This window comes from Salvia splendens, chromosome 12 (genome assembly GCF_004379255.2).
Source record: "Salvia splendens isolate huo1 chromosome 12, SspV2, whole genome shotgun sequence".
Lineage (NCBI taxonomy): Eukaryota > Viridiplantae > Streptophyta > Magnoliopsida > Lamiales > Lamiaceae > Salvia > Salvia splendens.
In genome coordinates this window covers 4094985-4147862 of record NC_056043.1, presented here as the reverse complement: position 1 = coordinate 4147862, position 52878 = coordinate 4094985, and the positions used below count along the sequence as shown (strand labels likewise).

At 39.2% G+C, this 52878-nt stretch overlaps 5 protein-coding genes across 9 annotated transcripts; 2 read left to right on the top strand and 3 right to left on the bottom strand.

Annotated features, from left to right (window-relative positions):
* The first annotated feature begins 507 nt into the window (after positions 1–507).
* Positions 508–4403, top strand: LOC121759433 (DEAD-box ATP-dependent RNA helicase 36-like). The gene is made up of 6 exons (XM_042155009.1): positions 508–1171; positions 1924–2246; positions 2513–2716; positions 2797–2878; positions 3802–3900; positions 4077–4403. The coding sequence occupies exons 1-6, from the start codon at positions 575–577 to the stop codon at positions 4236–4238; spliced, it is 1467 nt and encodes a 488-aa protein (XP_042010943.1). The 5' UTR covers positions 508–574; the 3' UTR covers positions 4239–4403.
* Positions 4404–4711: 308 nt separating this feature from the next.
* Positions 4712–6899, bottom strand: LOC121759442 (nuclear transcription factor Y subunit C-2-like). 2 transcript variants are annotated; one of them, XM_042155017.1, is made up of 2 exons: positions 6747–6899; positions 4712–5742 (listed from the first exon to the last, which is right to left on the bottom strand). In XM_042155017.1, exon 2 carries the CDS (start codon positions 5685–5687, stop codon positions 4917–4919), a length of 771 nt encoding a protein of 256 aa, XP_042010951.1. In that variant the 5' UTR covers positions 5688–5742; positions 6747–6899; the 3' UTR covers positions 4712–4916. The 2 variants fall into 2 exon arrangements, with proteins under 2 accessions (XP_042010951.1, XP_042010952.1); XM_042155018.1 differs by having other exon boundaries at positions 6663–6883.
* A 7058-nt stretch (positions 6900–13957) lies between these two features.
* On the bottom strand, positions 13958–20819 carry LOC121758542 (serine/threonine-protein kinase pakA-like). 3 transcript variants are annotated; one of them, XM_042153925.1, is made up of 10 exons: positions 20626–20819; positions 18887–20172; positions 17034–18640; positions 16874–16945; positions 16424–16576; positions 15934–16097; positions 15585–15732; positions 15327–15449; positions 14870–14957; positions 13958–14421 (listed from the first exon to the last, which is right to left on the bottom strand). In XM_042153925.1, the coding sequence occupies exons 2-10, from the start codon at positions 20097–20099 to the stop codon at positions 14234–14236; spliced, it is 3756 nt and encodes a 1251-aa protein (XP_042009859.1). In that variant the 5' UTR covers positions 20100–20172; positions 20626–20819; the 3' UTR covers positions 13958–14233. The 3 variants fall into 3 exon arrangements, with proteins under 3 accessions (XP_042009859.1, XP_042009858.1, XP_042009857.1); XM_042153924.1 differs by having other exon boundaries at positions 17034–20172; positions 20543–20819; XM_042153923.1 differs by having other exon boundaries at positions 17034–20172.
* A 1107-nt stretch (positions 20820–21926) lies between these two features.
* LOC121759610 lies at positions 21927–27790 on the bottom strand. 2 transcript variants are annotated; one of them, XM_042155263.1, is made up of 13 exons: positions 27635–27790; positions 26408–26612; positions 26051–26101; positions 25077–25207; positions 24893–25009; positions 24606–24725; positions 24192–24262; positions 23749–23918; positions 23175–23231; positions 22807–22916; positions 22466–22579; positions 22173–22298; positions 21927–22089 (listed from the first exon to the last, which is right to left on the bottom strand). In XM_042155263.1, the coding sequence occupies exons 2-13, from the start codon at positions 26597–26599 to the stop codon at positions 22059–22061; spliced, it is 1290 nt and encodes a 429-aa protein (XP_042011197.1). In that variant the 5' UTR covers positions 26600–26612; positions 27635–27790; the 3' UTR covers positions 21927–22058. The 2 variants fall into 2 exon arrangements, with proteins under 2 accessions (XP_042011197.1, XP_042011198.1); XM_042155264.1 differs by lacking the exon at positions 27635–27790 and adding an exon at positions 27593–27631.
* Positions 27791–41341: 13551 nt separating this feature from the next.
* LOC121758934 (glyceraldehyde-3-phosphate dehydrogenase GAPCP2, chloroplastic-like) lies at positions 41342–45146 on the top strand. The gene is made up of 15 exons (XM_042154370.1): positions 41342–41401; positions 41495–41574; positions 42147–42232; positions 42319–42386; positions 42485–42523; positions 42745–42845; positions 43179–43291; positions 43372–43471; positions 43545–43691; positions 43831–43891; positions 44003–44100; positions 44179–44321; positions 44416–44499; positions 44588–44677; positions 44787–45146. Exons 2-15 carry the CDS (start codon positions 41527–41529, stop codon positions 44839–44841), a joined length of 1233 nt encoding a protein of 410 aa, XP_042010304.1. The 5' UTR covers positions 41342–41401; positions 41495–41526; the 3' UTR covers positions 44842–45146.
* The last annotated feature ends 7732 nt before the right edge of the window (positions 45147–52878 follow it).

The window sequence follows — 52878 nt, the reverse complement described above, 5'->3', positions numbered from 1 at the left end:
AAATTTTAGAGTATATTCTGTAATTTGCAACAACACCAAAACACAAAAAATAAATACTATTTAGGATTAAAAATCGAACCAAACAAACTGACATTCAGGTTGAGTTTCAATTATCCCAATATTGCGCCTATTTCAGTAACAAGCATCGTATTAATTAAGTGGAAATTATTAAATTAGAAAATTGGAGTACTTTTTAAATCATTGTTCCGATTCTTTTTTCACACAATTACTCCAATTACCCAATTTAATCATATTCTTAAATTTTAATTATACGCGTCTGTATTATTTTGATCTACTACACATAAATTAAACGTGATTTTTTTTTCAATAATTTATAAAACGTTTTAAAATTAAAATTATGTCAACGTTTCTGATTTTTAACAACTAATCTTATACAAGTTGAATATGGGCCTGTAAATAAAGCCCAATTACATAGCACTAAAGCCCAATTGTTAGTTAAAAACCAAAAATAACCCAGTATATAGAAAAGCCCACTCCTTCAATACAACGAAGAAACTACCCTGTCTTCGTCTCCAATTTCATCAGGGTTTACACAGCTTAGCAAGAAGCAACAATGGAGGAAGAAATCCAACTTGAACCAAGTTTCCAATTGTTCTCCCGTAAAAAGAAGAAATCAACCACAACAGTCGACAATCCGCCGCCACCAGCAACCTCCGCCGTGAAGGAATTGGAGAAAGTACTAAACCCTAACCCTACACCGGCGCACATCACCTTCTCCGACCTAGGGCTGGCGGAATGGGCTGTAAACACCTGCAAGGAGCTCAAGATGAAGCGTCCAACTCCAGTGCAGTACCATTGCATCCCCAAAATCCTGGCCGGCCGGGACGTGCTTGGCCTCGCGCAGACCGGGAGCGGCAAGACGGCGGCGTTCGTCCTCCCGATCCTCCAGCGCCTCGCCGAGGATCCGTATGGGGTGTTTGCACTGGTGGTGACTCCGACGCGGGAGCTGGCTCACCAATTGGCGGATCAGTTTAAGGCGCTCGGGTCGGGATTAGGGCTCCGGTGCGTGGAGATTGTTGGCGGGATGGATATGATTACGCAGTCGCGGAGTTTGATGCAGAGGCCGCATGTGGTGGTTGCTACTCCGGGAAGGATTAAATTTCTGCTTGAACAGAATCCTGATTTGCCTGCTATTTTCTCTAGAACTAAGGTGATTAATTTTTTAATTTATCTTCAGTTTTCTGCTGGCCTATCATAAATGATTAGTTTATTAGAACTTGTAGGAGTAGTTTATCTTCTTTTACTTGATAGGAATTATAGCTGACACTAGTTTTAAAGAGGCATGCTTTGTTGATTTCTCAAAATGTTAGTTCTCAGTTATGTTGATTTCATTAAAAGCATTATCGAGGAAAATCTTGAAGCTTTTTATGTTCCAACTATTAGAAGCCAGCCTTGCCGTGGTCGGTTAGGCTCCTCTTCGAAATTTTCCTTTTTAAAGGACAGTGCTTTCTGTTAGAACCATTTGTATTCTTCATAGGGTTTTTCTTTATGAACACTTAAAGAGTGAGAAGAATTTGGTTGTGTATTATTGTATTATGTTGATCTAAGTGGAAAATTAGAGACTGATCATCTTGGTCCCAGCAAAGACAGTGATAGTTTAAATCAACTTCGAATTGTTAGGGAGTTCTCACTTCTCACTTGTACCTCTGATCATGCAAACATAGTCATCAACATTTGCACTTCATTAGTGTACCTCTACCTCTGACAATTTGGGATGACAATAATTGCCACCTTACTAACTCTATGCTTTTTTTACTTTATTAGCTGCACCTTCTTTTTCCTTAAGAAATTCGGCATGCAATGAGTCAATGACTGTAATATTGTCTGCCACTAAATGGTAGTTATGTTGCTTTCCTGCTTATGCCCTGAAATATAGTTCTTACACAGAATCTTGTTTGACAGTTTCTAGTGTTGGATGAAGCTGACAGAGTCATGGACATTAACTTTGAAGCAGAGTTGAGAGTTATTTTTCAGTGCTTACCTAAGAAACGGCAAACGTTACTATTTACTGCCACCATGAGTAGCAACTTACAGACGTTACTTGAACTCTCGGCAAATAAAACATATTTCTATGCAGCATATGAAGGTTTTAAAACAGTGGAATCTCTGAAGCAACAGTATATTTTTATTCCCAAGAATGTGAGGGATGTGTACCTTCTCCACATATTGAACAAAATGAAGGAAATGGGTGTTCGATCGGCCATGATATTTGTTTCCACCTGCAGGTACAACCTTTTCTTAAGCATTACCGAGTTTGTTTGTCACTTCTAACTCTTTTCCCATTTTTGTTGCAAATGTACTAATTATATTTATATCAAAGCAATATTGGTAAGGTGGAAGTATCAAATCTTGATCTCTAATAGTATCATGCAAATTTTTCAACTAGATTATAGAGTTATGTTACAAACACATAGTAAAGTTGCATCTTCAAAACTTTTTTATCTGTAAATACAAGCCTTTGACTGTTCCAGTGCTGTCTTTGGTTGAGCAGGAGTTGTGAACTTCTGAGTTTGTTGCTAGAACAGCTTGATCTTGAAGTAGCAGCATTGCACTCTTATAAATCCCAGTCGTTGAGGCTTTCGGCATTACATAAATTCAAATCCGGGCAGGTCCCTATACTAATTGCAACCGATGTTGCTAACCGTGGTTTAGACATACCAACAGTAGATTTGGTCATAAACTATGACATTCCAAGGTAATGACGTACAAGGGTGTCAATGATGTTGATTCATCTTTCATACTCATGAACAGAACTGAAGTGCCTGTTCTTTATAGGTATCCAGAGGATTATATTCATCGAGTTGGTCGTACTGCTAGAGTAGGAAGAGGAGGCCTTGCTCTTAGCTTCATCACCAAGGTAAAATCTGAGATTTGGTGTGTTTAAATTCCAAAACTCTTCATAGACTTGTAACCTGCTCCTGCTTTTGGTGGCACCGAGTTATTTGTGTAATAGATGCCACTGAAGTCTGATCACATTTAGTCGCCTATTGAATATACTTGTTTGTGTGCATGCTTTTGTTCCATGATACTTCCTTCTTCTGGGGTATACAGGACGGGATATTGCATTTGATATCTGAATAGGCAATATCTGTATGTTGATTTCTGTTAGATAGACTGGATGCATAATACTATAAATCAATAATAATTATTTGGCTACACTGTTTGACTAGATGAGAGATATGTCTACTCTTATCTAATGTTTTGTTTACGACTTTACATAGAAGCATATATAGTACAATTACCTAATGACAATTTTTGAGTTAATAATTTTGAGGATATCGTAGTCAATTTGCACTCAACTCAAGTAGATAATCCCGATTCCAAAGTTTACAATGGATTAGGTTGGGTTCATTTTGTCTATCCAATTTTATCAATGAAAGTAAACAAGGCTTTGAGGTATTACCTATCAGACCATCAACAAGTTAGTTATATGCTACTAAGGCCTTTGCTAATATACTACTTGCACTAAAGTTGAAGTGTATAGAAAATCTTCAAAAACTCAACTACTGCAACACACTAAAATTTCTAGATAAATATCTCTGTAGAGCATTGGTCCTTCCTTTTTCTGCTGCATATTTGTTTACTGTCAATCGTGGATTGTTTCTGCCAATGAACTCCCAGCATGAAGAAAATGTCAATGAGGGTATTTTGGTGATACACTTACAGAGATTTTGAGATGAAGTCTTGCCCATCGTTTATATTTTTTTTGTTTATATCATGTTTTTGTGGTTTGATGCTTAAAGCCGTTCTCTGCTAACCAGTTAATATATATTTATGCAGAATGATGTGGACCTTGTGCATAAAATAGAAGATCTTATAGGGAAAAAATTTGATGAGTTCGAGTGTAAGGAGAAGGATGTACTTGAGGATATCACAAAGGTAAATGCTTATGAGCTATGGCGATTTCACAAAAATTTGATGAGTTCTTTACATCACATTTAAGTTTTTTATGCTTCGGTACCAGCCAAGGGAGCAAAGCTAGATAAAGATGTGTGTGTAGTTGTGTATCAGATATATACTGTATTGCTTATGTGTATGTGCTGTAATTGCATCAGGTATACAAGGCTAGGCGCGTGACAGTGATGAAAATGATGGACAGCGGGTTTGAGGAGAAGGCCATGGCACGAAAGGAGCAGAAGTCGAGAACAAAAGAAATTCGAAGAAAAAGTAAGAAACGGAAGAGGGGCAAAGCTATCGAAGTATCTCAAAACTCCTAAGGGATATTTGTTCAACGCCCTTGTGTCTCTCTTATATTCTCATTCTATGTATTGTAGGCAATAGGAAAAAGTTTTGATCGAGAAGAATATTTATGTCGTAACCAACACATGCACAATTTCTTTATACGAGTTAATTTTAAAACAAAAAACATTCTTCAAGTGTTATATCGACTTTGTAGTTTGAATACTCATAAATTTTGTAGAGCTCAATTTCAATCTCTTTGAATTTTAACCGAGAAATGTCGGTGTTCAAAACACTTACTTTTGTTAGTTCCTAACTAAAATTATCAATCCAATTAGAAATAGATTAATTGTGCATTCGGTGCACCATAGCATTGTTCTTTAGAAAATATGTCCAAATTTGTGAAAATGTTCCAACTAAAATCAATCATTACTAGCCCTTTTATTTTAATAAAATCCAATTACAAGAATTGGGAAACATACTAGAAAAACAGACAGCCTAACAGCAGAGGCGATGAAATCAGCTTTAATTACCATAGATAAGTGGAATACAGTTTCCAATTCCCAACCATTGAAATGAATAAACGTCAAAACGCAAGACTTCATACATCAAAATCATCTCACTACTAAGTTTGGGAGTAGCACAGCACGCCAAAACGACCAAGAAAATAACGCCTACATAATTATAGAACACAAACCCAAGATCAAAACGACGCCCTACGAGTCACTCTGTTGCTCCTGCGAAGGATGAGACTGCGGCCACTGCATGTAGGGCGGTGGAGGTTGGTGCTGCTGAGCACCGTAGAGTGCAGCCTGATCAATCGGCTTCCCCATGATCATTCCTGGGGGAGCTCCCACCGGGGCCTGCGGGGGAACATAGTAGTACGGGAGCTGATCCGGAGCTGATCCAACTAACGGAATGGCAGCCTTGGTAATGCCAAGCCCCTCTTCTTTCAACTCATCTCTAGGAATTATATCAACCAAAAAGTCAAAAACGTCAGTTCTTGAGATGGCAGCAGCAATGTCGTTCTTCTGCAGAGTCCGCCTTTTGTTTTCTTCAGTGTGGATCCAAGATCGCAGCGTCAGTTCCAAGATGAACATTTCGCACGCTTTTGTGAATATGACAGGAGCTTCAGCAGAGATCATTCTAACATCCTCGTCGGCTTTCATGATCTTTTTTATCCGGGCGAGGGGAAGGCTGTGGTTCTTGAAATCAGTAGTTTGATCAATCTCTTGCATCTGACTAGCCCAGAACGCTTGAAGCTGCTGCTGCTGTTGCTGACTGAGAAATTGCTGGGCCTGGTGGTAGGCGAGCTGTTGCTGAGGAGTGAAACTAGTGGGAGAGGAAACCGTGCCAGCGGGAGTGCCAGTAGCCACCATGGGTGCTGTTTGATACGGGGGAGTGGCATATGCCATCGAGCCACCACCTGCCTGTTGTTGCTGGTTCGGGTGTGCTAGATGCTGCTGCCTTTGATCTGAATGGTCCATGTCTACTCAAAATGCTAAGTTAAACTTTTTCACTCACTATATTCTCACCCCGACACTGCAACAGATAAGGAAATAAGAACTCAGCTAATCGATAGTCCAAGGTCCACAGAAAATCCATCAACCACCATTATAGACGCATGGGATAGCACAATGTATAAATTTACACAGGAAATTCACTTGTGTAAACAACAAGACTGATGAAAAGTTCAAAACAACTCTGTGCACTAACTATAAAAGCAGGTGAGCAATATAAAAGCAGCAAAGGAGATGAACGAGAAAAATCCACGAGTAAAGCATAGTTACGGAATCTCTTATTAAGATGATAGGAGTAAAAGCCGGGCACACTAGAAAAAGCATAAATTGAGCACGAGAAAAGACTAGGGAATTTTTCTCATAAATATGAATCCTCCCCTACGACTGCAGCCCCGATCTCTCCAAAGATATGCAGTCTTATTTATAATAATAATAATAATAATAATAATAATAATAATAATAATACTATATCCCTAAACTTGGAAATAAATCAAATCAAATCAAATCCCAAGTAATTGTTAGAGTAAATCAACAATTAAAATCTAATCAAATCCTAACTGGCTAAAAATAAGGATAAGTATGCGATATAATATCCAAATCTTATAATCTTGTTTGGTATCCAAATCTCATCCTCAATATCACCAAATCCCATTCTGTATTGTATGAACATGAAGAATATACCACTCGTAGATTAATTATCTGTTGACAAATTTGACGATAGTTCATAACACTTAAATCTGACGATTCTCCTCTGCTCCAAATCTAATGCTAGAAAGTGTTGAAAATGAGGGAAAGGAACAAAAACCAACTGCAAGTTAACATACATATTAAATTATTCCCCGATTTTCCTATTGTACATCATGCTGGCACTTTTGTCGACAAATGTCACCAAAAAATAGAGGCATAACACGCAAAATAGAAAATTGAGAAAAAAGAAAGCACCTTCAATTACGCAGCGTAGAAACATTTTAACACCATAGCAAAGTCAAACAGAGAAACGGAGATGAAGAAGTGAACAATACGTACGGGAAATTAGATTGAGCTTTCCTCGGTGGCGAAAACCCTAAGAGAGAGAGAATGGAGGTACACGTAGAGAGGGAGCGAGAAAAGGGAGAGAGGGTTTTGAAATTGAGAGAGAGAGAGGCTTCTGGGGAAATCGACACCTGAGACGCGTGTCGTATGCTCTAGAGCACTATATACATAGTACGTAGCCACGTGTCGATTAATGGTTGGTGCTTACTGTGATGTAAGTTGCGATCTCCCTATTTTTAGTGTTACGAAATTCCCAAGTCTGTAATTCGTTAACAAAATATTATAGCGGAATTGACAAAAACAACCCTACACACGGGATCTTCGAATTAATTTTTGAATTACAATTAGTTTAAGAGCATCCGCAATAATAATAGGTCAACCATATGCCAGTCATAGGCTAGCCACAAATTACTCCTGCCACATCATCATCCAGTGGCGAATCAAGAAATTTTATACTGAGGGTACGATAAATAATTTTACCGATAAGATTTAATATTCAATATATTTTTTTTTGTTATCTATATAAAAATAGATTATCTTTTGATATTATTACTAGAAAATGTTTTACTATTAGAAATGAAAGTTTTGGATATTTATATAACAAAGAATTTGTTTTAGTTGTGAAAAGTTTTAAATATTTAAACTAAAACAAAACAAATCATATTTTTTATATAATCCCAAATCTGAGCATTAGAAATCATAAATACCCACATTATTGTATGGTATAAAATAAATGAGAGAACAAATAATAAATTGTACTAATATTTAATCAAACATTACGTAGAAACTATAAACAATTACTCAAGATAGAATAATTAATCAAGGCAGAAAAGCAATAAAGCATAAAGCAATAAGAAAGAATAACAAAATCAACCCTGAGACCAAGAGGCATCGATCCTGGGCCAACGCCTATGTTAGAAGAGTACATTACCACTGGGTCACTCACAATTTTGGGGTACACTCGTACCCCTTTTTTTTAACTAGATCCGCCACTGTCATCATCACTAAAAACTCCTCCTGCCACATCATCAGGACAAGCAACTAGACAAGCAATAGGCTAGCCACAATAAACAAAATTATAAAAATTAAATAATTAACAATCACATAAAATACGGAATTAAATTTACGACACAAATACGAGAAAATTTAATAATAATAGTAAAATTAAAAAAAGTACATTAATTAAAAAAATTACATTAATTTAAAAAAAACCTCTTCCACACACGAGCCCCGCCCCCGCCTCACTCCTCGTGGTCGTCGCCGCCGCCGTTGTCGCCACTATCCGGAAACCCCAAATCTGCGGCATATGAGCCCCCAAACTGTGCCGAGGCGGCATCCAAATCGACCCGCATACTCTCGAGCATTGAGTGAAGAAACCTCTTCTCCAGGGGTCAGTTGCCGCCCTCCATTCAGCTAAGATCTTGTGCATCTGAGTCCGCGTTTGTTGATGCGCGAAGAAGGCAAGCTCGGTTGGCGACTTGCCAACAGGGGGGATGCCGACTGGACCTCCTGGGACCCCTGGGCGACCCCCTGGGACGGGAACTCCTGAACATCCTCGGGGAGGTCGTGGGAACCGCCGCTGCTGCCGCTGTAATCACCGGCATAGTTCAGTCGCTGCTTCTTTGGCCAGCCAACATCGACACCTGCCCGAAACTTCTCGGAGTGCATCAACACCTCATAGCAGTTCCAGTAGGTGAACTCCTTATAAAGCCCGAGCACGGGGAAGGCTTTCTCCGCTATCCTCCTGCAGTCCTCGTCAGTTTGGCCATTGGTCTGCATGCGGAGGGCGTTGGTGTACAAGCCCGAAAATCAGGAGACCACATCCCTGATTCGGTCCCACACCCCTTCCGGCACTCCTCCCCGTTGTGTGGCCTCCCCTCCGGGCAAAATGTCTTGTAGGCTGCTGATATTTTAGCCCACAAGTTGACGATCCTCTGATTGTTCGAATGGATGGGATCATCGCAAACACTCACCCAATCCTTGGACAGCGCGACGTTCTCCGCATCCGTCCACTTCCTCTTGCCCTTCTTCTTCTTTGGTACACCCCGACCCCACCCTACTCCCCCTCGTTTGAATGGGAGTGTCCGCATCCTCGAGATCTATCCCCAACTCCTCTAAGGAGAAAGTCTCATACCTAGTGAACTGCGTCTCCGATGGGGTCGATGTGTGCGAAGAAGCAGTCAAAAAATCAAGACTGGGGCGATAGACATTGTCCGCCCCCCCCGGCGTCCCCTGCATCCCGGGCTGCATCCCCGGCTGCCCACCCTGGCATCATCTGCATCCCGGGTTGCATCCCTGGTACCCCCTTCCTGCCCTGCATCCCCTGCCATCCCGGAATACTACCCTCGGCTGCCATCCCGGACATCATCTACTGCCAAGGGTACATGTTGTAGTACCCGGCCATCAGACCCCATCCACCTCCCACGGGTACCGTGGGAGTTTGAGACTCGCTCGTCACTGGAGTAGACTCGTTGTTGTTCTCCATTTTGCTTTATTGCTCTTGTACAGAAATTAAGTGAGAGAAAACTTGTTAAAACAAGCGGTGCGAATGAAAATTACGTGCAAATCGCGTATATATAGTGTTTCGAATTTTTTTAAAAAAAAGTGATGGCCGATTGCTCGTCGATCGTCCGCCTACAATGGCGGCCAGCCGATCGGCCAGCGCTAAAAAATCAGCGTGCGCTCGCCGAAATTCTCACCGTTTTTCCGCTCGCCGCCTACAATGGTTCGGCCAGCAGACCGGCCAGCGCCGGGAATCGGCTAGCCGGTCCGCTAGCCTCCATTGGAGATGCTAGTGAAATTACATGACTACTACTTTTCATATTTCAAATAATTTAATTTATTTAGAACAATATCATACCTTTTTTAATGCATTATATATTGGTCTCTTTTTTTGTCATGAAATATGAAAACAATAAAGTAAACCGCATCAAACTGTATTAATATTGATTGATTTGATTCTGTTGAAAAATAAAATGTGGAAAATAAAACTGAAAGAACTCTTGAAGACTACATTGTGATTGATTTGAATTGTTTGAGATACATTGTACATTCATATTTATAGAATTAGAGAACTAAATGTACCTAGGGACTTATGAACTTGGGACTCTACCATAATAATGATATATTCCCTTGAGACCCTAAGGCCATCTACAACGCTGTCACTATACCGTCCCTTAAATTACTATTCGCGGGCCCAATTGTACTTTTTTACTCCATCCTTTAACTAAGGGACAGAACCTGCAACCCTCTGTCCCTTAACCGTCCCTTAAACCGTCCCTTAAATTACTATTCATTCAATTTCATTTTTTTATTTTTAACCAAATTCAATTAAAAAAACACACTTCATTAAAAATAAAATAAAATTACAACATAAAAAAATACAACTTAAAATTCAAAAAAATAAAAAAAGACATAATTAAAATCCTAAAAAAATAAAAATGGCATAATTTAAAATACAATTTTATAGAAAATAAAAAAAACTACTCCGCCGTCGAGTCATCCCCCCCGGAGGAGGCGGTTGAGGTGCACCGAAGCCTTGAGGAGGCAGAATGCCAAGTTGTGCCGCCATAAACGTAACTCCGTTAAGCCAGGCTTGGTATTGGGTGGGCGTAAAGCGGGAAGTGTCCGCCATTGTGGCGGTCATGTACATGGACATAAGGAAGTTCGAGGGTCCCCCAAGCCCGAGCCCGAGCCCGAGCCCGCCTGGCTTGATTCGGCTCGGCCCCCCCTCCTCCCTTTAGCCGCCTTCGCCGCATTTCTCCCTTGCGGCCGACGGCGCCCACGGGAGGACCCCCCGGCATCGTCTGTCGGGGTCTCCTCCTCCTGCGAGGAAAACTCTTATTGCCCGCTGCCCGAACCGCCCTCACCAAATGAGTATTGGTCACTCACCGTGTGCTTCGTGCGCTTCGAGGTCGAGCCCGAGCTGGACCGCACACCGCTGGCTCACCTTTCCTCGTCCCTGACGACCTCCCAAACATCGGCATATTTGAATTGTTTGCAGGTGTCTTCGAAGTAGACACGCAAAGCCGACCTCAGAATGTCGGCTCCCATGGCTCCGCTTTGGTACTGAGCCGCTTCATGCTTGTAGATGGCGCAGAATCGTTTGACCTCTCTGTCGACTTGGTCAAAGTGAGCGCGGATCATCTTATATATGAGGCGGTGGGTTTTTTTCGGCTTAATCTCGTGGTAGGCCTCCGTGACCTTTTCCCAGAAGCACTTCCGGGGTTGTTGATTCCCGACGATGGGATCATACGAGACGCTGACGATGAATTATTACCGGCTATTAATGGTAATATTACCGTTTTTCACATTTTTTTTATTTTTTATTTTTTTTTATTTAATCCGAATTAAAAAAATGAATTATTGCGTCAGCGTGACGATGCCCACTCGTGGGACGGCGAGTGGGCGTCACGCATGGCCTGGGAGGGCGCCACGTCGCCTCGGCGCGTGGCGAGCCGTCCCGTGTTTCGTCACGGCGGAACGGAACTGGTGACGAGCTGGGGGCGGGCTGGTGACTGGACGAGACGCTGCAACGTGTCCCATCACACAGGAACGGAATACGGGCCACCCGCGTAACGCGTTGCGGGGTGGCCTAAAGTTACTCTTTCCCATAATCTTGAGACTCTCATATTCTATTTCCAACACTCCCCTTCAAGTTAAGTGTCGAGTTTTTCAAAACATAACTTGCACGATCTTCACTTTGGTAAATAGTTTATACTCGTATTCAGGAGTTATTTTTTTTCATTGAAAGTTTAAGCTCATTTCAAGGAGCTTCTTCATTTTTCTTCATTGAAAGTTTAGGCTTATTTCAAGGAGCTCTTTCATTTTTCTTCATTGAAAGTTTAGGCTCTTATCAAGGAGCTGTTCATTCATCATTGAAAGTTTACACTCGTTTCAAGGAGATCTTCAATTTTCCATTGACAGTTTTAACTCTTGTGAAGGAGCTCTTCAATTTTTGGTTGATAGTTTTAGCTCGTATCAAGGAGCCATCTTAGACAGTTTTAACTCGTGTCCGGGAGTTCACTCGTCTTTGGTCTGAATTTAGTTTGCAGCCCAAATCTTCATTTTGGAAGGCCATTCTTGGCCCATTCCGCTAAAAATAACGAGCCCATATTCTTTTCCTTCTTTTTTTTTGCTTTCTTGAGCCCAACACTAGCCCAAAATTGCTCATATTTCTTCTTTATGTGAATTTCACCCTTTGCACGAAGAGACATCTCGACGAGCTTCTGCTCTCGCTCTCTCGACGTTTCTTTTCTCATTCCTCCGCTGTCGGCTTCTTTTGCTGACCAACTCTTCTCCGGTAGCCGTTGTGGTCTTTCTGCTGCCTCTACCGTAAGCAACTCATCTCGGTCATCTCAATCTTCTCCAGACATGCTAGTTTCACCACCTGCTCCCTTTTCCAGGAGGGCTCCTCTATAATGAGTTGCTGCCAAGCCTCGTTCCCCATCAGCGATAACTCATCATGTCGGATGCTACTCTCCGACTCAGAGATGAGTCGTTTGGCAGTTGCTTCTATATCCCCCTTTGCCGTATGCTATTATATACGTTCGCAACATGTCCCGACTGTAGCTTCTCTTCTCTCAACAGGCCTGGCCATCTTCGACGAGTCGCAGCCAAACTTCGCGGCTCCTCACACCCAGCGGCATCTTCTCGGTGATAGCTTGCTTTGCCGCATCTGCCCTATCGCCGGCCCTTAGCTCTGCAGATTTCTCGACTGCATATGCTCGATCACCGCCTCGCCCTTCTCGGCGGCCCATATTCTACGGGCTGCTTTTGCTTCTCTCTTCTCAGCATTCATCCAGGTGTCCTTACGCCTATCACTCGTTATACACTCGCCTTCTCCGGCGGTGGGTGGTATCATCCGACAAGGGTAGTGCTCTCCCTCTCTTTCGGATGATTCATTGAATATAAAGACTTCATTTTTTAGATCTGCTCTTGTGTTGTACACTTGCACTTCCGACATCAGAGACTGCTTTCTCGGTTGCTTCTTCTTCTCCGGACCATTTCTGCTTGAAGCTATCTTCTCCAATCATCTCAAATAATTATCCGACTGGGCTAACCTCTCCCCCTCGGCCGGATAATTCTTCAATTGCTTTGTCTCCTTACCCGAATGCCCTGCTGTTGGTCATGGCAAGCTTCTCACGGGCAATTACGGCTGTACTTTCTTAGGCCAGATCTGATTGTTTGGTCGGATACTTCCTCTCCCCCTCGGGCAAACAAACTGTGAACTCCTTCATCCTTGCTGTTGTTTTCTCTTCGGCTGTAGTGCCTTCTTCTCCGAGCGTCAGGGTTGACCACAGGCCTTTCATCTTCTCACCTCGATGAATTTTCAGGCTGGGACTGTCCTCTCCCCCTCAGCCAGAGTTTCAGCGGTTGAATTTGTGATGGGGTTTTGTTTCAGATTTGTAAATGGGTCTGCTATCGCTCTCTATCTTACACTTTCGACAACGGCTCCCTTTCCTGCATCCGGCTCCGACAACAGCTCCCTTTCTCCTTCCCTGCACCAGAGAAGACTTTTTTTTGGTTCTATGATTCGCCTGCTCGGTAATTTGGACTGGTAATATCTCGATAATTTGAGATTATAGGATTTGTTCTAGGGTGCTTTGGTTTATAGATTTCTTGGCTGAATATTTGGATGGTTGGGCAGTTCGTAGGCTATGGCAAATTCGGCATTTTGTAGGTTTATTTACTGGATATTTGGTGGAATTCACGACTGGTATGGGAAGAATATGGCTAGGCTATTTTTTTTTATATAGAGACAGAGATCGACCAATGTGATCTAACCTGCTCTGATACCATGTTGAAAAGTAAAATGCGGAAAATAAAACTGAAGAACTCTTGAAGACTACATTGTGATTGATTTGAATTGTTTGAGATATATTGTACATTCATATTTATAGAACTAGAGAACTAAATGTACCTAGGGACTTATGAACTTGGGACTCTACCATAATAATGATATTAAAGTTACTCTTTCCCATAATCCAGAGACTCTCATATTCTATTTCCAATAGATTCGATTTGATGATACTACTATAGTTTAATTTAGTTTATAAAAAAATCAAATTGTATTTTATATTGAGGTGGTCTCGAAAAATTACAATAAAATATTGCTAGTTTTTCATGTTCAATGAATTGTTAACTCAGGTTTGATTTTTCTACTAAAACACAGTACAAAGCTAAAAGCCTACAAATCCAATAGATCCTTTCACGTTGAAATAGATCATAATAAAATTAAATAAATCGCAGTGTCATTTCCACTCCACTATTTTTTCCAATTCAATCTTTTTCCTGTCTTTCAGTAAAAAAAATTAAATAAGAAACCCACATTAAAGAAAATAGAGAGGCAAACAAAACCTCTGTTCATAATAATATATGTTTCATAACCTCAGCATCTGTATATGTTGATCAACCTGTTGTAGTAGTCCCTAGTGTGTACAATTGAATCAACTAATTGCTTTGATCAGTAAGGAACATACCTATGAGGCTGCTGCCTTCCTTGGCTGTGGCTGGGCTGCGGCCGACATTACACGCAAACGGCTTGCTATCTCTGTAAACGACGGCCTCCTCACTGGATTCGGGGCCCAACACTGCTCCATTAACTGTCTCCATTCTGAATCACAGTAGCTCGGGATTGTCGGCCTCAGTGTGTTGTTCACAATGCCTCCTGCATATGGGAATGCGAGTTTTAAATGTGTGCAAAATCAAAAACCTCTACTATATTCTTCCTTTGGCTGATGTCCCAGAAAAGAGGATGCATGATTTAGGGATATTGCAAAGACATGAAGTAGTTACTAAGGCCCTTCTTGAATGGAATGTGATTCCTACTTCCGTTCTATTCATTTGTTTGGTACGAGGAATCATTCCTATCTTCATTCCATTCCATCATACCATGGCAAGAAGGGAGGGTGTGCTTCTCATTGATGGAGGACTACTACATCCTTCTAGTATTTCTCCTAAAACGCAGCACAAGCACGTTTCGCACTTTCTCATGACACATCACATTTTCCAATAAGTTGTTCTCAATACCTCTCGAAATAAATATTTCAGGACAGCCATTAATTGCTGCATATCACAACCACAAAAACAAATGTTTATGAGTAGGTGTTACAAACCTATGATTGCGCCATAATGCATGTTTGCATAAGGTTCCTCTCCGGTAAGTATCTCCCACAAGACAATACCAAATGAAAAGACATCAACCTGCCAAGCAAACAACCAAATCCAACAACTATATGAACTGGTAACACCGAAAAGATTGAGATGCTTGAAGTTAGCTAGTGGAACGGATCAGATATATTAGATATCTAAATTAGAAGAGTTTGCTTTGCTTCGCAGAGAATTTTAGAACAGTTGAAAAGTGCTGGTTTTGTACATATAAACTTAGGAAACTAGCTTATATAATTCTAATGCCGATGAACAATCTTATGCAAAGAATATGTTTCCCAACCCGATCTGAATGAGAAAATGTAGTTAAAGCTTGTGGAATCTTTGAGTAGCATACGTGACTTTTTATACTATTTGCTATGAGTTCAGATTTGTGGAGGTAAATCTGTAGATTACAGGTGTTACCTTCTCAGATACTTTACTGCTGCTACCATTTAATAGCTCTGGAGCCATCCAAGGCAGAGTTCCCCTAACTCCACCAGAAACCAACGTATTCCGCTTAATTTTTGATAGACCAAAATCACCTACCTGATAAATTGCATAGCAATATCAGAGATTCAGAATATCAAATGGTAACATCATAACAATGATGATGATGATGAAAGACAAAAAAAGATATTAGGTAATCTTGTTGAAAGGGGAATAGGTTCCCGAGTACATCACCTTGCAAATAGGTCTTGAAGGATCTTTTAAGTTAACAAGCAAATTGTCGCACTTCAAATCAAAGTGCACTATATTCTTTGAATGCAAATATTCCATCCCAAAAGCTGCGTCCATGGCAATTATAAGCCGCTTCCGGCGATCAAGGTGTCTGAAAATTATACAATAAAAATTGAGTCAATCAAAACTTAGTAGCACAAAGGCATAATTCCATGTTAAAATTTTGATGACCATGTTTAACATCATAATATAAACAAAAACAAAGCATCAGAAATACGCTCCTGATTTTACTCGAATAATTGCTATCTACGACCTTATTAGAAGTCAGCGACAACTCAGTTGAAAACAATACCTATCTTTCCGAAGTAAAACATGTCGCAAAGATCCATCAACCATGAATTCTGCTACAGTAGCCAATGTACCCCCTGGTCCATCTTGTACAACGCCATAAAATGCTACCACATTCGGGTGATGAAGCTTTGAGAGAATATCCGCTTCCCTCCAAAACTCATTGGTCTGAAAGTGTTGAGTTATTTAATAACCACGATAACAAGGCCTAATATATATGCATGATAATGATAATAATAATAATAATAATAATAATAATAATTATTATTATTATTATTATTATTATTATAATAACATAACAATAACAATAAAATAGAACAGTACAAGAGAAACACTGCTGCCAATTTCTTCAATTTGCATATTAGCAATTTTAAGAAAGCTTAAATTTCAAAGCATGTAAACATATGGCTTTACCAATAATGGAACACACCATACCAAGACTATATTGGCAGGAAAAAAAGAACTTTGTGCTACTTGAAGTATAAATCATGTACCAGACGCTCTTGCTCTGATTGTCGCCCCGTGAAGCAGCTTTTCTTTATGCGCTTGATTGCTACATCCGAGCCTCTCCACTTTCCATGATATACAGTTCCAAATGTGCCAGAACCAAGTTCCCTCAATTCTTCAAGATCCGCATCTTGTATAATCTGCAAGTCATCCAGCAGAAAGTTACAGATGCATAATTGGTGATTACATGCAACATAGTCAAAAGGTTAGTATGCAAAAAATTCACAATTCAGGAAATGGTAAATTAGCAGATTTTCAAGCTTCAATACCAAACCAGATACCACTCTATTTCACTTTTGACAATATTTAGAATATATTTTGAAGAATTATTTTGAAATGTAGCATGAGATTGCAACCAACAGCAACTATGTAATATGTTGTTACCGTCTCATGCCATTGTTTGAAGAATGGCAATAAGGGCAACAATTAAGACTAACCTGCAGAGAGTTAATATCAAAATCTTCCAAGGACGGTTCTAGAGGAGGTAAGCCAATACTTCCTATCCCACCCTGAAAGTATTAATAAAGTTGCAAATGTTCAGTTAAAGCAATATTCGGCATAAGTTAACTAATTCTGTTTATTCAAAAGAAAAAGTACCCCGTAGTCTGAATCTCGAATTCCCATATTATCAGTCAAATCACTATACTGAACGCCCTCATTCACTTTCGCTTGTGGCGCATCAAAATTGGAACGAAGATCCAAAGAGTGAGGCTGATCTCCAGCTGGTACATTTTTCTGATCACGATCGCTGTAATTCTCCTTGAATTCTGAGTGATTAGGAGGAGTTCCTTCTCTTGTCTGTGGCACAAAGTCATATGCTAAAGGTGCATGTTCTTCAACTTTTGTAATTGCAGAGGAAAGTACAACATGGTCTTGATCAATAAGAGAAACATCCCTTCTCAAAAACTCATCCCCTGCCAGCCTCTGGAAGAAGGACCAGTGCTGTGGTTCATGGTTTTCCATATTCATGCTCAAACCAGCTCCATCTTTAGGTACGAGACTGATATCAGAAGAGTTATCTGAAAGAATAGCTTGTGAAAATATATCGGAAAGGAGATTACGAGGGAACCGATCATTGATATCAATAAGTATGTCTCCTTGCTCAGTTCTGGGCAAAGCAGCCTTGGATTCTCCCTGAGTTCCTGTCATTCTCATAAGTTGAGAATGCTCATGAGCATCATTAGGAATGTCCTGACACCCAACCCCATCAACCCTAGGAGCTGTAGGATCTTCAGAATGTGTCGAATCCTCGTGGCTCTCAGCGTGAAGCTTCAAACCAGCTTCCAGCCCTGTCAGATCTTGATTTTCATGCAATGACTCTTTAACATCACGTGCATCTACCATTTGAGTTCTTTGATTCCTGTCATCAAAGGTTTCAGGCTCAACAGGATAAGTAGAATTTGACTGCTTGGAAGGAATATCTACATTTCCATTTTGAAATTTTTCAGAAAATCCCGAAACTAAATCTTGCAAATCTTTCTGGGCACTATCAGTATGAGACTGACTGACAAGAAATTGGGAATTCCGAGAATCATCTGACTTTGATATTCTGTTAAGAGGCCCACCCTCCTCTCGAGGAATTCGTTCAGAATAATAGACCCTTTGAGGAGAAATAGAAGACTCGGTGTGGCCCAGATCAGTACGATCACTTTCTGAGTTAACAGACTCGGGAGCTGGAGCATTACCAGATGCAGAATGCTCATTTCCACTTGAAATTTGGGATGTTTTAACAACATCAAAAGGTTTAGGGGCAGGAACAGATTCCTGGGTCCTCCCTTCTGTCTTTTTTGAAGATACCTCCTTGCCCAGTTTAGGGATCACAACTGTTGACTCCTCAACTGGAAAATTAAGTTCTCTGTCGCCATTGCTTCTACTTTCCGGTTGCATTGAACCATCAACTTTCAGTTTTGCCTCATTTTCTTGTACTTGAGTGCCTTGAGCGTCTGAGAAACCTGGAGGCTTCCCTTCAAGACCTTTTTGTTGAGAAGCAGCCCCATAAGAAGATTGAGGCACAGCACTTTCAGAAGGGGCATTATAGGGAGGATGCAGATTATAGTCAAAATGTGGAGGTTGATGCTTGACTTCATGATGGTACACAATCTGACCAGGATCAAAGTGTGCATTTTCATAAACATTGGAGGAATTTGGTTGAATATATTTAGAAGATTGTCCAGCTGTTGACGAGACAATGAAGCCAGCCATATCTGAGGTATTAATCCCAACAAGTTCACTAGCAGCCCCATAAGAAGATTGAGGCACAGCACTTTCAGAAGGGGCATTATATGGAGGATTCAGATTATAGTCAAAATGTGGAGGTTGATGCTTGACTTCATGATGGTACACGATCTGACCAGGATCAAAGTGTGCATTTTCATAAACATTGGAGGAATTTGGTTGAATATATTTAGAAGATTGTCCAGCTGTTGACGAGACAATGAAGCCAGCCATATCTGAGGTATTAATCCCAACAAGTTCACTAGAAGCCCTACTTGTGTCCCTTTCGATATTGAGAGTGTCCAATTTATTTAAACTGTTTCCAGAAGAGCTTGCTAACCCACGAAAGGTAGAGCTTTTCCTAGACACAATGTCCATACTATTGACTGCAACAACATATTTAATCTCAGAATCACCATCTGTGTTGGCTAAACTGAAATGAGCGCCTTCCAAATCTTCAAGAGAGAATAGAAACATACGAAGCCTTCTTGATTCTTCTGTCTCATTGAGTAAATTGCACTCCTCCATCATGTTCAACAGATCCTCATCACTTGATACAGAGACTAAAGCATCAAGATCCTCCCCAGGGAGCTGATATTTTATGGTATGCGTCTCATCATAAATTGCAGTAGTTTTCAACCATAACTCTCGCCATGTAATATCCTTGACGATCCGGATAATGCGTGTTTCACCACCAACATATCTGAGTTTTCCATCACTGGGGCGAGGCAGTATTTTACCACCAAAACTGCAGAGAGCTTTAAGCTTCTGTGATGAACTATCAGATGCCCCAGATGAGGAGTGTAGTAGCACGGACTGATTGTTGTAATCAGAAGCGACACGTCTTACTTGCACAGAGCCATGGTTAGCACTGCTTCCATGTAAAGACATATTCCTCTGTTCAACTTCTGTAGCAGCTTTTACCACCGAGGCAACCATTGGTATATCTGAGCCAGTTTCAGATCCAGCATGACTAATGCCTAATGTGCCTTTCAGGTCCAAGTAATCAGGCACATAACTGGGATCCCCATATTCATTTGGGATAAATGGAATCTTGGGGTTGACCCGGTCACGCATAAATTCAAGAGCGAACTCCTCACCAGTCTGTATAGAGAAGTTGCGTACGGGTTTAGGTTCTGACAAATCACTCTCCTGGTGCTGCGAAACGGGATTTTCGTAACCTGAAGCACCAGTCCTATGAACTAGTGATACAGGGCCATGATCTTCGTTTCCTCGTTCAGATGAATACAGCATGGTATTCTGATTTTTCAATGGCTCCATATTTATATTGCTGTATTTTCCCTCTTTCAAATAAAAACCCAGCGGAGACAAGACGTGACACCACAACTCTGTGAATAACCTCCAATAGACACACAGAAACACCACAATCCTCACAGCTCTGGAAATACTTCGATTTGACGCAAGTTGAGGGGCACGCAGAAGATACATAAGCACATAAGCCTAGGCGGAACTTCTCTTACTCAATACATGATGTAAGAGCTCCAACATCGTCAACGAGCACCTTGAACCAAAAAAACAGGAAAAGAAAGAAACATCCCATATTAATACTGAATCATGCATCACATTTTCTAGACTTAAATTAAAACACATGAAACCTCAACATAAAAAAAGGGGCTTCCTTGTTACACAGCTAATGGAAGAAGAGAGTTTGCTTCAGAAACATAACATACTCTTCTCCATTTAAATGGGAAAAGATGGGCTCTCCCCAATCAATCCGAGATTCCATCAACCCTACCCCATGCAAAGGTCAACCAGTAATAACTAAGAAATCACTAAATTCTCAGCCCGGTGCGAGAAATTACAGTCCGAATATACATTTCCCACACATCAAAAATCAATTATTGCTTCGCACTAAGAAGTTAAAACCCTACCTTCGCAAAAACGGCAACACAAACCAATAAAACAGAAAGGCTGTGAAAGGAAAGCAGAATCAGTAACTGAATAAGTTATGTACCCCAGTGCAATATGAGAAGTAGAGCTATTGACCAAATCCGCCATTGTTGCTACTCCATTTGCAGAGGGAAGCGATAAATCTTGAGTATAAAAAATAGTGAAAATTGAAATCGGAAGGCGTCTTATTTCACAATAATGAATAAAATAATGCGGTTTGTAGTAATGAAAGATTCAATGCTACGTTTTTGCAGCTAAGTTAGTTGGTTTAACAATTGACTGCAAAATGTATTTGATAAACAATTAATTATTATAATAAAGCTATACTATAAAGAAAACAAATTTAATCAGTTTTTTACAATCAGGTTCTGATTAGTCAGATTTAGGAATTTAGTTTGATTCGATCAGATCTTGGCATTAATTATTGCTTCCCATCGAAACTACAAATTGAAGTTTAATTATTATAGTATAAAAATTGAAGTGGGGTCATGCAAGCAAAGCAACCCTCGTATTATAAAACGACTGTATAATTTATTTATTTTTTGTTACTATTAAAACTGTTATTTTAATGTAATGAATTAATCACGAATAAATCGGTGGTGTTGAGATCAAATATCATGGACGGCTGGATTTTTGTTTTGTTATTGCTGGACGGTGGAAGATGCTTGCATATTCCAATTTTTAACACCTTTTCTTTTGCCACACGAAGTCGACATCTTTGGACAACATTTTTAGGTTTCTTCAACATCATGGACTAGTATTTTTGATAAATTCTAGTTTTGGCATTGAATTCTTTTTTATTAACTAGAATTTATGTAGCGCGATTGAACATCCACGAAAAAGACGTCAAAGTAGTGAAACGATATTGAGTTATGTAAATTGAATAATTTCATATGTTGAATTAGAGTTTTTAGTAAGAAAGAATGAAATGAAAGGGAAAAATGAGAAACAAGATGGGAGTGAGTGCAACAGCTGAATGATTTCATGTGCTAGTATATTATGACGTCATTTCGCTGCATACAATATAATATCATTTTGATTAACGTGCAATATTACACGTTAGCAAGTCACTTGGTCATATTAACACAAAAATCTTGATTGAATAAAAAAAGTGATCTTCAGACAATTTAATTTTAAGGAAGATATATAAAACCAAAATTGAATGATAGTTTAGAAGTTTACAAACGAATATCCTTTCTTTTAAGTTATCCGGACTCTTTTTTAACAGATATTGCTGTTTTCAATAAAGTACTATTTTCTTTTTTTAAGATTCTACGGTATTGAATGTGTTCATATTTACCTTTGTCAAGTGTCAATATGTAGCAATACCAAAAAGGGGCGATGCAACTCGACACAATCATAGCATTTACACAAAAAAAGGTTACATATATTCTCGCAATGACATTTGGACAGATATACAAAATACATATATTTGCTTTTTTACAGGAGAGAAAAATTATGTGATATATATAGATACAAATGTGCATGAATGGAAGTTCACATGATAATGCAACCGCTGCTAGAGTCTCTGCAAACAAAATTATTACTCATTAACAAAAACAACACAGAGAAATGATATGTGTGGAAAATGAAGAAAGCAACATTGATCACCTGCTATATTTTTGGTTGCGGCTAAGTATTTCTTCGAACTTATCGCGTAAAGGGCCAGTCTCTTGCAAGCTCACGTTACGAGGTCCACACAGATAGGCCTGAGCCACAAATGCGAGACTTCTTTCCCTACAACAATAGTACTTCTTTCGTGAGAGAAGAAAAATGTAAATGCGCAAAATTTAAAGTGCAAGAACCTTAACGAATAGTGGATTTACTCAGTCGAGTATGCATGACGCCAAGAAAAACTAATGAGGTGATGATGGAGATGTGCAGTTTGTATAATGAGAATGTACCTTCCTTCATATTCCGATAACCAAGTCATGTATGCTGATCCAAAGTACATTGATACAAAAGGCTTGGTGAGATCTTCGACAGCCTCAATGGAGTAAGCCTTGTAGCCCATGCCGCTAGTTATCAATCAAGTAGATTGGAGTGTTAGGATCAACAATAGACAACATGAATCGAGGTGATATTCCTATTCTTCTAGCCATGAGAAGATTATTGTGTTGCTACCTCAATCAAGTCATGTAATTTCCATGTTTTATAGTAGTTGTGAGTAACGAGATGAATGGTAAATGGAAGGAGAGATGAAAGTGTATTTTACTAGCAATTTCAAAATGTTCAGTAGACATACTCGTATAGCCAACGTGCTGTGGGATAGTCGACTCCCATTAGCCCTGTGTGTTGCCCAACTCCATTTATGAACCGCATACTAATCATCTCACAAAGAGCGCATAATACAGCCTGTCCAAAAAAAGGACATGTCATCATTTGATAATTTATCTATTGTGGTACCTCAAAAAGAAACAAAAAGAAAGAGGGAGGGTTGTCAATATAGTCCCCAAAACAGAAACCTATGAAGTTATGAACAACCGCAAATGTATCAATGGTCTAAACGTTTGCTCAATAGTTGAACGCTATTCTCGCAATATAAAAAATTTCTAAATTGTTAATTTAAAATATGAACCATCAAGTTATTGAAATAAGAAGTAAACTACTAACAGATTTATCTCCCCCTTTCTTGCTAAAGTGTTTAGTCCAAATGATCTCTGCAACTGCCTGCAAGAAAAACAAATATATATAGTCCGTCCAATAACTGTATAACATAAAGCTTCACATCACCTTCGGAATAAACTACTCATCAAATAGGTAAAATAATCACTAGCAGAAAGCTCAACAAGGCCATGAATAAACACGCTTTAGTAACATACACACAACAAGCATGACCAGAGCACCTCAAGTGAAATACAAGTCTTCTTTAAAGAACTAAAATAAACATTTACCTATTTATGTTATTTGTGATGAAATTTTTGCCTTTTTATTTGTTGAACTAACTGAATCTTGAATCTTATTCATTAACAAACTCACCAACATCATCATCACCACCAAAGCCAATTGCCACCATAACAAATTCTTAGCAAACATTTGAGATGAAAGCTCTATAGTTGCATGAAGCATCATTATCAGAAAATGTATCATTGTGGGTCAAAAGTTGCACCTCCAGAAAATTTAAATGAGAAATGTATAACTTGTAAGAGTAAAGAGTCACCAGTCAACCTATGTGTTTCTCACTCACCCTTAGTTCTACCCGAGAAAGATAAGGATGTTTTTCTACGTCATGAGAGAATCGCACTTCTCCCTTTTTCTCACCGGATTTTGTCCATTCTTTTTTTACACCGGGATAATTCCACATCAATGCCATGTCTTCAGGCGAAGTCCTTGAATCCCAAGTTGCATGGATTGGACCTGATCCAATACAAATTGAAAGCATGTAAGCAGGCTATATTTTATAGTAGCAAATTTGACTTTTAAAATCTTAAGTTCTCGAGCGCAATAAACCTCTTTTCAGATTGAAATTTTTAAAAGCACTTTCACAAACATTGTGGATGAAGTACAGTTAATTCTATATATACAAAACAATATGACATTAAAATAAGTCGATTATCAACATTAGCATTTGTAATAATTCAAAAAATAATTGAAATGTTATACTGCACGAATGTATATTGTAAGCATTACCTTTGCTCTGTGAAACTCTACCATCATGGCGTGACTGAGCATCAGGTGCAGGACCAACTCCCAAAAATTTTCTGCATTTTCAGAAATGTGTTCATTTAATCTTAATTTTGCAATCAATAGGCATTATTAGAGCAGTCAAATCAAGACTCTTCAAAGTCATCCAACTCCAAAACTCTAAGATTTGATAAATTACTAAAATCAGATATATAAAGCTGCTAAATAATTTCCATGGGAAATCTCATTTATATGCATAATGCATGAACAACATCATGGAATACGAACAATTAAGACCACTTGTAATCTTAAAGCATTACTTTCCTAAAGGGAAGGGATGACAACCAAAAGAATTTTGTATGAGATGGCAGAATGTACTTAGGAATTTCATTGCCGTAGAGTCTGTAGTGAACCAATTACCTGGATGGAAGACTTTCCTTAATAGAGAGATATTTTTTCCAGTATGGCAAAGTTGATTTGTGAGTTGCTTTTTTCGGTCCACCTTTATAAGCTCTAATCATGAATTCTTCACTTCTTTCTCTGCATAAACATTTTTGGAGATATGTGATTTGTTATTTTCCGAAACAAATCCTGTGAAGGCTTAATGCCATCAGAGATATCTCTAGAGCGGGGCACTTGCATGGAAAAGGGGTGAGAAATTAGAAGGAATAAGTTTAGAAAAGGAGTTCCACATTCCACCCACTTACTTGTTGTCAAAGCTTGATAACCATTTAAGATATGCAGCTGCAATGTAAACATTGAGAAAAGGCTTATATAAGGATTTGGAATCCTCAGCCATGTTATATGTCCTGTAACCCGACTCCCTGCAGGAAAGTCAAACTTTCACTCATGTGCACTAGTTTTAAATAATCAAACTGAATTAATTGTTACCTGATGAACCACTCGGCTCTTTTTGGTGATATCTGCATTATCCCCATATTGACCTCATCAGGTTTTTTGTTATAGCTTTTGGCCAGTATCTGTCTTCCACTTTCAATCTCAGCAATGGTGCAAAGCATGTCCTATGGAATGCCAAAGAGTGGTTAGACCAGAAACCCTGAACATTGTGGGAGTTTTTAAATTGTTCTTTTGTTGAACTGAGACCGGAGTGTGATCTTTCAAAAATACATGTTTTCTGCTCATATATTTCACATAATAAACTGTCTGACAACTTTGACTGACACATTTTGTTTATTATGCTCATTCATCATTATGGAAAATTTAGCAGCCAAAGACATGAAATATAGGGCAAAGACATGATTCTCTAATCCTCAAAACATTATGCCAAAATACCCAAATTAGATATCACTTGATTTTTTTCATGAGCAACATTTACAATTGCCCAAAATTTGAAGTTAAGTGAGTAATACTTAATTTATCTGGTATATAGTCGGAGAATTAGAGAGTTGAAAAACTTAGAAATATTGTACTTGTACAAGTAGTAAGTATGCACTAAACATTCTTATTTGCATGAGTTCATTTTCAAATTACAGTACAAAACCAAATATATACTATGAAAGTAAAGTAAATGGATTAGTATGAAAGGAGAAAGAAATTTGGCAAGTACAATTGAAAAGGTTAGACTTCAGAAAGCATAAAATATAGATGATAAACTGAGTAATGAGTTTAAAATTATTATTATTATTATTTTAATTTTTTTGAGTTTAAAGTTATTATATTAGAATAAGAATGTTATGTATTTGTAATTTTGTATGATATATATGAATAACCAGAAAATAATACATAAAAAGATAGAAAAAGGTGAAGATTGCCAGAATCAACAACCAGATATAGAAATTAATCTTTTCTACATCATTCATGATATATACTATAACATGGGTAGTTTGAGAAACAGATCATCATACCATATCTATTTGTGAGACAAAATGCCTTTGGACAACAATACCTGCTACAGCCTGTTAAAACAAGATTCACAAGTTACATTGATTTCTCAATTCTCATATGGAAGTGAACTTCATAAATAGAACTGGATCAAATTATTGTTTTCAAAGCTTAAGTTTGAGAAGTATAACAAGATTTGATTAGATACTGCTACGTGTTCCACAAGCATAATTAGAATGCAATCTGACAGACCTTGCTCAATATTTCAGGTTCGCTAGGTACTTCAATTTTATGAGGATGTAACAATACAAAATCAAACATATAAACTGAATCAAGTGAAAATATTAGTGACTTAACAACTAAATGTGGTTCAATCTTACCCTCATTTCTGTCTGTGTTATATAAGGCTGATTATCAGAATCCCGTGAGAGGTGGACCTTGGATCCCTTAGTTTCTCCAACATTAATCCACTCCGATTTTACATCAGATTCCATCCACATTGCCTCCAAGTCATCAGGATCCACGCAGTCATTCCAGTACCCAAAACTGACAGCTTCCATCTTAAAAGGCATCTCCAAAGATGTTCTATACATGGCATCAGCAGAAGGTTCAGTGTAGCATTGAATAAAGAAAACAAGGGCGACATTTTATGATTTTATACAAGAATGAATTATATTCATATATAAATAAATTAAATTCTACTACGTAATAGCACATGATCACATATCGTGTCTGCTAACTTTAACTAAGTGTTGATATCAACAGATCATATAATACTGATAACTGAAGACTGAGGCATGTTATAGAAGACCGGAAAGTGGACAATAAGTAACAGTCGAAGAGTTAAGTTGTTCAATCATTAAATTTCCCCTTCCTTATACATTTTGTTCTTCTCATGTATGCAGCTCTTTAGATGCTTCACCATTCAACACAATAATGAACTACTATTATAGATATTTTCTTTCATCCTTAACTTAAGAATTCCTTTTCCACACTGTGGAACATCAAAAATATGTATCATCACGAAGGAAACTATAACCTAAGTGGGTTTATTCCTCAGCAAATTTAAGAAATCTTACCTAATTCTAACTGTGATGCTCCTAAACTGGTAAACAAAATATATTAGAAATTGAGGTCCAATTAGCTCTAAACTTCCTATAAATTAATGACCAAATCCACCCACATTTTACTACTCCATATTACGAAGCCAAAGCATAGCAGTAAGGGCGCGGTAGCAGATAAAAAAACAACATCAGATCAGGCAATAAATATCAAGGAAGAAGACATGAATGTGATCGAAAGAGCACGGTCTCCAAGTCATCCAATCGGCAAAAAATACATAAAATAAACATACAAAACCACTAGATCCAACAATGCCAATATAATAAAACTTCCAGCAATCAATAAAAACTTGTGCATTTCCCGCCATAGCATATATGTCGGCCAATATTCGAGAAATGCACGATTTCCTTCAATGCCAAGCATTAAACACAATGAATGATCCCTCTAACATGAAAATCACGCGACAAATTATGCAAACAAATGCTTCAAAGCTTGATACTTACAATTCACGAAAAAAAAGAAACTAATAAGAAAAATGTTTTTACCGGAGATGGATTTGCAATTGCAGCTCTGGTTGGAGGAAAAAGGAATTCGCCTCAATTTCACTTCTATTTTTTGAAAAAATAAATAAGAAACTTTTAGCGAATAAATCGGAGAATTTAAAGCAAAATGAACCAAAAAAAGGTTGAAACGGTTTTCATAAAAATGAATTAGTTGGTTTACAAGTAAAATATCTGCATCAATGTTATTTAATTATATTCTTTTCATACCAAAATTGTGGGAGATATAAAATCTGCTAAATTATGGTAGTAATTAACACTATTCTCCATTTAAAATAGTATTAATATTGTTTTATACATTTAAATATATTCCATACATCACTTATTTAAAATTTTTGAATGACTATGGACATCAAACAATTTAATCATTTAGGTGCCAATTGATCTTATTAAAAGAATAATAGTAATTCGGAATATATCGGATTTGCTTAAATTGAGTTAGTTTGAGTTGGGCCCTGAGATTGCTAAAGTAATCGGCCCTGAGACTGCTAGTTTGAGCCCATAAAATTTGGCCAGGTTATTCCTAAAATGAGCCTAAAATCGGCCCATCATCGATATGATTAGGTAATCGGGCACAGTCACATTTTCTATATATAATCAAAATCAAATTCGAATTATGATATATTATCGATTAAGTGAGTGAAACTTACATATAGTTTTGACACGGAATATAAGTGAATATATAACAAATAAAAAAATAAAGTAGATTAATGAAGAGAAAGAATAATATATAGAATAGAATAAAATTAAGCAATGACCAGAATAAATAACTTATTGATCCCAAAATATCCCAAAAAATAATACACAACCCAATTAATAAGAAATGAAGTAAGTGGTAATTTCTCAATGTATCGAGGAAATAGCCATGGAGCATGTAGGACTATTTTGTATAAATGTTTAATTTATCCTAGAAAGCCTACACTAAAACCTATGCTAATAGATTATTATAATCATAGCATTGAACTCGACATTAAAAACAGATTGTTATCCACCTAATACGTAGTAGTATGATTTACTCTCTAACATTATTGCATTACATATAATCAATAGTTATATTTTTATATTCTGGGTGATTTTGAAAAGCTCGTCACTTTCTACATTTGATAAGTTTACTTTTCTATAATTAATAGAATCTAAATTTAGGAACTTAAATAATATCACTAATACTTATAATATAATTTCATTGAGTTCCAAGTTGTAGAAGTGCCGTAATAGCGAAAGTAATTCGTCGTATTTTTTTAGTTAACAAGTAGGCATGGCATCTCTTTATTTTATTTAATTAATAGGCACGTGTCTCGAGGATTGTTTTTATTTAACAAATTAACTATAGTACTCCCTCCGTCCCGCACTACTTGCACTTATTTCCTTTTTGGGCGTCCCAAGTTACTTGCACTCTGATGATTCCGCGAATTATTGATGTTAGTAAATGCTGGTAGAGAATTATGACACAATGAATTTACGTGGTTCGATTTACTGAGGTAAATCTACGTCCACGGGGAGAAATGAGGGCAGGTTTGTATTGCTTGATCTGCGAAAATACAGCTTACAACACAGACTTGCTATATGCTATTTTATCTCTAGAGAGCTTAACCCTTTTCTATCTGATCTAAGTTCTATTTATACATTGAACTAGGATCGTGGTTTGCAGCCCCACTAACAAGATCGTGGGTGAGCAATAACTGCTCAATAACTGCTTCATACCACTAAATAGATCGTGGGTATAGTGGAGGTCGTGGAGGCCTTTCATGAGTCCACTAACTCCTAGTTCGGTCGAATGCTGAGACCGAACTGCTGGACTTTACCGATCAACTCTTGCCGATCTGAGAGGAGAGCTTGACTGGTCGGCTTTTACCGAGCTGTAGGCTGAGTCCGAACTCTTTGGTCGTGCCGAACTCTTTGGTCGTGCCGAACAGATACTCTTTCTTGGGCTCTGGGCTGATGGGCCGTCACTGTTATTGGGCTTGCCATTAGGGTTTAGTTCGTACCCCATCACTACCCCCCCCGAAAAGCGAAGTGGATCACTTCGGCGAGGTGAGTCACTTCGGCATTCTGGATAACGGTAAGGGGGAGGCTGACGTCAGGGGACGTGCCTAGCGCATGCCTGCATTAAATGCGACAGTAAAATCCGGCCGTTGATTCCTGAAAAGGTGGGATTCGAAACGGCGCAACGATTTCGAAATCTTTCCCGTATCTGATAAATACGCTCTTTCTTCATCATTGAAGCACTTTTGCTGTTGCGTCTTCTATACTCTCTTTCTTGCGAAAATTCTCTCTCCGCTTTCAAGAATTTTTTCAGACTATCTTCACCTTCAAAAAGTAAGAAAAATGTCTTCTTCTTCTTCTTCGGAGTCGGGTAGCGTTAGGAAAGGGGGTAAGGGGTCTTCTAGCCGGAAAGAATCCGGGGAGAAGACCGTGGAGTATTTTCACAGTATCTTGAGTAAGGATACTGTGATATCCCTTTACGAAAAATACTCTTTTCCTGGGGGGAAGGCGGTGGTACCTGACGGTGATCACAGGGCTGACTCCCCGCCGGAGGGTTACGTCACCGTGTACGAGGCCTGCTTAGAATGCGGGCTTCGTTTCCCCCTCCCTTCTGCCTTTATAGATTTACTAGATTTTTTTCAGCTTCCTTTAGGCCAGGTGACTCCGAACTCTTGGAGGCACTTGTCGGCCTTCGCTGCCGAACTCCGTAGGTTAGGAAGGGATTTGTCTTTGAAGGCGATCCTTAAATTCTTTCAATTTAAGAGGAAGGGGTCTTGGTTTTACTTGATCCCTTTACAGCCCTTTAGGGCCTTTTGTAAAACGAAGTGGCCGAAGTGGCAAAATCGCTTCTTCTACTATGATAGGACCGCGGCTCCTAGTTTTCCCTGGAGAGGGCCGGAGTCCGTTATCCGTCACCCTCGGCCTGAACCGTTGGACGAGCTCGATGGCGAGCTCAACAAGATTCCCATAGTTAGGAAACAATACACGGAGTCTGAGCTCGTCAAGGGCGACGTCGTGTTCGACATCTCGTCTTCGGACGAAGAGGCCGAGGGTGAGGATTTCTCTTTATCTTTATGCTCTACTGCTTTAACGAAGAAAATCTGACTTTGCTTTCTTGCTTTTTGGCAGTGTTCATGTTGAATAAGGCTATCAGAAAGTCCTCCGAGCTTGTGGAGCCGGAGAGAGAGAAGGCTACCAGCTCGGCGCCTGATGCCGAGAAGAATCCGAAGAGGCAAAAGACCTCTTCGGGTCCAAAGAAGCCGGAGTCGACTTCGGCAAGTAGGAAGGGGAAGACCCAGAAGCCCCCGAGAGCGCCAGAGAAAGACATGGTCTTGGCGCCTCCTTCGGAGCATATCTGTGAGCCATTTCTATGGCCCACGGACTTCGCCGAGGTGAATTGTCTTCTTGATTCCTTGGCTTGGCTTCTGTCCTGTATTTTTGGTGCCCTCTGTTAACTTTTTCCCTTATCCATTTTCAGAGGAATGATATGCTCTCCAAGCTCGTCGCCGTCGAACTCTCCAAAGCGTCCAACGACTATGCCGAGATGCAGAGGAAATTGGCGGCTGCTTGTCACCGGGCCGAGCAGGCTGAGGCAAACTTTGAGAAAGCCAGGGCTGCTAGGATTTCGGCCCAGGATGAAGCTCAGTTTGCCAAAAACCAGCTCGTCATCCAGCGAGAGCAGACGAAACAGAGGGATGCTGCCGCCGTGGTTGCCCAAGGAGAGGGTCTCCGTGCCTACACGGAGAGACTCTTTTTGAGCAGCCAGTTTTCGGCCTTTGTCGGTAGTCTGGTAAGGCTAATTGCCGATAAGGGCGAGCAGGGGGCCGACGTCGTGCTGCCTCTGTACAGCCGAGAGATAGCAGCTCGGCTTCAGAATCTGCCGCTCCTTGAGGAGCTCGCTTCATCCTCGGTCCTGCTTTCTGCAGACCGAGTCCGGAGTTGTCGAGCTGATCGGGACGAGAACCTGGAGGCTATCTTTGCCTCCGTGGGACCTGTTTCACCCGCTTCGACTTACAACGGAGAGGGTGAGGCCGAGCCGCTGGAGCCGGAGGCCGAAGTCGAGCGGGCCGGGCATCCAGAGGAGGAAGCCGATCAGGAGGCAGAGGCGAGGCCGGCAGGATGCGAGGCCGAGGCCGAGGTAGCTCAGGAGAAAGAAGCTGAACCAGAGCGAGGAGCCGGAGACGAAGCTGGCGGAGTATGATTTCGTCTCCCTTCTCTTAGTCTAGTTTCTTCTTTGTAAAATGGCCTTGAAGCCCTCCTAGTGTAAAAATTTTTCCTTGTGAATGAAAAATTCTCTACACTTGTCTTCGTATAGCTTTTCGTACTCGCCTTTACTCCTGTTGTATTTTACTATCTGCTCGGTACAGCTGCCGAACTAATATAGCTGCTTTGTACTCAAGGAGATGGAGATACTTCACTGGAAACGGCTGTACTCTTCGGCTTTAGACGAAGCTGAGAAAAGAGCTATAGCCGATCAGACGAAGAATGATGAGCTTCTGGCTCGTTTAGTGAAGCTGGAGGCCGATAATAAGGACTTAGAGTCCGATAAGAAGGATCTGGAGGCCGAGCTGAATACGACCATTGCTGAGAGGACTGCGTACGAGGATTACATCCGTGTGCGCGGGGGATTGACCATATCAGATGTTCAGAGTCGAGTTGACGAACTGTGGGAGGAATATCTTGTACTCCGGAGGAACAATGCGCTGGAGAGCTCGGCTTGCCAACAAGTTGTGAAATCACTACGGCGTTGGGCTTCTCGGTACAACATTGTTCTTTCTCGGCGCCCCTCCATAGAAAGATTCCTTCGGCATATCGTGCCAACAGATGCTCGCACTCCAGATCAAACCTCTGGTTCCCTTGTTCAAAATCCTACTCCAAGTCAACAACGAACTCCGGAACAGCCGGAAACGTCTAGACGAGAACGGGCTCAGGAGCAACCGGAATCGTCAAGACAGGGACGGACTGAAATTCGCCGAGGAGTTGTGACTATGAGCGAGCAAGATCAGCAGATGCTTATTGCAGAGACTCTTCATCGCCGAGGTGTTAGGACTTCTCGGGCTCGGGGAAGAGGCGTTGGGTCGAGGATAGCATCTCGTCGACCTGCTTATTCTTCATCTGCTCGGAACGACCGAACTCGGCTTCCAGAGGATTTTGTGAATAGGTGGCTCAACTTTAGCAACCCCGGACAGTAGAATAGTCCTTTGTAATAGTAGGGTAGCGGAGTTGTATGCTGAACAAGATTTGAAAAATGAAATTTTGTTTCCGCCTCTAACACTGTATTTACAGCTTAGCGAAAAAATTTCATCGTACTTGTCCTCGGTCTTATGAAGTATACTTCTTTGACCGGACTCGTCTTTGGTCTGATGAAATAAACATCTTTGACCGGACTCGTCTTTGGTCTGATGAAATAAACATCTTTGACCGGACTTGTCTTTGGTCTGATGAAATAAACATCTTTGACCGGACTCGTCTTTGGTCTGATGAAATAAACATCTTTGACCGGACTTGGTTTGTGTTCTAATTTGGCGATTTTTGTCGCCGGGATCGAACTTTCCCTTGTCCTAATTCGGCGAGTTTTATCGCGTGGATCGGACTTTCCCAGTTAACCGAAGTGGTCTTATGCAGTAAACCTCTTTGACTAGACATGGTCGTCCTCGGTCTTATGAGGTAAACTTCTTTGACCGAACTCGGTCGTCCTAATTCGGCGAGGTTTATCGCGTGGATCGGACTTTCCCTTATTGCAGTTCGTTTCAGACGAAGTGCTTATTAAGCTGAATTGCGGTCTTGTATCCTCCTTGGAAGCTTGGACGCACAATCGTTGGCTTATTGCAGTTCGTTTCAGACGGACTGCTTGTTAAGCTGAATTGTGGTCTTATATCCTCCTTAGAAGCTTGGACTCACAATAGTCTTTAATAATCGATCTAAAAAGGGGATCAGTCTTTAAAGAACGATATACCTTGGTACCATTTGTAAGAGACGACAAGCACATAGAGACAAAACACATAGAGAAAAAATGAAAAAGACGAAAGAAAAAACTTTAAACTTTTTATAAAACGACAAGGAAAAGGTACAAGTAAAAACAAACAAATAAAAACATGTACCCCTATGACCGAACTAGACACAAGACAGACTGACCGGACTTTGTCTCTTACAAGTGGAACTTCTTGAGGTTGGAGACGTGCCATGTTCGGGGTACTTGTTCTCCTGACATGTGAGTCAATTTATAAGACCCTTTGCCGAGGACTTCTGACACCCGATACGGACCCTCCCATGTGGGTTCGAGTTTGCCCAGCTTTTCTGCTCGGCTTACTTCGTTGTTTCTCAAGACGAGATCTCCCACTTGAAATTGAAACTTTTTCACCCTTTGGTTATAATACCGGGCTACTTGCTCCTTATACTTGGCTGCTTTTATGCACGCCAATTCTCTTCTTTCTTCGGCGAGATCTAGTTCGGCTCTCAATCCGTCGTCATTCATTTCTGAGGAGAAATTTAGAGTTCGGGGACTGGGTACGCCGATCTCCACCGGAATTACGGCTTCAGTGCCGTACACCAGACTATACGGGGTTTCACCGTTGGAGGTTTTGGGTGTAGTTCGGTAGGACCACAGGACTTGAGGGAGATTTTCTACCCATTGTCCTTTGGCTTGTTCTAACCGAGCTTTTAACCCTTTCACCAGAATCCGGTTCGTTACTTCCGTTTGTCCGTTTGCTTGGGGATGGGAGACCGAAGTGAACCGCTGTTGAATGTTCAGCTCTTGGCACCAATTCTTGAACGTCTTGTCGGTGAACTGAGTCCCATTATCCGAGATGAGGATGTGGGGTATGCCAAATCGGCACACTATGTTCTTCCAGACGAAGTCCAATGCCTTTGAGCTCGTTATCGTAGCTAATGGTTCAGCCTCCACCCACTTCGTGAAGTAGTCCACGGCAACGATAAGGAATTTCATTTGCCGAGGAGCTTGAGGAAGTGGTCCCACTATGTCTATGCCCCATTGCATGAAAGGCCAAGGGCTTTGCATAGTGTATAGATCGGTCTGCGGCATCCTTGGGACATTTGCATGAATTTGGCACTTCGTACACTTCTTGACGAGCTGCACTGCCTCTTGTACCATGGTTGGCCAATAATATCCCCATCTCAGAACTTTTTTAGCTAAAGCTCTGGCTCCGATGTGGCTACCGCACGATCCTTCATGAACTTCTCTGAGGATGTAGTCCGTCTCTTCTGGTCCTACGCACCGCAATAACGGCTGGAGGTAAGACTTTCTAAAGAGGACTCCTTCATGAAGTTCGTACCGAAGTGCTCGGCATGTGATCTTCCGAGCTTCTCTCTTATCCTCGGGCAATTGTCCTTGATCCAGATACTGCAAGATCGGCGTCATCCAGTTCGGCGAGCTGGATACTGAATGTACCTCGGCTTCATCAATGCTTCGATGCATTAATTCTTCCGCCTTTGAGCTCGGATCTGAGGCCAACTTACTTAAGGTATCTGCTCGGCTATTTTCTGCTCTGGGAATGCGGATTATCCGAAAATAGGAGAAACTTTGGCTGATGCTTTGCGCTTTGTCCAAATACTTCTTCATTCTCTCGTCACGGGCTTCACTTGTACCCAACATGTGATTTACTATGACTTGTGAATCACAATGGACTTTGAGAGATTTGACGAGCAGACTTTGCGCTAACTGGAGTCCGGCCAGGAGGGCTTCGTACTCGGCTTCATTATTAGTAGTGGGGAATAGGAACCGAAGTGAGTAGGTTACCTCGTGTCCGTCGGGAGCGACAAGTAAAATACCAGCTCCACTTCCCATCTTGTTTGAAGCTCCATCTACGAATCCGCTCCAGCAGTCCGGCGGCTCTACTTCGGATTCCAAGGGCTGTGCTAGTTCGGTATTGGCAGAATTCTTCTGTTCGGCAATAACAGGAATTGCTTGATCGAACTTTGCTTCTGCAAGAAAATCTGCCAAGGCTTGTCCCTTGATGGCTTTCCGAGGTAGATATTCAATTGTGTGCTCTCCCAACTCTATAGCCCACTTGGCGATTCTGCCTGATGCTTCTGGTTTGGTCAACACTTGCCGAAGTGGCAGATCAGTTAAGACGCATACCTTGTGAGCATAGAAGTATGGCCGCAGTCTCCTTGCTGCATTTACTAATGCCAGAGCAATCTTTTCCAGTGGTTGATACCTTGTTTCTGGACCTCTTAATGCTCGGCTTGTAAAGTAGATGGGAAGCTGCTTTAGGCCTTCTTCTCGTACAAGCACCGCGCTGATGGTTTGATCCGATGCCGCTAAGTATAAGAATATTACTTCGGCTTCGGCTGGAGCAGAGAGCATAGGAAGCTCGGCTAGATAACTTTTGAGCTCGTCAAAGGCCTTTTTCTGCTCGGCTCCCCACTCGAACTTTGGTGCCTTTTTCAACACCTTGAAGAACGGCAGTTGCTTTTCGGCTGCTTGGGAAAGGAATCGATTCAGTGCGGCTAGACATCCGGTTAGCCTTTGCACGTCATGTATGGACTTCGGCATTGCCATGTTCTGAACGACTTGAACTTTTGAGGGGTTTGCCTTGAGTCCGTCCTTTGAAACCCAACAACCCAGAAACTTTCCCGAATCTACCAAAAAGGTACACTTTTGGGGATTAAGTTTGAGGTTGGCTTTCTTGAGCACGTTGAGAGTGGACTTGAGGTTGTGCTCGTACTCCGAAGTGCTTTTGCTTTTGACGACTATATCGTCAACATACACTTCGACCTCCTTTCCAATCAGGTGCCGAAAAAGCTTGTCTACCATCCTTTGATAAGTGGCTCCGGCATTCTTTAAACCGAATGGCATCTTTTTATAAGCGAAAATGCCGAAATCAGTAATGAAGGCCGTTTTTGAAGCGTCAATCTCATCCATTAAAACTTGATGGTATCCTTTGTACAGATCGAGAAAACAAAAAATTTCAAAGCCTATCAAAGCTTCTACTTTTTTATCTATGTTCGGAAGGGGATAGCAATCTTTGGGACAGTGCTTATTTAGATCGGTGAAATCTATGCACATCCGCCATCCTCCTTCCTTTTTCTTGATCATGACAGGATTGGCCACCCACGAAGGATACTTCACTTCGAATAACACATCCGCCTTCAATAATTGACGGACTTCGTCATGGATGACTTGACTTCGTTCTGCCGCAAAGAGTCTTTGCTTCTGTTTTATCGGCCGGACTGAAGGATCAATATTTAACCGATGAGTGATTACCTCGGGGGGCACTCCGGTCATGTCCAACGGAGACCATGCAAAGACGTCTTTATACTCCTTGAGGAGCTGGATGGTTTTTTCCCGAAGTAGGGGCGTTCCCGCGAAACCGATCTTAACCGTTCTGGATGGATCGTCTTCGTACAGCTGAACTGTCATCGAGTTCGGCTCCGGTATGACTTCGGTCATCGCCTCTGACTCCGGCTGCTGTGATTGCTATGCTTGGTGGTGCCGATCTGACTGCTCGGCACTTCTTAGCGCAATTTGCAGACATTCCTTTGCTCTCTTTTGGTCACCTCGGATGACCGCTATCCCTCCTTTAGTAGGGATCTTGATGGTGAGGTGATAGGTGGAGCAAACGGCCCGAACTGTGTTGAGCCAGTCTCTTCCCAGGATGACGTTGTACGGGGACCGAGCTTTCACCACGAAAAACTCAATCATCGTACTGGAGCTAGTAGGCGCTTTCCCCACCGTGATCGGAAGGCTGATAATACCTTCAGGGCGGGTGTCCTCCTGAGTGAAGCTCTTCAGGGGAAGCGGAGCCGGACTGAGCCGAGCTGGGTCCACTTCCAGTTTGTCGAAGCACTCTTTAAAAAGAATGCTAACCGACGCTCCTGTATCCACAAACACCCTGTGGATCAGTTTGTTTGCCACTCCGGCTTGGATGACAATGGCGTCTTGGTGAGGAGAGATGGCCGGGACGGGATCAGCAGCCGAGAACGTAATCACTTCGTCCTGCTTCAGCCTTTTATGCGTTGGCTCCTCTCGATTGGAGCCTCTGCGCTCTGACTTTAGGGACGACTTGGTCTTCCCGGCAGGGAGCGCGTCAATAGTCTGGATTACTCCATCATATTGCGGCTCGTCATCGTCTTCGGGATCCGGCTGCCTTTTCGGATCCTGAGGAGCGCAGTTCGCACCACTCTGCTTTTTATTCTTCTTTGGCTGCTTACTTCGGTATTTTTTCAATGTCCCTGCCTTCACAAGAACATCGATGCCTGCAGCCAAGTTTCTGCACTCCTCAGTATCGTGACCGTGGTCTTGATGGTAGGAGCAGTAGTTATCCTGTGGTCGGCGCGCGGCTGATTTCGTCATCCGCTTTGGCTTTTCGAACAGGTCAGAGTGCAGTTCGAAAATTTCCGCTCTCGGCTTGTTCAGCGGTACGAACTGAGCGGGCGGCTTCTCGGGATTGAGACGAGGTCCCAATCTGTCTTGCACCGGAGCCCTTTGAATTCTTTCAAATGGAGTCCGGCGAGGATGCCCCTGATCGCTATGATCGGGCTTCCTTCTGTCTCCTCGGGACGATGAGCTGTCTAACGACCGTTTGCGACGGTCTGCCTCATCGGCCCGGGAGTACTGGTCCGCAATGTCCCACATTTCCTGAGCTGTCTGCGGACCGCACTCAACGAGCTTCCTGTAGAGAGCTCCGGGCAAGATTCCATTTTGGAATGCCGAGATGACAAGCAGATCGTTGAGATCGTCTACTTGCAGGCATTCCTTGTGGAATCTTGTCATAAAGTCGCTGATTTTTTCGTCGCGACCTTGACGAATGGAAAGCAGCTGAGCCGAAGTGATTCGGGCTTCCGCTTTCTGAAAGAACCTCCTGTGGAAGGCATCCATTAGATCTCGGTAAGATCTGATGCTGCCCTGGGGGAGGCTATCGAACCACCTTCTCGCGTTCCCGATGAGCAGCTCGGGAAACAGCTTGCACATGTGGACCTCGTTGAGACCCTGGTTCGCCATGTTATATTGATAGCGCCCCAAGAAATCGTGAGGGTCCACGAGCCCGTCGTAAGTCATCGACGGAGTTCGGTAGTTCTGTGGTAGGGGAGTTCGGGTGATGTCGTCCGAGAACGGAGTCTTCAGTGCTCCGTACACGGCGAATCCGATATCTCGTCGGTATGGAGGAGATTGAGTTCTCCTGTGACTCCGGTACCGAGGAGGAGCTGGAATATGTGGGGGAGGGGGATTCTTTCTCCTGGGAGATGCGACACTACTGCGGTAGTGACTTTCTTGTGCGGAGGGAGAAGGAGAATCCGTCGTTTTCGTCTCCGGCTGCTTTTGGCTTTTTCGCAGGAAGGTTAAGAATTCCTCCTGCTTTTCAGCCAAAAACTGCTTGACAGCCTCATTCAAATCGGGCTGCTGGGAAGACTCAGTGGGACGATTTTTGGAGCGGCTTGTTCCTTCGCCATGAGAACTGGTGGTGGATTTATCCCTAGGCTGTTTTCCCGACCTATGGGATGGATTGGCTTCCTCCTGGTTCTCACGGGCTGGAATGCGGGTATTCTGCGATCTGGTATGCATTTTTTGGGTGGAAAAAATGGATCAAAAATTCGCTTTATCACAAATTTTGTTCTCTGCTTCCCACAGACGGCGCCAGTGATGATTCCGCGAATTATTGATGTTAGTAAATGCTGGTAGAGAATTATGACACAATGAATTTACGTGGTTCGATTTACTGAGGTAAATCTACGTCCACGGGGAGAAATGAGGGCAGGTTTGTATTGCTTGATCTGCGAAAATACAGCTTACAACACAGACTTGCTATATGCTATTTTATCTCTAGAGAGCTTAACCCTTTTCTATCTGATCTAAGTTCTATTTATACATTGAACTAGGATCGTGGTTTGCAGCCCCACTAACAAGATCGTGGGTGAGCAATAACTGCTCAATAACTGCTTCATACCACTAAATAGATCGTGGGTATAGTGGAGGTCGTGGAGGCCTTTCATGAGTCCACTAACTCCTAGTTCGGTCGAATGCTGAGACCGAACTGCTGGACTTTACCGATCAACTCTTGCCGATCTGAGAGGAGAGCTTGACTGGTCGGCTTTTACCGAGCTGTAGGCTGAGTCCGAACTCTTTGGTCGTGCCGAACTCTTTGGTCGTGCCGAACAGATACTCTTTCTTGGGCTCTGGGCTGATGGGCCGTCACTGTTATTGGGCTTGCCATTAGGGTTTAGTTCGTACCCCATCACACTCTTTCCATTTTTAGTAAAAAATTTCACCTACAGCCATCATTTTTGACTTTCCTATACACTCATTCCTTAATCTCCGAGCCGAAAAGGAAATGAGCGAGTAGCCCGGGACAGAGGGAGTAGTATGTTTACGAGCAAACAGTATTGTGAGTTGAAAAGTGCGACTTTGATTTTGCTATTATATGGTTGTTGGACCACGTGAGGAGTTTGGTGAGTCTACCTACTATGAATCAACTACATCACCTAAACTAACCCTTTCCATTTATGATAAATAAAAAATAAAGTTCAATAATAAAATAAAATTTAAAAAAATTTAAGCTCCATATGTAGTTAATTTGTTCTATGTCAACATTACACTTGTAATTATGACGAGTGACGTCCATGTCCTCAACTATATTTAGGAATACTATATATATCCCTTTATTGTAAACTAAAATAATTAGAAATAAATCAAGTATAGTTTGAAATCAAGATGTCACTCAACTTAAGTGACAAGATGTTCTTTCTAATCAATTATTCACGAGCTCCGAATACATCACATGTAAAGCATGTATTAGCTCTAACCAGGGGTGAATGCAGAAATAAACATTAGTAAGGGCTATATTTTCAAAATATAGTTTAAAAATGTTTTTCTAGGTAATTTATGTGATTAATAAGGGCTTTAATATAAATATAGGTATAAAATAGGAATAAATTATAAAAATTTATTAAAAAAATGTCAAAAAAAATAATTCATTAAGGGCTAAAGCCCCACCATTTGTCTATGTGGGTCCGCCCATGACACTAACAGTAGTTATGTTAAATATCTTAAGTTCTTAAGTGTACTTTTACATATGATCAAGCACACACCCACTTTTTTCATAAGATTTTTTTACAATTTAAGGCTGGCAAAATTTGGAAAAAATTATATCGAGAATAGGGTTATTTTTTGTGAACTTTATGTTTCAAATTAATATTCGAAAATATGAAATCTTTTCGTCCTATATAAATTAAGAAAACTAGTAGTAGTAGTAGTAACTTTTTCTTATTGCGGTTAATTATTGAGTAATCGGTTAACCGCTTTAAATTTGAATATCAATCCTTAAATTTTGTTTGTTCAGCTTCTAATATATTAGTTGAATGGAATCAATCGATTATAAATCAAAATTTTGTGTTATAGCAAATGATTGATTAATCGCACTAGGTTTATTTTAGTTAGCACCGTCAGAAATATTTGTCTTCTAAAATGAGACCAAAAAAAGGGCGAAAAGAAAATGGGAAAAGATCCAGTGGGCCCCAGATGATTCCGACGTGGCAACCAAGAAGGCGCTCAAAACGACAAAGCCACCCACGGAAGAAAAAGCAACAGTTTCAGGCTCATTATGGGCCTTGAGGGTGGGCTCCATTGTGGTTAGCTTGACCCAATGAAAAAGAAACAGTGATGGCGACGGGAGATACGGCGTCGTTTTGTTGAATTTTCCTCAATTTCGACACGAGCCTAATAAACTCCGCCTCTTCCATTTCCTTGAGCATATTTAACAAGTTGCCCACCTCTTCTCCTCAAAAGCCAAAGCCCCTTCTCATTTTTCTAGGGTTCTGCTGTTCATTTCTCTCCTCTCTTCTCTCTCTCTATATCTATATTTATATTTATATATAGAAGAATACACAAGCATTTCTTTTTGTTAGGTTTTCGCAGTGAAGAGTTGGTTGCTGGAGAAATGGCCTTGTCTTCTTCGCTCCTTATCCGTCCCTGCGACCGATCCAAGGTTCGGTGTTTGTTTTATTTTTTTTTGTTCTCTGTAAGATCGAGCTCAAATCAGCTGTTTCGCAATTCTTTCTAGTTGTTTTGAACCCCAAGATGCTTTTTATGCACTTTGATTGTATCGAATTGATTGATTAAATATGTTTTCGTTGAAAAATTGGTTCTGGCAGTACAAATGTACAAATTGGACAATTTTCTGGATTTTTCGTTTCTGTAATTTTTGCCCGATTTGGAGTTGGTTGTGTTTTGAATTTTCAAGTATTGAGAAATGTAAAGATTAGGGTGATTGGATTTGCGATTTGTAGCACTGGTAGGAAGTGATGGAATTCAAGTGATGGCTAATGATTTCATTCCTGTAAATCTCTTCGTGTTTGGGCAGCCTAAGATTTAGCCTGCTTTGTACATGAACTCGATGTCCATGCATGGTATAGTTTGTAGCTTCGTAAGTTGGATTTTGTTATGTTCTGCTTAAGTAGTAGTACTTGTTACTTTCTGTCTTGATTGCTCTATTTGTATTTGATGCATAGCGGGATGTTCATTTATACAATCTCTAATGTCTAATTGCATCATTTGCAGGCATCCTTCGGCCTTAATGCTAATGCTGTCAACCTTCGGTCAAGTATATTCGGGGCTAATTTGCCAGTGGAGTCTTTCCCACTACAGTTCAGTGAATGTTTTCAATGTTAACTCATTAATGTTATCATTATTTGGGTTACATCTCAAATGACACTTAATTTGGAACTTGTAGGAAAATTTGTGCCCGCACTGTTTGTCCTATTAAAGCAACAGCGACAGAAGTACCTCCCACCATCCTTAGTAAGCCCTATACACTTTCTTCTTTTCTTTTTCTAGATTTCAGTTTATGTTTTGTTTTGTCTGTTTGATAAGCTGCTTCCTATGCTTTACTGATTCAGAGTCACGGAGCAGTGGGAAAACCAAGGTTGGCATCAATGGTAAGCTTAGCCTTAATATGATTCTTCTTATATTTTCATGTATATAACTGCTCTTTCTTATCGTTTCTTATCGTTTCTTATCGTTGCTCTGATTTTTTTAATAGTTAATTCATGTTTTCCTATCCTTTATACGTCTACAAGAAGTTTATCATTCCACATGCTATTTTCAGGATTCTTTCTGCTTGCATACGAGTATGACTGAACTGCTTGGTATAATGCAGGTTTTGGGCGGATTGGAAGAATAGTTTTAAGGATAGCATCTTTCAGGGATGATATCGAGGTGGTAGCTGTTAATGATCCTTTCATTGATGTGAAATACATGGTCAGTTTCCTTGCTCAGCTTCATTTCCATTCTTGACCTGATTGTTAGATTAGCTAAACCCAATTCTGATTCTGCATTCAAATGGCTGAACTATTCTCATTGTGGTTGATTGTTGAATGTTTTTATTTAACGATTGGATTTTTAAAATTTTTTACTGGACAAATTTGGAGGCAGAATAGATGCTTGTAACGTAATGATAGACATGGGCCAATTTGTAAATGTTTCTAGGATGGTAAATGTTTAATGGTAACAAGCATTGGAATAGCAATACCTTTGGACATATATGTTTATAGTAGATTACTTCTGGAGTGTGATCTTAGCAATATGTTACAGGCGTACATGTTCAAGTATGATTCTACTCATGGACCTTTCAAGGGGACCATCCGAGTTATTGATGAATCCACTTTGGAAATCAATGGAAAGCAGATCAAAGTAACCAACAAAAGGTATTACCATATATTGCAATTAGTTACCACCCTAGAACCAGCACACTAAGGTGTACTAACTCCCAATACTCCGACTAAAGGGACCCAGCAGATATTCCCTGGGGTGATCATGGAGCTGAGTATGTTATTGAGTCTTCTGGAGTCTTTACAACTGTTGAAAAGGCTTCAGCGCACAAGAAGGTTAGTACCAGTAAGATTCTTAACATGCCCCTTTTCATATGATGAACACTTCTAATTAAAGGTTGTTGTGTAGAGTGGTGCTAAGAAAGTTGTGATCTCAGCTCCTTCAGCCGATGCTCCTATGTTTGTCGTTGGTGTAAATGAAAATAATTACAAACCAAACATGGATGTTGTTTCCAATGCTAGCTGCACCACCAATTGCCTTGCTCCTCTTGCCAAGGTTCTTAAGAAATCCAAGTTCTTCTCTATTGTAGATTATCCTTTAGTTTGTATGAGTTTTCAGGAGCAGCTTCTTTTCAATATTGTGGCATGCAATCATTCATCATCTACTATTCTCTTACAATTTGCTAATTTTGCAGGTAGTGCACGAAGAGTTTGGTATTGTAGAGGGTCTGATGACGACTGTCCATGCAACAACGGGTATGTGTTATGCCAGTAGCTGCTTCCATGCAGATTTTGAAATTTCACTTTTGCTCATAATTATCCTATCTATAGCCCTGCGTAATCTTAGTTCTCTTTGTTTATGTCCAGCCACACAGAAGACTGTTGATGGTCCTTCAATGAAGGACTGGAGGGGTGGTCGAGGAGCAGGGCAGAACATCATCCCTAGTTCAACTGGGGCTGCTAAGGTATTAGACAGTTATCAGTTTTGACACATTTAGTCCAGCAATTCTTCCATTTGCTTCTAATCTAAAATAAAATTTCAGGCTGTTGGAAAAGTTCTTCCAGAGCTTAACGGTAAGCTCACTGGAATGGCCTTCCGTGTCCCCACACCTAATGTCTCTGTTGTAGACTTAACTTGTCGTCTTGACAAAAGTGCTTCATATGAAGATGTTAAAGCAGCAATAAGGTATGAGAACCTCATCTCTGCTTTCAGATTTTTCTGTCTTTCTTTCCTTTGTGTATTTGTGGTACTCACAGAATTTATGTCTCTTAATATTCAGATATGCTGCGGAGGGTCCGCTGAAAGGCATTCTAGGATACACTGATGAAGATGTTGTCTCCAATGATTTTGTTGGTGACTCGAGGTATAATTTTCCCCTCTTATCTACATCCTTCTAGATGCTAGACTACCTTGTACTGGAACAGCACATAATTGTTGAACCTTAATTGTAGGTCAAGCATATTCGATGCCAACGCTGGAATGGGTCTTAGCAAATCATTCATGAAGCTAGTCTCCTGGTATGACAACGAGTGGGGTTACAGGTATGTCTCTCCTTCTCTCAGACAAGCGCACACACACACACACACACTCACATGATGTGTGTACAAGGCTGTGTATTCCGGTGCATGATGTGGCGTGTTTCTGTTGCAGTAACCGAGTGTTGGACCTGATTGAGCATATGGCCTTGGTGGCAGCAACCAAGTAAGAAGCAGCAGCTTGAAGGGGTCTTTGTTTTCGTTTTATGCTGGGAAAACGAGTTTTATACAAGGCAGTAGAAGCGACATTATGAATTTTAGGTTGCTTGAAAATGGAATTGTCTCATTAAATCAATTGTAGCCTCTTGAGATGGCTTTGAAATAATGTACCACTAATAGTAATGTATGTGAACTGTTGTGGAAGCACATGAATTGTTTTTTTGATGTTATGTTGCAGAGTCTTGGGACGCAACAGACAAGCTATGTGATTTTGTTTATTGACAACGGTTAGAGAATATTCTCTGTCGTGTGATAACTCCACTTTTTCTTAACGCCTACAACGAGTTCAAGACTCAAGTACTATTACAGATTGACAAATAAATGTGATTTAGAGCATCCACAATGACGGCGAGCGGACCGGCTAGCTGATCTCAGGTGCTCGCTGGTTCGCTTGCCGAACCATTGTAACCGGCGAGCGCCATTTCGGCGCAAAAATCGGCGAGCGCACGCCGATCTGCGAGCTCTGGGCGATGCGCTCGTTGGTCCGCTCGCCGCCATTGTTGGCTCCGGACCGGCGAGCGATTTTTTTATTTTTTATTTTTTTTTATTTTCGAAACACTATATATACGCGCTTTCGGCAACCGACATGATATGAGCTATTACTTGGCGGATGGGATATACCTAGGTGGCCCGTATTTGTGAAGACGATCATATGCGCATCAGATGAGAGGAAGGCCTACTTTGCGGAACGGCAGGAGTCGGCGCGCAAGGACGTGGAGCGCGCATTTGGTGTGCTTCAGTCTCGATGGGAGGCAATTAGGGGTCCAACGCGTTTGTGGCATATCGACTGAATTGCTGATATAATGTACGCTTGTATTATCATGCACAACATGATTGTCGAAGATGAAGGTGTACAACTGACTAGTTGGGCCAACGACGATAATGAAGCCGGTCCAAGCCACGACATGACCGCCCCCAACGTACGAAGTGGGGTCCCGCAGGATGAAGCCGGCCTCTTCCAAGCACATGCCGACATACGCCAAACGGATGCTCATATTCGACTCCAAAAGGATTTAATTGAAGAGTTGTGGGCGCGGAGGACTGCACGGCGTTAGTTTTTTTTTATTATGTAATTTTTTTAAATGTATTTTTTTTAATTTAAATAAAATTATTAGATTTTCCTGTATCTGTGTCGTCAATTTAATTCCGTATTTTGTGTGATTGTCAATTATTCAGTTTATATAATTTTGAGTGATGTGGCTAGGCTATTGATAGGCTATTGTTGGGCTATTTGCTTGTCCTGATGATGTGCCAGAAGGATTTTTAGTGCTGATGATGTGGCAGGAGGAGTTTGTGGCTGGGCTATGGTTGGGCTATTGCTGGGCGAAAGCCATTGTGGATGCTCTTACAGCGAGTTATCCAACGATGCTTATTTATCTACTCCCTTTGTTCCACTTTAGGCGTTTCATTTGAGTTCGACACGAGTTTTAAGTATAAAAGAAAATTGGTGAAAAAAGATAGTGGAATGCGAGTTCTAATTTTATATATTAGTTTTATAATAAAATGTGAGTGGAAAAAAGTTATTGAATGTGTGGCCTATTAATATTTTTGAAATATTTCAATCGTGACTTCTAAAGTGGGACGTAGAGAGTATTTTTCTAGGTACGAGGGAAATTGGGACAAGCCTCGGGTTATTAATTTTTATTAGGAATTAAAAAAAAAGTGGAGTTATTGTACACGATAAAAGTGTTTTAATGCAAAAATTACTAAATAGAAACAAAGAGAAAAATTACTTAGGCCATGTTTGGTTGTCAGGATTCTGTCTGGGAAAGTAATCTGATTTATTAAAGTTTAATTTACTGTGTTTGTTTCGGTTTTTAATCAAATTGTGAAAGTAATCAGAATCCCAAGAATAATGAAAGCTAGTACAATATTCCAGGATTCTGAATCCTAACTTTTCTTAATTATTATTTTTCGCAGTTTTAGGATTCTTAGATATTTAATGTAATATAATATAGTTTTATTATTATTATTATTATTATTATTTATAATGTTTTGAAAATAATTTAAAATTATAAATTGTACTGAATTTCAGTATAATAAATAACCATGATTAAAATTATCATAATCATAACTATATTTTATAATATTTCATAATAGATTAGTAATCAATAATTTATTAAGTAACTAATATATAATTATATAATATAAATCGTATAATAAATAATAAATATTATATTTTATAAATTAATAATTAATCAATAAAGTCGTAGTAAAATTTTAAATTATAGTAAAATTTATTCAATTATAATATCCGTAAATATTATAATTATAATAATAATAATATTAATTATTATAATAAATGAGTATAATACTCCATGTAACTATAATTACAATTATATAGATAATCCATATTTAAACTATTTATTGTAACAATATAATTATTATTATTTGTAATTAAGTAATTTATTAAAAAAATTATATTATTATTATTTTTATTTTTTATAAATAAAAAAATAATAAGTATATTTTTAGTTTGGTGTTTAAATTAAATATAAATTTAAAATCTTGATATTCTCCAAACACAGGAAAGTAAAGTTACTAGGAATCATATTTCCGGGATTCATTTTCCTTACTAACTTTACTTTTTCATCAACCAAACATGACCTTAAAGTAATTTTAGTAGATTAATAATATAATATGATTTAAAAAAAACATAAGTGGATTAATTTTGATTGACGTACAAAATGTCTATTTTAAAAAACAAATGGAGTATCATCTATTGCATTTTCTTTTAAATAAGTTTCTCTTATGGTTGTTTAATGATAATTTCCTCATTATTGTGTATGCAAATGCAAATGCAATGCAAGCTAATTCCATCTCTTTTGAGATCTATGCACGAATGCTTATTTGAGGTGGCTGCATTTAAAAAGAATAACCGAAAAATGAGTCCATTATCATTTAATATAAAATCATGGGAAGTGATTATCAATTGAATTAAAACAAGCTTAATGGAGTACCTTTTTTTCTTGAATTTGTGCAAGTTTGGCCTCTATAAAAAGGCAATGCGTGTACGTGATTCAAATATAACCTCAAAATACGTGTGTATTATGGTTTGGTTGAAGAATAGTTAATACCCGAAGTTAAAAGTCTCGAATTCAAGTCTATCGTGACCAAAGGTCAAGCTAGGAATTTAACGTTGGGGGCCCAAAATGTTGTCAATAACTGTGGGTGTTTTTATGTTGATGTTGCCTATAGCCATTGTATAGCATTGGCAGTAGAATTTCCACTTGAAAAGTAAAATGCGGAAAATAAAATTGAAGAACTCTTGAAGACTACATTGTGATTGATTTGAGTTACCTTTGAGATACATTGTACATCTCTATTTATAGGACTAGAGAAGTAAATCTGGCTAGCGACTTATGAACTTGGGACTCTACCATAATAATGATATATTCCCTTGAGACCCTAAAAATACTCTTTTCCACAGTATTGAGACTCTCAAATACTTCTAATACTGCGAAAATGTCAATTGTACCAAAATTTGTAATTATAATTGTTGTAGAAATATAATACTACATAATTATAACATTGGTGGAGTCAGTGGCGGATCCAGGATCCGGAAACGGAGGGGGCGGAATATATAGTATTAGCTTGATTTAGTGCGGACATGGCTATTTCTTTTGTTGTTCGGGGCGACGCCGGAGGCAAATGGAAGGGGCGAACATGGTAATTTTACATCCCGATAAGGGAAAAATAGTCGCACGGAGGGGGCGACCGCCCCCTCCTGCCCCCCCTAGATCCGCCACTGGGTGGAGTGGCTATATATGCCCCCCACCCCAAAGGATGGCTTCGCCCTTGAACGTGACACAATCTTTTAAATTTCTGACTATTTATCCATCGAAACGAATAATACTCCACTCATGTGGTTGAGAATCTAGAGATTGACTTGTATGTTACTCCATTTAAGATAAACGCATCAATGGATTATGGTATGGATAACCCAAAATCGAGTCCATAAGATATTAATTTAAGCTACAAATGGAGATTAGTTCTGTTAATATGTTTTCATTCATTTCATAATTCCAAAGTCTCTCTTACATACACATAAGGCATAAGGGTGGCTTCTATACTTCTATATATATAATTGTTAAAATTAAATTAATCGATTTCAATATAGAAAAATACCACTCCACTTCCATTCTATTATAGTTAAAGGCATTTTTATGGACATGAAAAATGATGTTAAATGAGTTAAGTAGAGATAATAAAATAGGGAAAAATAAAGTAGAAAGATGAAAAGAGAATAAAATATGATAGATAATAAAGTAAGAGATATAAATGTATTACTTTTGCTAAAAAGAAAAATGACTCACATATAATATGAGTGTCCAAAAGGGAATATGACTTACCATATGTCATAGAAAGTACTGCACAATTATTTCATTTTTATTAGGATTTGAAGTGGTAGGAAAAAATAAATCCAAGTAAATGGCCATATGGAATAGAGAGAGTAGAATGTACTCCCTCCGTTCCATGTTAATAGAGTCATTTTACTATTTCGGAAAGTTCCAAGTTAACTGAGTCATTTCTATTTTTGGCAAAATGTAACCATCTCTCTTACTTTATTCTCTCTTCATCTCTCTTACTGTATTCTCTCTTCATATCTCTTATTTTATTCACTATCCATTTAACACACTATTCTTAAACTTTATGCGAAAAGAAGCGTTTCTATTAACAAGGAACGAAGGGAGTACTATACTACACAATTATTGTGGTATTAAATTTTATTAGGATTAGAAGTGGAGTGAGTCATTGTAGGAAAAAATAAATCCAAGTAAATGGATATGAATACAAATGGAAGGGGGTAGGGGTTATGAGTATACGTATATAATTAATTTCTTTTATATAATTGAGAGTCAGTTAGTAGGACAATTATCAGTATTGTTCAGAAAATTTCGAGGGTGAAAGTTTTTAGAGTCTATTTTGCTTCAAGGGTGTGTTTAGATTAATGATTACCGACTATGAGTTAGTGGTTGGCATTATATAATAGAGTGAACTACATAAATAATACCTGATCTTTCACTTTCGCACATAAAAGGTACATGATCTTTATTTTATATCGTTTTTGGTATCTCATGACAAAAATAACCATAGGTACCAAACATGTGATTTTTTTGTTATGGAGAATATTTTTGGAAATTTCAATTAAATAGAACCAAATATGTGATTTTTTTTTCTTCCTTTCTTATTTCTTTTTTTCTTCTTTAGTTTATTCTTCTTTATTTTTTCTTCATTTTCTTCTTTCTTTTTAGTATTTTATCTTCCTTTCTTCTTTCTTTTTCCTCCTTAGTTTATGTTTCTTCTTTTTTCTTTACTCTTCTTTTTCTTCTTTCTTTTAGTGTTTTATACATACATCTAATTGCATTCATAATATAAATCAATAACAAAACACTTAATTAAATTAATTATTTAAAGTAATTAAATCAATTGAATATTTTTAATTAAATTATTTATACTCATTTTAGGGTTGAAACACCTAACAAAAAATATTCAACTCTTTATCATTATGAATACAATTCACAATTTTAAAATTTTGATTAAGACTATATTGATTAGTTATTAATTTAATATAAAATAATAGTTATTATTTATTAATTACTACTAGTTTTTACTATTATAACAATGATATTATTATAATAATTAAATATAATTATGATTAAGTATATTTAAATGACATTAAAAATAATTTAATTATTAATTTATAATATCAAAATAATAATATTAATATTGATTAATAATAATAGTATAAAGAGTGAGGAGAATGAGAGAAGATATTATAATATCACTTCTGGTACTAGTTTTGTCAATGCCCAAAATACGCTTTATGACACAAATGGAAAAATGAATTTGTTTAGAGGGTAATTTGGGGTGAAAATTGCATCAGGTACCAAAAATGATATAAAATAAAGATCAAGTACCATTTATGAGCGAAAGTGAAAGATCATGTTCCATTGATCTAGTTCACTCTATATAATAAATACTTATAACACAATCATGAAAATGAACTAGTTTTAATGTTAATTTCCTCTTCATACATAATAAATACTTATAACACAATCATGAAAATGAACTTAGTTTTAATGTTAATTTCCTCTTCACTATGTATGTAAATATAATGCAATGCAAGCAATTCAACCTCTTTTTAAGATCTACCAACAAATTAATTAATATTTATCTCTAACTAATTTATACTTTATGCTTGGATGCTTATTTGAGGTGGGCGCATTTAAAAAAAACGAATTATGATAATATCGAATGTAAAATCATCATAATCATTAGTACATATTATTGGAATTAAAATAAGATTAGTACTCCCTTTTTCTTGAATTTATGCATGTTTGGACTCTATAAAAAGGCATTGCATGTACGTGATTCAAATATCAAACTCAAAATACAAAAAATGGCAAAGCAATTCCCAACTCTCTCGCTCTTTCTTCTCTGCCTCTTGGCTTTTCGTAAGTCTACAATTTCCCTATTTCTAATTAACTAAATATATATAGCTAAATATATACATTAATTAAACACCATGATGCATGATAACTAAACATACATGAATATAATCTAATTGTACACTATATACTATTAATTAATCAATAAATAATGTTTACTGAAATTTTAAATTTGTAGAAGAGATGATGGCGATTGAAGCAGCTGTATGCTCGGCGCCAAGCAAGTTGTTTCGGGGGCTCTGCTTGAGAGATAGCAACTGCTCCTCCGTTTGTGAGAAAGAGGGTTTCATATCTGGCCAATGCGATGGCCTCAGGCGCAGGTGTATCTGCCTAAAAGATTGTAACGAAAATGGTGGCAGTGACGGAGGAGATGAAGGTCAGGGGCCACCGGAACAGGGCAGTGGCGGTGATGGGGGAGATGAAGGTCAGGGGCCACCGGAGGAGGGCGGCGGTGAACAGCCGCTGCTGTGAATAGAAAATTCATGATCATGTATCTGATTTGTTAAATAAGCAATATTTCGTTTGTAATAAAACTATTTATTGGATTGGTAATTTGACGTTGCGACAGAAATTTAGTGCCATAACCGAATCATTAGGGAGTCCACTTAATAATTAAAATTAACCATAAAAGTATTTACGTACTGAATTTTTTTTTTATTACTATATTTTCGTCAATAAACGTTTTTTCGTTAGATCAGATGACTTGTATCTTTTTTTTAAAAGATAAATGCATTTAAAATTAATAACCCAGAATCAAGTCAGTAGTGCAAAATATAAATTTAAGCTACAAAAGGAGATTAGTGTTGTTAATAATTTTTTCATTCATTCCATTATTTCAAGTCTCTCCCACATACCACATAAGGGGGTAGGTTAACTATGATTATATAGCAATTTATTAAGTAATTGTGATTTTATAGCAATTTATTACTTCATTTTATTTATCTGTGAAGACGACTTGTAAATTGGTTAAAAGGCATACTGCAAAATCCAAAATCAAATAGAGTAATATTTACTTTTCATCTCCGAAAAATAGATCTATTTTTTTTTAATTTAGGACTTCTACTAAAATAAGTCTCTATCTATTCGCGATAACTTTCTTTATTTGATAAGGCAAGTCTCATTTTTCAAAAATAATGCTTGATAACTTTTTTTTATTATATTATATCTTATTTTATCAATTTTATATTAAAACTCGTGATATCCAGTACCAAAATTATTTTTCATAGACGGAGATAGTATCATCTATCATATGTACGCAAATGCAATATAAACCAACTCCACCTCTTTTGACATTTATTAACAAATTAATTACTTAATCTCTCATTAAAGTAGATAAAAAATAGTGATATTTAAAGAAAAAGTAAGATTAGAGAAAAATAAAAATAAAGTTATGAGTATGAAATAGTACTATTATGTATGTTAAATTTTGTTATAAAGAAAAGAATTCAATTGTAATATGGTGGCTCAAAAAAAAATACTACATAACTCAACTATAATAAAACAGAGGGGAATAATATTTATCTGGCATTAATTTAT

Coding starts and splice junctions, on each gene's coding strand:
- LOC121759433 (XM_042155009.1), top strand. CDS start 575: ATGGAGGAAGAAATCCAACTTGAACCAAGTTTCCAATTGTTCTCCCGT. Junction 2,717..2,796: donor ATAAACTATGACATTCCAAG/GTAATGACGTAC, acceptor TGTTCTTTATAG/GTATCCAGAGGATTATATTC. Junction 3,901..4,076: donor TACTTGAGGATATCACAAAG/GTAAATGCTTAT, acceptor TAATTGCATCAG/GTATACAAGGCTAGGCGCGT.
- LOC121759442 (XM_042155017.1), bottom strand. CDS start 5,687: ATGGACCATTCAGATCAAAGGCAGCAGCATCTAGCACACCCGAACCAG.
- LOC121758542 (XM_042153924.1), bottom strand. CDS start 20,099: ATGTATCTTCTGCGTGCCCCTCAACTTGCGTCAAATCGAAGTATTTCC. Junction 14,958..15,326: donor GCAGTAAAGTATCTGAGAAG/GTAACACCTGTA, acceptor TTTGCTTGGCAG/GTTGATGTCTTTTCATTTGG. Junction 14,422..14,869: donor GCATTATGGCGCAATCATAG/GTTTGTAACACC, acceptor TCCCATATGCAG/GAGGCATTGTGAACAACACA.
- LOC121759610 (XM_042155263.1), bottom strand. CDS start 26,599: ATGCCTTTTAAGATGGAAGCTGTCAGTTTTGGGTACTGGAATGACTGC. Junction 24,726..24,892: donor TTATCAAGCTTTGACAACAA/GTAAGTGGGTGG, acceptor ATGTTTATGCAG/AGAAAGAAGTGAAGAATTCA. Junction 22,299..22,465: donor TTATCGGAATATGAAGGAAG/GTACATTCTCAT, acceptor CTATTGTTGTAG/GGAAAGAAGTCTCGCATTTG.
- LOC121758934 (XM_042154370.1), top strand. CDS start 41,527: ATGGCCTTGTCTTCTTCGCTCCTTATCCGTCCCTGCGACCGATCCAAG. Junction 42,387..42,484: donor AGTACCTCCCACCATCCTTA/GTAAGCCCTATA, acceptor TTACTGATTCAG/AGTCACGGAGCAGTGGGAAA. Junction 44,322..44,415: donor GATGTTAAAGCAGCAATAAG/GTATGAGAACCT, acceptor CTTAATATTCAG/ATATGCTGCGGAGGGTCCGC.